This window comes from Prunus mume, linkage group LG2 (assembly GCF_029339155.1).
Source record: "Prunus mume cultivar Tortuosa linkage group LG2, ASM2933915v1, whole genome shotgun sequence".
Classification (NCBI taxonomy): Eukaryota; Viridiplantae; Streptophyta; class Magnoliopsida; order Rosales; family Rosaceae; genus Prunus; species Prunus mume.
Genome location: NC_142699.1, coordinates 39,191,089 through 39,263,177, shown reverse-complemented (window position 1 = coordinate 39,263,177; position 72,089 = coordinate 39,191,089). Strand labels below are relative to the sequence as shown.

Sequence of the window (72,089 nt, the reverse complement as noted above, 5' to 3'; positions counted from 1 at the left end):
AAAGCAAAATGAACCATCATGTCTTCATCAACTGTCATCTCCAGTTCCTGCAATTTGGTTCCTATGTCAATTATATTCTAAATATGAGCTCTCACACAGCCTTGTCCATCATACTTCATGTCTTTCAATCTGTTTAGCAAGGTACTTTTGACTGCTTTCTCTGATTCTTTAAACCTCTGTGCAATTGCCTCATAGTATTTCTTAGCAATTTCTGCCTTTGGAATACTACCTTTAACTGATAAAGCCATGGCCCTCTGCATAATTAGTATTGCCATCTTATTTGCTTGATTCCATTTAGCAAACTTGGTTTTGGTTTCTGCAGAAGCATCTGCAGTAGGCTCTTGAGGGGGATCTTCTTTTAGAACAAAATCATAATCTAGAAAACCAAGAGATATTTCTAGATCTTGCTTCCATTTCTGGTAATTTGATCTAGTAAGAGTTTCGATAGTGTTGTGGTTCACTGTAAAGATTTTTATAAAATCAGATAAGCAAAACTGTCCCCAAAAACTTTACTTAAATATGTCAGTTTATACCTATGGGTTTAAAAAGCCATATTCCAAAATCCCAACCAGCAAATTGTAAAAACTTCATGCGCAAGAAATCTCACATCTGTGGATGTAGAGAAACCTGCTAGTTTGTGCAGTCTATTGCTCAGATTGTTCCATCAAGATCGTTATCAATCTATAAAATTCCCATCGTGGATGGAGAAAAATACTGAAGGCTACTTATACTGATGCAATTTTTTTATCAAACTTTCGCTTCAAAATTTCTCATACAAATTGAGCAGCTGTGGCTTACTCAAGATGTACAAGAAATCCCAAAACTTGATTAAAAGTCTTTTGCAATATGATCGAGCAGTAACTTTTCGCCCTCGATCATATTTAAACAAATAAGATATGCCGAATAATGAAACTTCATATGACTTCGATTTCAATTAGAACAGAAAAACTTTATGCAGATTTTGTTGAAAACATGGATTAGATTAAGAAACAAAAGCCTAGAGCTCTTATACCACATGTAATTCCATACTAGGTTTTTATAACACTAACCTTGGTCTGACATCTTGGCTGTAGAAGATCTTCTTCTCTATGCAATGCTTTAGTGTTATTTCTCTAGATGGGGAGAGTGTTGAATTATAAGTGCTTAAGTTGATTTCAGGATTAGGAGTTTTGTTTTCAGCTTAGTTGTATTTCTTTATACTTAGTCCAGGTGTCATAGCTTGATTGGTTAGATAGTGAATGGCTGAGATTGCTTAGATGAATTGCATCCAGCTGGTACTGTGCTAACGATTATATTCTTCTCACACCAAGAGTGTGATATATTGTATCTGAACACCGAGTAATGAGAATGTTCTCTCTGCTACACGTATAGCAGAGCAGCCTTGGATTTCATCAGACTCTCTCTCTCTTCTCTCTTCTCTCCAAATCATATTCTAAGATCCTAAAACTCTAACATGGCCTCAGAGCCAGGTTGCATCATCCAAAAGCTGGGCGTTGTTCTGTGAAGAAAATCGATCAAGGTGTGCTCATTCTAAGCTCACGAAGCTCGACTGAGTTTGATCAAGGGTCGAATCTGAAAACATCTTGTTTTCAGGTGATTCTGAAATACGTAATGGCTGGATCTGGAAGTTCAGAGGCTAGAATCCCCATTTTCTCAGGTGAGAACTATGAATTTTGGAGGATTAAAATGGTAACCATTTTCAGATCATATGGTTTATGGGGTTTGGTAGAGAAGGGGTTCTTAATCCCAGATTCAAAGACGAAGCAGGAATCTGAGGATGGTTCAGAAGAAGAAGTTGATGAGAAAACAGCTGCGATTCTCATAAAGGATGCGAAGGCCTTGGGTATCATTCAAAATGCTGTTTCTGATCAAATTTTTCCCAGAATTGCCAATGCTGACTCTACAAAGATGGCTTGGAATCTGCTATATTCAGAATATCATGGAGGAGAGCATGTTAGATCGGTAAAGCTTCAAAATCTTATACGTGAATTTGAATACACTAGGATGCGTGATAGTGAAACCTTATCTGAATATCTTACTAGACTAACTGAATTGATTAACCAAATGAAAACATTTGGTGAAGTTCAGTCAAATGAGAGGCAGGTTCAGAAGGTGTTAATTAGTCTATGTAAGAAGTATGATCCTATATGCATTGTGATTGAAAACACAAAGACACTAGAAACTGTGGATTTGCAGGAAGTAATTGCAATTTTGAAGAGTCAGGAGCAACGGCTTGAAATGCATAGTGTTGATACAGCTGAGAAGGCATTTGCCTCATTCACTGTGAGTGCAAAGGGTCAGAACAAAATCACTTCTCACCTGGTTCATCTAAGTCACAGAAAAGCTGGAATTCTAAAGGGAAGTCATGGGAGGCAAAAGACAAGTCACAGCAGAATAATTATTCTGCACAGAACCACACTTCAACTCAGTTCTCAAATCAGGAAAACACAAAGCCTCAATGCAAGGTGTGTTCAAAGCATCACTTTGGTGAGTGCAGGTATAAGGGAAAACCAAAATGCTATAACTGTGACAGATTTGGACATCTTGCTAGGGACTGTATAAAGTGAGCAAAAATGTGCAGAAGGCTAATTGTGTAAATCAAATGGAGGTAACAGGAAATCTGTTTTATGCAAATTGCTCAACCACTGAGATCAAAGCCAATGAATGGTATATTGACAGTGGCTGCAGCAATCATATGACAGGAAATTTAGAATTACTGGCTGATGTGAGAACTAATGTAGCTGGGAAAGTACAAATGCCAACTGGTGCACTAGTGAGTGTAGCTGGTATTGGTTCACTGAGTATTGATACAGCAAAGGGCAGGAAATACATCAGAGAAGTTATGTACCTGCCAGGATTGAAAGAAAATCTGCTAAGTGTTGGGCAGATGGATGAACATGGGTATTGTCTGGTGTTTGGAGAAGGAATGTGCAGGGTATTTGATAGTCCATCCATGGATTACCTCATCACAAAGGTGGAAATGAAGAGTAACAGATGCTATCCTGTCTCTTTTCTAGCTGAAAAACAGTTACTAATGAAGACTAGTTTTCTTCAATCCCCATGGATTTGGCACAAGAGACTTGGTCATCTGAATTTTGGAGGATTGAAGCAGCTAAGGGATAAAGAAATGGTACATGGTTTACCACAATTGGAAGAACAAAGTGGTGTGTGTGAAGGGTGCCAATTTGGAAAACAGCACAGAAATGTTTTTCCAAAAGATCAAGCACAAAGAGCAAGCAAAGTACTAGAGCTAGTACATGTGGATCTCTGTGGTCCCATGAGAAATGAGTCTGTTGCAAGGAACAGATATTTCATGCTGATTATAGATGATTTCACAAGAATGACTTGGGTATATTTCTTGAGAAACAAGTCAGAAGCCTTCTATTGTTTCAAGAAGTTCAAGTCCATGACTGAATTACAAACTGGACACAAGGTGAAATGCATAAGAAGTGACAGGGGTGGAGAGTTTCTGTCTACTGATTTTTTGGAGTTCTGTGAAGCTAATGGCATTCAAAGGCAGCTTACAATGGCCTATACTCCTCAGCAGAATGGAGTAGTTGAGAGGAAGAATAGAACTGTCATTGAGATGGCAAAATCAATGTTACATGAGAAGGGAATGCCCTATTTCCTATGGACAGAAGCTGTCCATACAGCTGTCTATTTGCTGAACAGATGTCCTACCAAAGCTCTCAACAACATTACTCCATTCGAAGCATATAGTGGAAGGAAGCCTGGAATTGCACACTTGAAAGTGTTTGGTTCTCTGTGTTATGTTCATGTGCCAACTGAATTGAGACACAAGCTGGAACCTAAGAGTACAAAGGGAGTGTTTGTGGGATATGCAACTTGTGAAAAAGGATATAGAGTTTTTGATCCTATTTCTAACAAGCTTTTACTGTCAAGGGATGTGACATTTGATGAAGAAAAAGCTTGGCATTGGACAGACAAAGATGGTTCAGTTATGACATCATACTCAATTGAAGACCAAGTAGACTTGGATTTGAAAACTGACAGTTCTAATGAGAACTCTACTGGTACACCTCAAACTTTGGATATGCAAGAGAGCACTTCATCAACTCCAGGTGATATAAGCAGTGAAGAAAGGAGAACCCAAGCTTATGATCACACCCCTCTAAAATGGAGAAGGCTAGATGATGTTCTAGCTCAGTGTAACTTGTGTATCATGGAACCAGAAAAATATGCTGATGCTGCTCAGGATGAATCTTGGCTTAAGGCTATGGAAGATGAACTGCAGATGATTGAAAAAAATGAAACATGGGAATTGGTAAATAGACCAACTGAAAAACCAGTGATTGGAGTTAAGTGGGTGTACAAGACAAAGCTGAATTTGGATGGCTCTGTGCAAAAGAATAAAGCAAGATTAGTGGCTAAGGGGTATGCTCAGAAGCCCGGACTGGATTATAATGAGACTTATGCACCTGTAGCCAGATTGGACACCATTAGAACTCTTGTTGCTCTAGCTGCTCAAAAGGATTGGAAATTGTTCCAGCTTGATGTGAAGTCTGCTTTCCTTAATGGTGTGCTGCAAGAGGAAGTTTATGTCAGTCAGCCTGAAGGTTTTGTAATTAAAGGCAAAGAAGACAAGGTTTATCGTCTGCATAAAGCTCTTTATGGTCTGAAGCAAGCCCCAAGGGCTTGGTATGGAGAGATAGACAGCTACTTCACTCACTGTGGTTTTGTGAAAAGCTTAAGTGAAGCAACTTTGTATACCAAAGTGAGGGGAGATAAGGAGATTCTAATTGTGTCTATCTATGTAGATGACATAGTGTACACAGGGAGCAGTCAAGCATTGTTGGCTGAATTCAAAGAAGACATGATGGCTAAGTATGAGATGACTGATTTGGGTTTACTTCACCATTTCCTTGGCATGGGAGTTGTGCAGACTGTGTCTAGTATATTTCTACATCAAAAGAAATATGCTAGCACCTTGTTGAGCAAGTTTGGTTTGACTGAGTGCAAATCTGTGACAACACCTCTTGTTGCCACTGAGAAACTAGCTAAGGATGATGGGAGTGGAGCTGCAAATGAAGAACAATACAGAAGCATTGTTGGTAGCTTATTGTACTTAACTGCTACAAGACCAGACATTATGTATGCCTCAAGCTTGCTAGCTAGATTCATGCACTGTCCTACAAATAGACACTATGGAACAGCTAAAAGAGTTTTGAGATACATCAAAGGAACTCTGGACTATGGTCTTGAATATGTGAAAGGCAAAAGATCAATTCTAGTTGGTTACTGTGACAGTGATTGGGGAGGATCACTGGTGATTGCAAGAGCACATCGTATGCTTTTAGTTTTGGAAGTGGAGTATTTTCTTGGGCCTCAGAAACAGAATCGTGTTGCATCGTTTACCATCAAGCCGAGTATATCGTGCAGCTGAGGCTACTACTCAATCTATTTGGCTCCGTTTTGTGCTAGAAGACTTTGGAGAGCTTCAAACTGAAGCTACTCCATTGCATTGTGATAATATATCAGCAATTGCAATCACTAAAAACCCTGTATTCCACCAGAAGACAAAGCATATTGACAGGAGGTATCACTTCATCAAGGATGCATTGCAAGAAGGAGTAATCAATTTGGAATACTGTCCTACAAATGAACAATTGGCTGACATTTTTACCAAACCTCTGGCCAAAGACAGATTCAATTATCTCAGAGGCATGCTTGGAGTGAAATCACCTCAAGACTTAAAGGGGAGTGTTGAATTATAAGTGCTTAAGTTGATTTCAGGATTAGGAGTTTTGTTTTCAGCTTAGTTGTATTTCTTTATACTTAGTCCAGGTGTCATAGCTTGATTGGTTAGATAGTGAATGGCTGAGATTGCTTAGATGAATTGCATCCAGCTGGTACTGTGCTAACGATTATATTCTTCTCACACCAAGAGTGTGATATATTGTACTGAACACTGAGTAATGAGAATGTTCTCTCTGCTACACGTATAGCAGAGCAGCCTTGGATTTCATCAGACTCTCTCTCTCTTCTCTCTTCTCTCCAAATCATATTCTAAGATCCTAAAACTCTAACAGAGAGAGAGCTGTGTGTTTAGCGTATATCGTTGCTAGAGAAGGGACCTCTATATATATGCATCACTTGAAAGCCTTGCCTATCAAGGAGCTGTCAAGTGTTCTAGTTGCATTAGGATTAGGTTGTTCAATTCATATAGAATTAGGAATTCCATTATCTCTTGTACTTCAAATAGAACAGCTTCTGTACAAGAGTAATCTGATAAGTCTGAGTATATTTCTGAACATGCAAACCTCTAGAATCCTTACATGATTAGAAGACCACAATTTCGTGGTTTAAGACAATAATTTGTCTTACAGCCAAGGCCCCTGTAGAAAGGAATTCCAATAAAACTTATTTCAAATTTCTTATGTAAGCATCTGTAAAGATATCACTCTGAGACAAGGATGGTGATGTGGACTCTATAAGAAGAGAGGCCTACTTCCAAAAGCAATAATGTATAGATATAAATTATTTGACAACAGTCAATGACCACATTGTCACATCTTTAAGGCCACCGACTCCAAAATACTGCTCCATGAGAAGGAGTTGTGCACTGTAAATTAAACATTATCAGACCTACAGCAGCTGCAAGTTCACAGTTCTTAATCATAAATAATGACAAACTAAATAAGAAATACCTTCTTTATATGAGTTCATAGAGATGTGGGAGAGCAGAGATATGGTCAAATAAAAGTTTGCTAATATTGTTATTTTTTTCTGTTGACTGGAAAACTTTGTGGAACGCTAGCACAATCACAGGCGCTAAAATGGGAGGGGGACTCGTGGTTTGCCTACCACGTCATGCTCTCATTTAATAGGTTTGCCATCCAAAGCATTATTCTAGTCTTGCCTTAATTACTGTCACGGTGTTGCTCCGTAGATCGCATTGCATACAGACGATTGGCGGGTCTCCTGTCAAGTGTCGGCACACAATGACAACGGTAACTACGACTTACGACTTGTCATAAATCTTCAAACTTCAATCACTCTCCTACATTTCTCTGCACAATTTTGTTTTCCCCGTAGGAGGAGATAGAGACATACCAAAAAATACATGCCCCCTTTTGTTTTCCCCGTCTTCTGTTTGTTTTCCTTTCATTTTCAGACTCAATTAATACCTCTCTTGCACTCTCTCATATTACAAACAAGAAATATAATATCCCAGGATTAATGGACCCAAAAAAATTGAAGACTCTAAGGATTACAGCAAACAAACGACAAAAGAAGTACAAAAAGTTGTCTTTAATCAAACCAACAAAATAAGATAATTGCATTTCTCCCATTAAAAAAAATACTTGTGCACTTTGGTGGAGAAATGCAGGGAAAGGAAGAGGAGAAAAACAACTGGAAAGAGGAAAGGGGGCCAATGGGGGAGGACGTTGCAGAGAAAGGAGATAGAAAAAAAAATTGCAGGAGTTAACTTTCACTGGGATAAGTTTCCTGTTTGTTTAATTAGGGTTTTCTTTTTTGAAAAAAAAATTGTTCTCTTTTTAAAGTTCTTTTTTAACCATTTTAATTGTATAATTCTTATCGTAATTAACTTTATTCATTTTATTTTATCCGATCATTTAAAAATATATTTTTTTTAAATATATTTTTTAATTTGTAAGCTATTGAAGTCCTTCACTGCAAGTGAAACTGCAGTTCAATTCAATAGCTGCCAAAAAATTTGAATAAATTGAACTATTGAACTGAACTGTTAAGCAACCATTGCGGATATTTCTTTTTGGAGTTCAAATTAGAGTTACCATTAACACTAATTTAAAACATTTTCACCTTGAGCAAGAGGCAGTAGTGCATTTTTATCTTTGCATGCAGTGGCGGATTCAAGATTTTTACTTCATGGGGACGTGGTGTAAAAATTTCAATTTTTTTACAATGTAAAAAATAAAAAGTGAACCCAAAAAAAAAAAAAAACTGATGTGTCAAACTTTCCCACAGCCTTATTGATTTCATATTCAAAGGCACCATGTTGTATGTGAAAGTCTGGTATAAATACATTCCAGCATAAGAAAACAAAACACTTTGTTTTCATTTCCATTGTTAACATCAATAATTTAGCAATAGTTATCGCCAACGCACAAAAAACAGTGGAACTATATTATCTTTAATTTTCTTCATAACTGTTTGCCCTAAAATTCAATAAACAGTAGGACTTCATTGCCCCTGAAAAACATGCATGACGTCCTTCTATCTCCTCCCCAAAATCCTACAAAGCAATATATAATTTCTGAAGAATTAAAATCTTTATTTATATAATGAAGTTGGAGGAAGTTTTTATGGAGTTTTCCAGGATGGCGGTTGTGGGATTGATTGAATTAAGCTTTCTGATTCTGACCCTTAAAAATAAAAAATTTAAAAAAAAACAAAAACAAAAAGACATGGCTCAAAACGGCACCATTTTAGCCATGTCATAAAAGAAATTGAATGCACCTAGACCAAAATAACTTCTTTTTGGCCAGGAGCTTAGAAAGAAAAAAAGACCACAACAACGCAAGGTCCTTCAGGTCTTTCATCGAACACATGGTGTGCGGCTTGGGGTCGCGCACTAGCTAACCACAGGGTCGCCTAAGGCCTCCACCACCAACTTTTTGGGTGCCATGGGGTCGCTGACCCCTCTAGTCCCTCTGTGCGTCCGCTGCTATTTGCACTCGAGATCTATAACTTTATCATGGATCTAATTTGGATGAATACATAGTAAGTCCATAGACCTCATTTGGTATTGTGCGGTCTTCTCAGTAAATTACCCATGTTCGAATGTCCCGTTCTCTAATATCTCTTGTATAAAAATAAAAATAAAAATAAAATATTTTTACCTAGATATAATTAGATATTATTGTAGTAGTATTTTTTTTTTCTCAATATTAAAATATATTTGAAGTTCCAACCTCTACTTCTTTGTTGAAAGAGACATTTTCAATTACTATCTCTTTGTTTTTATAAATTTTTGTATGCAACAGAGTTGTGATAATAACAATTCTTGGTCTGAAAACAACATCTTCTTTCATAATAAAAGCCAAAAAAAAAAAACATTGTCAGCATTTTATACGCAGCTCACGATCTCACAAGGAGTTTATTAACTCAACCTAAGAGCATCCACAATGGGCTCCCTAAATTACCTCCTTAGACAAATTTTAGAGAGGATTTTTGAAAAATACATCTCCAACCATGCTCCCTATCCACCTCCTAAAATAGGGAGACCTCTAAGAGCTCCTAAATCTGAGGAGAGAGAAAGAACTCATAGTGGCTCCCTATAATTTAATGTTGCTTTATTTAATGAATATTTCAAACTTTTAATTAATATTTATTATTTTTATATTATTTTTTAATAGAGATTGACCAATTAAAAAAAAGTTATTGCATTTATGACTCCCTAAACTGGAGAGCATGATTGGAGTTTAAATTTTATAGAGAGCTCCTAAAATAACTTTTATATGTTTTTAACTAAAATTTAACTAAAAAATAGAGAGCATGATTGTGGATGCTCTCCTTTACCAACTTCATTAAAGAGAATGTACTTACATGCAGGAGTTTTATTTATTTATTTATTTTTTATCAAATAGAAATTTCATTAGATAAATTTCAACAGTACAATCAAATATATCAACAAGATACCAATCCCAAGAAGACAACAAACTAACATACTAAAAGTAAAACTAACGCAGATAAAAGCCGCACTAAAACTACTAGCTCATACGTCACCACAATTAATCATAAGCTCAAACAAAGCCCACAAACCCAACATAACTAAAACCCTAAAACAACCTATGAGCCTAAACAAACTCTACAACCACCACTTGAAGAAGCGCCGTTGCGGCCACACGCACCACCGTATCTGGGGAAAATATGATTTCCAGCGAGCTACTACTTGCATGAGTTTTATTTAGATCTTCTTATTTTATTTTGTGTGTATTTTTTATTTTTATTTTTATTTTTGTGTTTTGTATTATACTATTATGAACGCAACTTTATTGCCGTATGCAAGATATCTTATCCTTGTCTTCCCATTCTGACGTTTAATAAATGGTCACTGCAAATCCAAACGTTGTAATGTGTTTGCAAATCCAAAGCGTCTTAAAATATACATATACGGAGGCTGGATAGGTTATACTCAATTATTCGATCACATTATAAATAAATGGGTTTTAAAGGTATCGGGGCAATAACTTATACAACGCAAGGAATAGACCGCCTTAAAGAGCTCTGTGTATTGAAAAATACATACATCAATCACTGTAATTCCTACAATCTTATTTTCAACCAGTAAACACAAGGAAAACCCCCAAATGGTAAAAGCATTTTGACGAGAAAAGGATTACAAGTGAAAAGACTCACCTAAACTTCTTCATTAATCACCGGAAATTGAGTTTACCGACTTGTGAAACCTTCCAAAATTACAAAGACTTATCGGACCTCACAACAATGGCTTGAGATCGTCGCAACCAGCGTTTGGGTCTTGCAAGGATGAGAGGAGGCTTTTGCTTTTGCTTTTTTGCTTTTGTTTTTTTTTATGTTTTCTTTTTGCCTAACAAACGAGGCCTTCACTAATCCATTGGAACAAGTAATGAATATTTTGCAACCCATGCCGGTTTTTAAAAATGCATGATTTAGTTCAACACAAAAAAAAGATTAACATATGAAGAATTAAGTACCAAATTATCTTGAATGATATTCGGAGGATTCTTGTACCATTTAGAATTCAGATACCTAATTAGATAATAGGGTAAAAGGAACTAGTACATGAGGTACCAAATTAGCTTCTTTAAAAACAAAACAAACCGAAGCACTAGGATGTGCAACAAATTTTTTTACTAACAATTTAACTGCTTTTATAATTCAGAAATAATTTTAAAATTTTCTTCTAAACATTGCTAAAAACACTCTTCCTTGCTAAAGATACTGCCAAACATGCCCTTAACTAGTGTCGGTGTTCCCCAGTTTTACGTGTAACAGCTGTACTTTAATCGCCCGACAAACTATTGGACGTGCCTCCCCCGGTAAAAACTTTTTCAAATTGTTTTTCTTGTTGCAGATATCCAAAAGCAAAAGCAGTTCTCATTTCATTTGTCATCTACCAACAACCAACACTAGCAAGCCTATGATTTTCTCTAAAGTTAATTTCGTACTTGTGTATTTGCCACACTGGACCTATTAATTCTCCTTCACATTATTAATGCTGTGGGTTTCTCTTTTATTTTCTTTCCTTTTTTCCTTTTCCACAAACAAAGCTTTTCCCGTCTTTCTCCTTAACTTAATGTCTCAATCTTTTGCTGTGAGACTTCAGTAGCTGGAGATCTTGGTTGGCTCAGCAGAGCAAGCCCAAGAATGGAGAAACTGCTCTCTGCAAAGTGCTCTCAAGAACTCTGGTTTGGCGTTCTCATCTCCTTTGCTTTGTGCTTTATATTGCTTTCCTTTGATTATTCAACCTTTTTTAGTGTCAACAATCTTTTGGTCAACACACAACAAGTTGACCCAACTGGTATTTTGAAGAACCAAACCCTTTCAATTACAGAGAACCAAACCCTTTCAATTACAGACCAGCCCAGCACAGAATCATGCTCTGGTCGTTTTGTTTATATGCATGATGATCTTCCGGAAAAATTCAACCATGACTTGCTCAAGAACTGTAAATATCTTACTAGGGGGACTGATAAGCCCAATTTGTGTCCTTACTTTGAGAATTTTGGTTTTGGTCCTGAAATTGAGAACAATGAAGGGGTTTTGGCCAATGAGAGTTGGTTTTCCACAAACCAGTTCTTGTTGGAGTTCATATTCCACAACAAGATGAAGCATTATGAGTGTTTGACAAAGAACTCCACTCTGGCTTCAGCCGTTTATGTCCCATTCTATGCTGGGCTTGATGTCAGCCTCCATCTGTTTGATTCTAACCTCACGGTCAGAGACATTTCGGCGAAAGAGCTTGTCGATTGGCTTTCGAGAAAACCCGAATGGAAGAAAATGTGGGGGAGAGACCATTTCTTGGTTGCTGGGAGGATTTCTTGGGATTTCAGGAGGCAAACAGATGATGTTTCTGATTGGGGTAGTAAACTGAGGTGGTTGCCTGAGTCTGTGAACATGAGTATGTTATCAGTTGAAGGAAGCTCATGGAAAAATGACTATGCTATACCATACCCTACAAATTTTCATCCTTCAAAGGACATTGAATTGGTTCAATGGCAGGACAGAATGAGAAAGCTAGAAAGGCCTTACTTGTTCACTTTTGCTGGGGCACCAAGGCCTGACCAGCAGAGTTCGATTCGGGGCAAAATTATAGATCAGTGCCTAGCTTCAAGCACATGCAAGTTAATAGATTGTAGTTCTGGTGGGAACATTGATTGTGACAACCCGGCTAGTGTAATGAGGGTGTTTCAGAGCTCAGTTTATTGCTTGCAGCCTGGAGGGGATTCATACACTAGGAGATCAGCTTTTGATTCTATTTTGGCTGGTTGTATACCGGTTTTTTTCCATCCGGGTACCGCTTATTCTCAGTACTTGTGGCATTTGCCAAAGAATCATAGCAGCTACTCTGTGTTTATTCCAGTGAGAGAGGCAAAAGATATGCCAGGCAGCATTGAGGAAATCTTGCTTGGCATTTCAGAGGATAAGGAGTTTGCCATGAGAGAGGAGGTTATAAGGCTAATTCCAAACCTGGTTTATGCAGATCCCAGGTCAAGATTAGAGACCGCAGACGCATTCGATTTAGCTGTGAAGGGAATTCTTGAGAGGATAGAGGATGTTAGGGAGGTGATTAGGGAGGGGAAGGATCCTAGTATTGGTTTTGCTGATGAGGATAGTTACAAGTACACATTTCCTCAGACACAAGAACAAACTTGATTGAGTTCAATTATTTTTGTTTAGAAAACAAAAGGAGATAGAAGAAGAGGTGCAGATCTGCAATTGCTATTTGGGTGTAAAAACTACATGAGACAGAACATGTACTTATTTAGCGTAAATTATAAACCAAAGTTGTGATGTTCTTGTGTTTATAAATTTTTTTGTCAACCTCTCTCTCTTCGTCTCTCTCTCTCCCAGTCTCGAACCCGGGAAATGATGGGTTTTGGCTTGGACCACAAATCCAATAGGCTATTGGAGGCAAGCCTTGTGTTCTTAAACATTTATTTATTTATTTAACTTTGCAATTGTTAAACTTTGGTTGATTTGGATTCCACTATATGTTAGTGTGATATTGGGGGCATAAAAACTTTACAAATTTATAAATAAACCCAATCCTAGACATGTATTTATAAAAAAACCCAAGCACTATTTAAATATAGAAACACACCTCAAAATCAACCCCAAAGTCAACTTTTTGGGTGTGTTTATAAATGGGTTTTGAGTGTGTATAATGATGGGTTTTGGGTGTGTTTATAAAGTGTTTTGGGTGTTGGGTTTTTTTATAATTTCAACCTCCATTTTGGGTGTTTTAGTGAAACTCCCTAAAAACTTTCGAACCAGAAAGTCGAACCAAATCGAGTTGGAAAAAAATCGAGTTTACCAAAAAAGTCAAAATCAGGCTGAAAATCAAACTGGACAAGTTATATTAGGGGTGGTTGCGGTTCGGTAACCGCGAATTTTTACTCAAACCGCAAACCGACCGACTATTTGCGGTTTGGTGATTTTTGAAACCGCAAACCGACCGTGTTTTGCGGTTTAAAACCGCGAGTTCTCAAGCATTCACAAAAATATAAATTCACAACCTAAATAAATAAATACACAACCTCAATTTCTTAAACATATATAAATTCACAATTTCATCCACTTCTCAAGCATTCACAACCTAAGAAAATTAAAGTTACAATTCCAAGCATTCCAATTAAAGTTAAACTTCTCAAGCATTCGAATTCCAAATCCTTTAAAATTATAAACCAAAAGGAAAATGCAAAGCAAAATGAATTAAAGTTACAACAAAAAAGAAAAATTCAATTCAAAGTTAATTAAAGTTACAAACTAAAAGGAAAATGCAATGCACCAATGTTACAAACTAAAGTTACAAACTCAAGTGTTGGTGGTGAGTGGATTTGAAGAACCCCGTTGTGTTGTTTGAGTACCAATGTTATTTACAAATAAAACAACATAGTGTAGTACATTTTATTATAAGAAGAAGCATAAATAACATTAGTATAAATAAACTAATTACTTACAAGTTGTCATATGTTCCATTTCCATGTAAAATTCAACTTCATCATCCGTGTGGCTATACTTTGCGGTTTGCGGTAACCGCAAGTTTTGAAAATCAAATACCGCAACCGCAACCGCAAATGCGGTTCGGTTCTTAATACCGCAAATGCGGTTCGGTTTACAGCGATTGCGGTTTCATTGCGGTAAATTGTCGGTTGGTTTTTGCGGTTTTTCGGTTTAAAATGCCACTCCTAAGTTATATCACAAAAAATCAGATCAAACCCAACCAAGTTGACTATATTTATTCATTTTATTTTTTAAACCACAAAAAATTTGAACCAAACCAAATCAAACAGTACAGAATCGGTTATGATTCTATACCACAAGAACATACTCCCAAACCCAAATTTTAGGTGTTTTAACATTAATTTTTTTCATGTTAACTTTCTTTGAGTTAATTTATTTTAATCCATCGTAATTTACTTTTATGGACATTTTAACCAAAATAAAATAAATTCTGAAAAATAAAATTTGTTTCATAAAAACGAGTAGAACACATAAATAAAAATGGTTTTGGGGCCATCTTTGAAAGAAATAGTGATAGTGAAGAAACTTTGGCATTGAAATATGAATAAATTAATTGATAATTTAACAAAATCCCTTGCACAAGAAATTTTCTTTGGATAGTTATGTTCTATAAAAGTATGACGTATTATTTGATTTTGTTTTTAATTTTAACTTTTTAATATATAAAATGTAAATTTTACCATATTATCCTCATTTAATTAATAATTTCAATTCTTAATATTTGAATTAACAAATGACCTTTTTTGGTATTTTGAATGTTTCACCATTCTCAACCTTTTACTTTGTATATATAGATAAATGTGTATTTATAAAGTTTGAAATGAAAAATGATGTTGGATATAATTTAGAATATTTTATTTAATTATTTTGATCATTGGATTTAAATTTGAGCCTTTTGATTTTTTATTTATTTAAATCATCCAAAAATGTTGTATGCCGTTGACTCATTTAAAAAAAAAGACAAAAAAAGAAATTGGATTAGAAGCTAGCCGCTGGATCTAGCGAGTTCTCGCTGAACCCGTGAGGCGCGCTACTCACAATAAGCCATTTTAGCGCTAAAGGACAAAAAAGGGGTGGCTGTGCTTCTTGTGGGCCCAATATTTTTAGCCCGTCTGGTATTGGGTCCCAAATTCCATCTGTAGTAATTCCCAAATTTGGGCCTGTGGGGAGTCCTTTGGTTGGATTGGAGACGTGCTTTCACGCCAATTTTTGCTGAAATTTGGGTCTAAGACCCTGAATTGGAGATGGTCTTAGTTTCGTGAAGTTCAATATCCTGCATATTCTTGTACCTGGTTTTTGACAAATTTCTTCCAATAGCAGTAAATTTTACGCACCACATGATAATCCCGCTCTTGCCTCAAAATAACAGTTACAAACTCATTGACTTATTCTTTGCAACTCATATGGAAGAATTTGAAATTTATTTACATATAATGATCATAGACAATTTTTTAAAGGCGAGCTAAAGGCTTTTAGTGGCCTAATGTAGCATATTTTGAATGTTTTATCATCCTTTGCCTTTTTTTGTATGCATGTTAGTTCTTATGTATAATTATAGTTAAAGAGAATACTAAGAAATATACATACTTATTAAATAAGGGTAATATGGCAAATTTACAAAATAAAATAAAAATTTATAATAAAAAATAAAATAAAATTATGGATCCTATTTTATTGGGACACAACTACATGTAATTTGTCTTTTTTAAATTTAAATTGGTTACTAAACTTTAATAATAAAATATTTATATTAAAGAAAAGGGAGCTTTAGTTTTTCGCACACACTATAGTTTACTATTTAGGTAAATAGGAATTCAATTTCAGCTAATTAGGATAAAGCCAAAATATAGTACTTGCTTTTACCTTAATATAATTAAAGTTGGGCCAAGCTTTTTAAGAAGAATGGTAACATTGTCTTTTCAGTTATTATTTTAAGCTAGTCCAACTAATCTGAGCATCCTCTTTAGCCTAATCTAAAGTAACAATTCTTTCCTAGGTATTAAAACCCAAACAAAAATACCCAATATCTCAAATACTAATTAGTAAAGTTACTTATAAAACCCAATTGGCACATGCGTGCCAAGTGACTAGTCTAAATAGAAAGAAGAAAAAAAAAAGACAACAACAAATAAGACACGTGTTATTTTTGGTAAGAAGTAAGCCAAGTGTTGGCCTCTGAAAAATAAAATCAGCATGAGAATAATTAATAAAATAAAAATACGCACGTCTTTGAATTAGAAAGAGGCGACCACTACGTTTCCTCAAAAGCCAAAAACCGACAAAGCAAACATGCTATAACTTTCGTTGTTTGTTAAATTGTTTTGTTGTATTTTTGTTTTCCTTTTTTAAGTACAAAAGGTAATCTAAAATTACAGGAGATGAGATCTCTCACTCACATTACCAAGGCATAATGGGGTTTGAATCAGCTTGTTTACAAGTTAATGGTTTTTTTCAATATGGGCTAGACCCCGTTGGTATTTTAATTTTTGTTTTGAAATAATGAAAATAAAATAATTAAATGCAAAAAATTTAAATACAAAATAAAATGGACAAACCTTGTATGAAAGGAGGCGGCCAACCATGCTTCACTCCAAAACTTGATCCTTTAATTTCGGCATTGATTTCTCATTTTATTCGGCCACGAAGTACGGTTAAGACCGAGATGTGTTTCGAACTTTTTTTTATTTATTGGCCTTTATAAATAAAAAAAATAAAATGAGACATTAATCTAAGCCCAAGCTGTATAAAAAGCTAGAGACATTAATCTAAGCCCATCAACCAGTAAGGTTGGGAAAACAAAACCACCGAGTGGGCTGTAATGGTGACTAATGTGATGGGTTTAGTGGCAAAGATGATAACGTTTCTTGCTCAACCCAATGACTGAAATATGATTGGCAAACCGGTGTAGAGAGTAAACTATTGACTTCAATGTCCAAACGGCTAGGAAGTAGCTTGCATGATGATTCAGTGACTGTTTAGGGCAATAAGCTTGTTTAAACAATGAGGCTCGGGGGAATAAGTTCATAATCCTCCTCCATGAATATGCTTCCAATTACTTATTAAATTATTTTTTAAATTTGCAAGTGATTCGTGACATTCATCGATTAACAATCATTCACGTGTTTATGAGAATATAAAGGCCAATTTGATAACCATTTCAACTTTAGTTTTTAGCTATCATATTTTTTGCTAGAGTATTAAAATTTTAGTGAGAATGAGAGTAAAGATGAGATTAAGAGCGAAGATGAGAGGAGTTGATGGGATGAATGAGTAACAAAAGTGAACACAAAAACTAAAACCTGAAATATATTTGAAATTATTTTCACTTTTGCTACTCTTCTCTCTCAAAAACTAAAAACTAAAAAATAAAAAATAAAATCGAAATGGCTATCAGACGGCCCCAAAAATATTTCTCCTTTTCACTTTTACTTTTTCGGTTGGTGAAGGCGGGCCGAAGCGCAAAAAGCAAGAAGAAAGACTACACGGATGACCCTAGCTTTTGCCAAACTCATGGTATAGCGACCTCTACACAAAATGTATCTTCTTTTATTTATTGAAACTTACAATGTACTTTATATAATAACCTTTCTATTTTTTTTTTCTTCTCTGGTTTACTTTCTGAAAAAAAAGGACTAAATATAAATTCTTTAGTTGCTAGTGTAAGAAACAGAGGTAAAAACTGGCATTGTCTCATATAATATTTCTACAACCAAATGGAAATAATTATAGTTTGATGAATTTCAATATCCTGCAATGTTCTTCTATCTCTTTTTGTTCTCTAAACACAATCTACCAAGTTTATTCTGGTGTCTCAGGAAATGTAAACTTAAAATTATCCTCATCTGCAAAACCAATACCAAGATCCTTCCTCTCTCTAATAACCTCCCTAACATTCTCTATCCTCTCAAGAATTCCCTAAACAGCTAAATCAAATGCATCTTCGGTCTCTAATCTTGACCTGGGATCTGCATATACCAGATTTGGTATTAGCCTTATAACCTCATCCCTCATGGCCAATTCCTCATGCATTGAAATTCCAAGCAAAGTTTTCTCAATGATGCCTTCTTTCAAATCTTCAACTTCTTTCACCGGAATGAACACCGAATTCTTGGTATTATTCTCCGGTAAATGCCACACATACTGTGTATACGCAGTTGCAGGATGAAAGAAAACCGGAATGCAGCCTGCCAGAAACGAGTCGAAAGTTGATCTTCTAGTGTGTGAATCCCCTGGAGGCTGCAAGCAATAAACAGAGCTCTCAAACACCCTCATAACAGTGACAGGGTTGTTACAATTAATCCCAGAAGAACCACAATGTAAGAACTTGCAGTTGCTTGAAGCTTGGCACTGATTCATAAGCTTGCCCCCGGATTGAATCAATCAAGTTTCTAAATAGCCGCACAGCTTCTTCCCATTTTCCAGACTTGCATGCTGCAGAAATTAAGGAAGTAAAAGTGACAACATCTGGAATTATGCCTTTCTCATTCATTATTTCAAACAGAGCAAGTGCTCGCTTCCAAAGACCATATCTCAAAATAGGATCACAGCCTGGTCTACTCGTCTTTCTTTGCATAAGCTGTCAATGACTGGATTATAGCATTGAGGGTTGGGCTTAAACCTTCCATCTTGATAGATGTGCTCGAGTATCTCAAGTGCAATACATGTCTTCCCAGCTCGGCATAACAAATTAATTATACGAGCGTAAGTGACTTCACTGCATGCTAATCCTTTCTCTATATTTTCCGGAACAACTGCATGACCTCAGACATCGACCCATACTTGCAAACTCCATGAAGCAAAGCAGTCAAAGTATAAGCATTGGGCTGAAGACCATGTTTAAGGGTAGTTGCTAAAACAGAGAAACCCAAGTCCACCCGATTCATTGGGCAGAAGCAATTGATAACAATACTCAGTGTACTGACCTCGGGGTGTAAGCCAATACAACCCAGCATCTGTTTATACATAGAAACTACAGCGGAAACCTGATTCATCTTGGAGAGTGCCCCAAAACAAATGATTAATAGCCTAAATGGAGGGAATGGGTTTCATTTGAATTATGGATTTGAAGAGTGCTTCATCTAACCCAAGATTACCAGATTTACAACGCATTTCTACCAATTTCTCCAAATCAATGGTTTCCTTAGGGTTAGGATCCTATAATTGTTTGAAACCACTTCCATTCACTAATATTGCTTGGTCATACAAGTTTAGAATGCAATGACATGATTAGCAGTTAAAGATTTAACAGAAATGTAACTAGTTCCACCAGTCTCATGGGGAACTATTCTGCAGATACAACATGCCTTTTAGGACGCAAACCTCTCAAAGCTTTTAGGGTTTCCACATCAGGGATCACTCCTTGTTCGTTCATTTCCTCAACGAGACTCAAAGCTTCACCTATCCTTTTAGCTTGCATATAGCCGTTGACCAAGGCTTTATAACAAGAAGCAATATCAGGGGCATGATGTTTTATCACCATTAAATCAATGACCTTCTTTGCCTTATCCATTTTGCCACGAAAACAATAACCATCAATTAGCATACTGCAAGTTATTTTGCTCAGCTCCATACCATATTTAACTTTGGCCTCAACTACTTTATGAGCCTCTTCTGGCATCCCTCCTTGGAAGAGAGCATCCAAAAGTATTGTCAAAGTTATGATATCAGGTAAGACTCCCTGAACTACCATTTCATCAAACAACCTTGTGGCTTCAGCCCATTGATTTGTACAGCACATGCCATAAATTAGAGAGTTGTAAGTGAAATTGTTAAGCCTCATACCTCTTTGGGACATTAGCTCTAACACGGAAAGCGCTTCGTCGATCCGTCTCTCCTTGCAAAGAGCATGTATTACAGTGGTAAAGGTTACAACATTTGGTGCAATTCCTTCATCCAGCATTCTATTAAACAACCTTGTGGCTTCTTTCCATTGCGCAGAATGGCAGAGGCTATTAATTAAGGAGGTGTAGGTGACAACATTAGGCTTTACACCTCTACGGAACATTTCTTCCACAAGGTTAAGTGCCTCTGCCGTCTTCCCTTCCTTGCACAAAGCATCCAACACAGAACTGAATGTAACAATATCAGGGAAGGTGCCACAATCAATCATGTTTCTAAATAGCAGCACAGCTTCTTCCCACTTACCCGACTTGCATGAAGCACCAATTAAGGAATTGAAAGTGAAAACATTAGGCTTTATGCCTTTGTTTTTCATTATTTCAAACAGAGCATGTGCTCTTGTCCAAAGACCCATGTTGCATAATCCATAAATTAATGAAGTGTAATTGATGACATTTGGCGCAACACCTTTGTTGATCATATCTTGAAATAGGGTCAGCGCCTCATCTATTCTTCTTTCTTTGCATAAGCGGTCAATGATCGGATTATAGCATTGAGGGTCAGGCTTAAACCTTCCATCTTCATACATTTGCTCGAGTATCTCAAGCGCCACACATGTTTTCCCAGCTCTGCACAACCCATTAATTATAGTAGCGTAAATGATTTCATCGCATGCTAATCCTTTCTCTTCTATTTTCCGGAGTAACTCCATTGCCTCAGAGAGCGACCTATACTTGCAAACCCCATGAAGCAAAGCATTCAAAGTATAAGCATCGGGATGAAGACCCTGTTTAAGGATAGTTGCTAAAACGGAGAAACCCAAGTCCACCCGATTCATACGGCACAAGCAATTGATAACAACACTCAGTGTACCGACTTCCGGGTGTAAGCCAACACAAGCCAGCATCTGTTTATACATAGAAACTACAGCGGAACATTGATTCATCTTGGAGACTGCCCCAAGCAAATGATTAATAGCCCAAATCGAGGGAATGGGTTTCATTTGAATTACGGAATCGAAGTGACCCAGTGCTTCATCTAACCCAAGATTACCAGATTTACAACGCGTTTGTACCAAATCCTCCAAATCAATGGTTTCCTTAACACTAACAGTATGACAACGATTGACAGCAAAAGAGCAAAACTGGCTTCTGAAAAAGACGAGCCCAAACAGAGAATAGAGAGAAGAAGGATTACCCTTTCGGAGAAGCGTGAACCCTGGAGCTCTTTTCGCGATAATTTTCGTCATCATCGACCAGCTCCTAAGGCAGAGCAAACAATTCACGATTTTTTTGGTCGAAATGAATGAAATTTGTTTGCCAAAAAACTAACAAAAAGAAGAACAAGGGCTGAAACATAACAAAATAAAACAAAACCCAAAATACCAAAATAGGAGGCCCAAAACAACAAAAGCCCACAAAATACATAAAACCCAACACCTAACCCTAAACAAAACAAGTCGCCGTCACCACCACAAGAAAAATTGCCGCCGCCACAAGAAGAGTAAGTGAGAGGGTTTAGTTGCTTCAATTTTAGGGAAGATGGATTGTTGTCATACCATGCATTTATCTATATATATAAAACAAAAGTCAGAGAATGGTGAAACATTCAAAATACCAGAAAATGTATTTGATTAATCCAAACATTAAGAATTAAAATTATTAATTAAATGAGGATAATATAATAAATTCACACTTTTTCATATTAAAAAAAATTAAAATTAAAAGACAAATCATATAATGAATTCTATTTTTATGGAACACAACTATTTATTATCTTTTTTAATTCTAAAATAAATTTCATTTAAAAAAAAAAGTCTCTCGCAAAGAAAAAAAGAGTCGTGCTGTGCTACCACGGGAAAAGGGTGAAGAACGGTCTAACCCACGAACAACGGTTGCCTAGAAAAGAACTGAAGAACGCAGAGACAAATTAAAAAACAAATTTAAAAACCAACTCAAATCCGCTGCAGTTCATATCGCTTTAATACTCCCACACGACCCAACATCCTCATGCCATTACACAGCAGTTCCTTTCAGTTTTTTTGCTTCAATGAATCTTCTTTCTGCAGAGCATCAAGATGTCAGGGTACGAATCTCTCTCTCTCTCTCTCTCTCTCTCTCTCTCTCTCATTCTTGGTTCCTGATGGAATTTTTGCTTCAATTTCTGCTCTTTGTTTAATTTTTTTTTCATGCGAAGCATCAATGTAGAAAGCATTTAGGTTTGATATGTTTACTATCTCTAATTTTTTATTATATTTGCTCTTTCTCCAGAGCACCAATGAAGAGCATTTAGATTTGATGGGTTTGATGTGAATGGTATGAATCTCTCTCTCTCTCTATTTGATTTTGATTTTTAATTCTTTTCCCTTCTCCTCAAGTTTAACTGCATTGCATTGATGTCTCTCTTTATCTTTAAAACATGGCCTTGCGGTTTAATTTGATTATGCTAACACTAATTCATTCATCCATTCATGCCCTCCGTCTTCTTCCACACAATGAATTCCTCCACCTCTGTTGAAGTTTATCTCTTTTCTTTTGTAAGAAGAAGCAGGGGAAGACTTCCATATCTTAGAGTACCTACAAGATATTTATTATTATTATTCTTTTTCAATTTTTTGATTTAATTAGTTTAATTCCTCCTTTGTATGCATCTAAGTGTGTTTTATGGGATTTGCTGCGTACTGTGTTGTTGGCAAACAGATATCTATTGCATTTTTAGAAAGGATGAAAGCTAACTTTAGAAAAAGATATGGGGTGGGTCATTTGCTGGAGGAGAAAGCAGCGCAATAGAGACTCAAAACAGAGAGAAGGGTGGGGAAGCATCAGGAATAAGGAATAAGGAATAAGGAATAAGAAAAGAAAAGAAAAGCACACATTAGACTTGGAGTTCTATTTCCACATAACTGCTGCTATTTCCTCATAACTTTTGCAGTTCCAAATTTGAACTGCATAATCAAAACTTCTTCGCCAATCTTCACAAATGAGTTCTTCATTATATTTTTTATCTTCCATTTTTTCTGTTCTTTATAGCTGTTTCCATTTCTTCTCGTATTTTGTTCTAACTTATTGGAGTTGGGGGTCTAGAATCCCCCTTTTGGCAGAGCATCAGGTAAGAATCTTCTCTCTCGAAACTGCTCTAATTTTTGTTCCAAATACAATTCTAGAGACGTGGTAGTGGTTGCAACTGAGATGATCTATTTTGTTTGGTTCAGTTAATGCTGTAGATTATGCGCAGGTAAGACTTTGGCGTTTGAGGTATACAAGCTATTAGCTGAATGAAACACTTTGGCCTTTGGTTTCTTTCACTTTGTGGTTGTGGAGGAGCCGACTATTGGTGGATATGTTTCTCTTTCAGTCTCCTTGATGTCGAACTAGACACTTTGTGTGGGACAAATGAAGAAGGTACCCGGTTTTCCAATTCTTTTGATGTGGCAAACGAAAGCACTATGTATGGTTATGTTGATTTCTCCTAGAGGATCAGAAGGTTCTTAAACATTGAATCAGAAGCAGCATTAAGGAAGAATATGAAAATTGTAGATCAATTTGTTTATAAATTAATCAAAGACAAGATTGAAACAACTCATAATTCAGAAGATAAGCTACGAGCTGTGCGTTACCTTCTAGGTCATGTTTGTCCTGGATTGAATTAATTTCATGTTATTATTGATTAATATAATTGAATATACAGTTGAAGAAAGTAGACATTGTTTAAAGGCTTTTGGCATCGGAAGAGACTGATCCAAAGTACTTGCGAGACATGGTCCTCAGCCTCATTGCAGACGGAAAAGATACAACGGCTAGCACTTTTGTTGGCGTGACTTGTGGATATTGACTTACTTTCCTTACACACCAAGGATTCCTATTTTATTTGTAATTGATTTACTTTAATTCCTGATTTCCTACTGTAAATAGATTTAGGAATTTATTATTTACTTGCCCATTCAGGTTTTGTTGTATTATAAATATGACCTCCTACGAGGAGAAGAATACATAGAAAATTCTCACAAACAAATATTCTCTTATAGTTTTCATATTTTAGCATGGTATCAGAGGGCGATCTTGGAATTGCTGACTCTAGTTTCAAACCCCCGCCGCCGCTATGGGGGTTGATGATTTTTTCAACCCTCATGGAGGTAGCACCACCGACTCCTTCTCTCTTTCTCAACCAACCATAGCTGAGTTGCGTGCCCAAATGGCTCAGCTCCTACAGATGCAGACTTTGGCCTCGAATTTAATCCTGAATCAGGATCCTATTTTGATGACCCCGAACCCGATCTGGAATCAGGATCCTATTTTGACGACCCCAACCTCGACCTCGACTATGACGACGACGACCCCGACCCCGACTCGAAGACGACCTCGACCCTAACTCCGACGATGACCACAACCCCGAATTTGTCTATGATTCGGACCTCGATCCCGATTTCGACTCGACTCCAGCCCCAACTCGGGCTCGATCCCGATCCGAATTCCTACTCTACCTGTATCCTATGCATCTTCCGCTGCACAGATTATGACTTCTCGACTAACGACACCGACACATGGACTAGATTGCGCATATTGTGGTGATCCGAGACACACTCGTGAGACTTGTTTTAAATTGCATGGCTACCCCGATTGGTGGGCTACTCTTAAAGATTGAGGACAATGTAATACGACCAGTAATGGTACTGGTTATGGATTCCATACTTCCAATAAGATTGATTCCAGGAGTTGGATAATTGATTCCGGTGCAACTGATCATATGACGTTTGATTCTGATGATTTTCTGAATACTACACAACCTCGACGAACCTGTATTGCAAATGCCAATGGCGTTACTTATCCCTGTGGGCTGGCATGTTGCACTATCATCCTCTCTCACACTGTCTAAAACTTTACTTGTTCTATCTTTATCCACTAAATTGTTATCCGTTAGTCAGTTTAATGAACAATTGAATTGTTGTGTACTCATTTACCCGAGTTTTTGTTTGCTTCAGGATATTCACACTAAGGAGATTCTTGGTTGTGGTACTAAGAGAGGGAGGCTATATTATGTCGATGACTTCAGTCCTGGCATGGCTAACAGTGTGACGCATCCCTTTGATAGCAAACAAAAGAAAATTTGGTTGTGGCACCGTCGATTGGGACATCCGTCTTTTAGTTATATGAAACATCTTATACCAGATTTATTCTTAGGTTTCAAGGACTATGACTTCACATGTGATACTTGTATTTTGGCTAAGAGTCACCGTGTGCCCTACCCGTTGAGTACGAACAAGTGTACTACTCCATTTACGTTAATTCACTCTGATGTCTGGGGACCTTCACCTATCACTGCTCCTTCTTTGTTCGATGGTTTGTCACATTCATAGATGATTGTACACGGATGACATGACTTTATTTGCTGAAGAATAAAAACGAAGTGTTTTCCCGTTTTCAGTCATTCCACAAACAGATGAAAACTCAGTTTAATGCTCAAATCCAAATTCTTCGCTCCGACAATGGTGGAGAATTTGTCAATCATGACTTTCAGACTTACTTCCAACAACATGGAATTATCCATGAGACGACTTGTCCTCAGACACCGCAACAAAATGGTGTTGCTGAACGAAAGAATCGACATCTTCTTGAAACCGCCCGAGCACTTCTGATTGGCGCTCATGTTCTTCGCCATCACTGGGATGATGCTATTGTCACTGCAGTTCACCTAATCAACCGCATGCCTTCTGGTGTATTGACCTTTAAAACTTCCTTATAGGTGCTTGCGCAACACAGACCTCTGCCCTCTGTTTTGGTACTCACACCCCGAATCTTTGGATGTGTGGCTTTCGTTCATCTCCACAAAAATCAACGTAGCAAACTTGATCCATGTGCGCTTCGTTGTGTTTTTGTGGGTTATGCCACTCATCAGAAAGGCTACCGTTGTTATCACCCTCCTACCCGACGTACCTATGTCACTTTGGATGTGACCTTTCTGGAATCTGAGCTGTTCTTCCATGACCCATCATCCAATTCTACGCTTCAGGGGGAGATACGAAATGAAGATCAGAATTGGAGCAACTTGGAAAACGAAGAAATTCTTCTATGTACAGAAATGATTGATCATCCCGAGTCTGGAGCACAAGATTACTCTCTGCCGAAAAGTGACCCATCGCTCATTCATAGCGATCAATTACCTGACCCACCTGATCCATACGAAGATATTTCTGATCCGAGTCTCACACCTACAGACAATACATAACAACAAGATGAAGACCCCCCTCTAACTCAACAGTACCAACAGACCAATCTCCTGAGAATATCCTTGAGGTAACTACTCCTATTAGACTTGTACATTTAGAGGATAAAACTATTGGATATCAATTACCTTTCATGCAAAATCGTGGGAAGCCACCAAACCGCTATTCACCTGATATTGGCAAGACATCCAAGTATCCAATTGCAAATCATGTATCTACTGAGAAGCTGTCTGAACCACTCAAGGCTTTTGTGCATCAGTTGTCTGCTATCCATATTTCAACCAAGGTCTCTGAAGCATTGAAAGATCCTAAGTGGGTCCAAGCTATAAAAGAGGAGATGAAAGCTCTTGAGAAAAATCAGACTTGGACATTGGAGATTATACCACGAGGAAAAAAGACTATCGGATGTAGATGGGTGTTTACTATAAAACACAATGCAGATGGATCTATCGAGCGATACAAGGCAAGACTTGTGGCAAAATGGTACACACAGACCTATGGTATAGACTATGAAGAAACCTTTGCTCCAGTTGCAAAGTTAAACACCGTCAGAGTCTTATTGTCCCTTGCAGCTAATTTGGATTGGCCACTACACCAGTTTGTTGTAAAGAATGCTTTTCTACATGGCGAACTCACGGAGGAGGTGTACATGGACATTCCTCCTGGTTATAATACTACTCAGACTGGAACAGTTTGCAGGCTACGAAAAGCATTGTATGGGTTGAAACAGTCACCACGTGCATGGTTTGGACGGTTCACCATGGCAATGAAGAACAATGGTTTCAAACAGTGCAACTCAAATCATACTTTGTTCTTGAAACATCGGAAAGGGAAGGTAACAGCATTAATAATTTATGTTGATGATATGATTATTACTGGGAATGATAAACAGGAAATATCACAGCTACAAGACTATCTGGCTACAGAGTTTGAGATGAAAGATCTAGGTGGACTCAAGTATTTCTTGGGAATTGAGGCGGCTCGATCGCAGCAAGGCATATTTCTCTCTCAAAGGAAATATGTCTTGGACTTGTTGATGACACAGAATGCTAGATTGCAAACCTGCGGACACTCCTATTGTTCAGAATCATCATCTTGAAGAATATCCGAATCAAGTTCCAACTAACAAAGAAAGATACCAAAGGTTAGTGGGAAGATTGATCTATTTGTCACATACTCAACCAGACATTGCTTATGCAGTGAGCGTTGTCAGTCAATTTATGCACTCTCCAAGTGAAGACCACATGAAAGCAGTTCTTCGGATACTTAGATATGTGAAGTCTGCACCGGAAAAGGACTTATGTTCTCAAAGCATGATCATCTAAATATTGATGGTTATTCAGATGCAGATTGGGCAGGTAATGTAACAGATAGAAAATCCACATCGGGTTACTTCACATTCGTGGGAGGTAATTTGGTGACATGGAGGAGCAAGAAACAGAATGTAGTAGCTTTATCCAGTGCAGAAGTCGAGTTCAGAGGCATGACTAAAGAGATTTGTGAACTTCTTTGGTTCAGAAAGTTGCTTACTAAACTTGGGTATAAACCTACATCTACAATGAATCTCTTTTGTGACAACAAGGCTGCTATAGCCATTGCACAGAATCCAGTTCAAAGCATGATCGTACTAAACATGTTGAGATGGATCGACACTTCATCAAACAGAAGCTTGAGGCTAAAGTGTTTCAGTTTCCTTTTGTGAAATCCGAGGATCAATTGGCAGATATTTTGACAAAGGCGATTTCCAGTAAAGCATTCCACAATTCACTGGATCAGTTGGGCATTGGCGACATCTATGCACCAACGTGAGGGGGAGTGTTGGCGTGACTTGTGGATATTGACTTACTTTCCTTACATACCAAGGATTCCTATTTTATTTGTAATTGATTTACTTTAATTCCTGATTTCCTATTGTAAATAGATTTAGGAATTTATTATTTATTTGCCCATTCAGATTTTGTTGTATTATAAATATGACCTCCTACAAAGAGAAGAATACATAGAAAATTCCCACAAACAAATATTCTCTCATAGTTTTCATATTTTAGCAACTCTTACATGGTTTATTTATATGCTCTGCAAGCATCTTCATATACAAGAAAAGATTTCACAGGAAGTTAGAGAAGCAACAAATCTGAAAGATAATTCGAGCATTGACGAGCTTTCAGACAACCTTACTGAAGAGACCCTTGAGAAAATGCAATATCTCCTTGCAGTTTTGAATGAGACAACCAGGCTGTACCCTGCTCTTCCACTGGTACTTCTAATTCAAACACAATTGCAAGGCTAACCTGATATAAACAACACTGTCTGCTGACCTTTCTGAATTTGAATCTTTAGAATTACTTTTAACAAGTTTGTTTGATGCTGTCGTAGAATGGGAAGGTTTGTTTTTCTAATGATACCTGGCCAAATGGATTTAGTGTCAAAACAGGTGATGTGGTGGCATACCATGCTTACGGCATGGGCAGGCTGATATATATATATATATATATATATATAGGTGATGATGCAAAAGAATTTCAGCCAGAGAGATGGCTTGATGAAAATGGTCTTTTCCAACAGGAAAGCCCTTTCAAATTCACAGCCTTCAGTGTAAGAAATAAATTAATGTTGATATGATCAGTAACAAATGCCACATTTTATTAAAACATGCACAAAGGATGAGTAGACTTATAAATTATGGGGAATTCTAAATAAATTTGTTGATTTAAACAGGCGGGTCCAAGGATTTGTGTGGGTGAAGGACTTTGCTTATAGAGAGGCTTTGATATTTTCTGCTGTGCTTTGGGGCCGCTACATGTTCAAGCTGAGTGATGACAACAAAGTAGCCCGTTACAAGACCATGCCCACCCTCCATTTTAAAAGGGGGCTTTATGTCCAAGCCTCTCCAAGACTGGGGCATGCAAAATCTTAATTAAACTATATATTATTAGTTTTTTTTTTATATATTAACTTATTAATTAAACTTTTCTGTATAATATTAGTCTTTTTTTGTCAAACTATATATTATTAGTATTGAATCTGTTATTGTAATGTTGCTTATATCCTCTTTATGTATAATACCACTAGCCTCCCACGCGTGTGCGGGAGATCTTTTTCGATCATGCGCTACGTGCGACTTACAATTTTTCTAATTTTTCTATTTTTGTAATTGTATTTTTTTGGATGACAGTCTCAAGTATTTTCTTTTATTGACCTTATTTTTCTAGACATCCATCTTAGCAGTTTACACGCTATAGAAGAAAAGAAAAAGTATAATTAGCAAACAAAGAAAGTAATGTAAAGGTAGGTGAATGTGGGCGTATACCTGTACCTAGCAATGGATAGATCGTTGGGAGCGAATCCTGCAACATGAAATTAGGAGCAACATCAAAATGAGGGTAATTTCAATTCAGCATAAACAAATAAAAACAAACCCAAAATTGAAAACATGTAACCAATTGGACATTTTTATTTGGGTGGTGAAGACCACTGGTTAAAGTTGAGAAAATGTAGGTTTAAAATCAATCAAATTGAAACCAATTGAATGAGTTGAAAAGAGTAGGCAGAGCACTAAAGAAGCAAAGTTTGTCAGACAGTATAAATATTTACGAAACTTTGTAAGTCGCACATAGCGTTTGTGATTTAAAAGCCTCTCGCACACGCAGAAGTGTGTGTAGAGAGGTTAGTATTAAAGAAAAATCCAATTATGGAAAGAAAAAAAACAACAAATAAAACACATGTTAGTTTTGGTAAAAAGTAAGCCACGTGTTGGCCTCTGAAAAATAAAATCAGCATGAGAATAATTAATAAAATAAAAATTCGCACGTCTTTTAATTAGAAAGAGGTGACCACTACATTTCCTCAAAAGCCAAAACCGACAAAGCAAAATTAGTTAAATTGTTTTTGAGGTCATTCTCTTTGACTTAAAACAATGTCACAATATATTATACAACACTTTTGCTTTCCAAGTTTACCCTTATTAAATGTATTCAATTTATCCCATTCACAACTTTCTTACCATCTTATTAAAAAAATTAATGACAACTTTTTTATTTAAAAAATGTCTGCTTTTTAAAAAAAGAGGAAATGTCCCTTTTTTAACGTGAAGTTTAGACTTTTTTAAATTTTGACATTTCTTTTTTAAAGTATAACTTCATTTAATAAGGGTAAACGTTAGTTTGTTAAATTGTTTTGTTAAGGAGAATATGTCAAGAAAAATAGGTCCAGAGAAGGTAATCTAAAATTACAGGGAAGGAGGTTTCTCACTTACATTATGAAGGCACAATGAGGTTTGAATCTATTGGTTTACAAGTTAATGACTTTTTTTAATATGGGCTAGACTCCGTTGGTATTTTTATTTTTGTTTTGAAGTAATGAAAATAAAATAATTAAATGCAAAAAATTTAAATACAAAATAAAATTGACAAACCTTGTATGAAAGGAGGCGGCCAACCATGCTTCACTCCAAAATTTGATCCTTCAATTTCGGCATTGATTTCTCATTTGATTAGGCCACGAAGTACGGCTCAGAGCGAGATGTGTTTCGAACTTTTTTTGTTTATTGGCCTTCATAATACATGCATTGCACCAAGATGTATAAAAAGCTAGAGACATTAATCTAAGCCCATCAACCAGTAAGGTTGGGACAACAAAACGACCGAGCAGTGGGCTGTAATGGTGACTATTGTGATGGGTTTAGTGGCAAGGATGATAATGTTTCTTGCTCAACCCAACGACTGAAATATGATTGGCAAACCGGTGTACAGAGTAAACTATTGACTTCAATGTCCAAACAGCTAGGAAGTAGCGTACATGATGATCAGTAATTAGGGCAGTTTTAACTGTTTAGGGCAATAAGCTTGTTTAAACAATGAGGCTCGGGGGAATAAGTTCATAATCCTCCTCCATGAATATGCTTCCAAGCACTTATTAAATTATTTTTAAAATTTTCAAGTGATTCGTGGCATTCTTCAACTAACAATCACTCACGTGTTTATGAGAATATAAAGGCCCGTTTGATAACTATTTCAACTTTAGTTTTTAGCTTTCATATATTTTGCTAGAGTATTAAAATTTTAGTGAGAATGACAATGAAGATGAGATTGAGAGAGAAGATGAGAGGGGAGGATGGGATGAATGAGTAACAAAAGTGAACACAAAATCTAAAAACAAATATATTTGAAATTGTTTTCACTTTTGTTACTCCTCCCTCTCATCATTCTCTCTCTCTCTCTCTCTCTCTCTCTATATCATGTTCCTCCCTACTCTAACATAAAAAAAAAAAACTAAAATCGAACCCTCTCATCATCTCTCTCTCTCTCTCTCTCTCTCTCTCTCTCTCTCTCTCTCTATATATATATATCATGTTCCTCCATACTCTAACATAAAAAATAAAAACTAAAATCGAAATGACTATTAGACGGGCCCCAAAAATATTTCTCCTTTTTACTTTTACTTTTTTGGTTGCTGAGAGAGCGGATGACCCTAGCTTTTGCCAAACTCATAGTATAGCGACCTCTACACAAAATGTATCTCCTTTTATTTATTGAAACTTACCATGTACTTTATATAATAACCTTTCTATTTTTTTTTTTCTTCTCTGGTTTACTTTCTGAAAAAAAAGGACTAAATATAAATTCTTTAGTTGCTAGTGTAAGAAACAGAGGTAAAAACTGGCATTGTCTCATATAATATTTCCACAACTAAATGGAAATAATTATAGTTTGATGAATTTCAATATCCTGCAATGTTCTTCTATCTCTTTTTGTTCTCTAAACACAATCTACCAAGTTTATTCTGGTGTCTCAGGAAATGTAAACTTAAAATTATCCTCATCTGCAAAACCAATACCAAGATCCTTCCTCTCTCTAATAACCTCCCTAACATTCTCTATCCTCTCAAGAATTCCCTAAACAGCTAAATCAAATGCATCTTCGGTCTCTAATCTTGACCTGGGATCTGCATATACCAGATTTGGTATTAGCCTTATAACCTCATCCCTCATGGCCAATTCCTCATGCATTGAAATTCCAAGCAAAGTGTTCTCAATGATGCCTTCTTTCAAATCTTCAACTTCTTTCACCGGAATGAACACCGAATACTTGGTATGATTCTCCGGTAAATGCCACAAATACTGTGTATACGCAGTTGCAGGATGAAAGAAAACCGGAATGCAGCCTGCCAGAAACGAGTCGAAAGTTGATCTTCTAGTGTGTGAATCCCCTGGAGGCTGCAAGCAATAAACAGAGCTCTCAAACACCCTCATAACAGTGACCAGGGTTGTTACAATTAATCCCAGAAGAACCACAATGTAAGAACTTGCAGTTGCTTGAAGCTTGGCACTGATTCATAAGCTTGCCCCCGGATTGAATCAATCAAGTTTCTAAATAGCCGCACAGCTTCTTCCCATTTTCCAGACTTGCATGCTGCAGAAATTAAGGAAGTAAAAGTGACAACATCTGGAATTATGCCTTTCTCATTCATTATTTCAAACAGAGCAAGTGCTCGCTTCCAAAGACCATATCTCAAAATAGGATCACAGCCTGGTCTACTCGTCTTTCTTTCCAAGTCCACCCGATTCATAGGGCAGAAGCAATTGTTAACAATACTCAGTGTACTGACCTCGGGGTGTAAGCCAATACAACCCAGCATCTGTTTATACATAGAAACTACAGCGGAAACCTGATTCATCTTGGAGAGTGCCCCAAAACAAATGATTACTAGCTTAAATAGAGGGAATGGGTTTCATTTGAATTATGGATTTGAAGAGTGCTTCATCTAACCCAAGATTACCAGATTTACAACGCATTTCTACCAATTTCTCCAAATCAATGGTTTCCTTAGGGTTAGGATCCTATAATTGTTTGAAACCACTTCCATTCACTAATATTGCTTGGTCATACAAGTTTAGAATGCAATGACATGATTAGCAGTTAAAGATTTAACAGAAATGTAACTAGTTCCACCAGTCTCATGGGGAACTATTCTGCAGATACAACATGCCTTTTAGGACGCAAACCTCTCAAAGCTTTTAGGGTTTCCACATCGGGATCACTCCTTGTTCGTTCATTTCCTCAACGAGACTCAAAGCTTCACCTATCCTTTTAGCTTGCATATAGCCGTTGACCAAGGCTTTATAACAAGAAGCAATATCAGGGGCATGATGTTTTATCACCATTAAATCAATGACCTTCTTTGCCTTATCCATTTTGCCACGAAAACAATAATCATCAATTAGCATACTGCAAGTTATTTTGCTCAGCTCCATACCATATTTAACTTTGGCCTCAACTACTTTATGAGCCTCTTCTGGCATCCCTCCTTGGAAGAGAGCATCCAAAAGTATTGTCAAAGTTATGATATCAGGTAAGACTCCCTGAACTACCATTTCATCAAACAACCTTGTGGCTTCAGCCCATTGATTTGTACAGCACATGCCATAAATTAGAGAGTTGTAAGTGAAAATGTTAAGCCTCATACCTCTTTGGGACATTAGCTCTAACACGGAGAGCGCTTCGTCGATCCGTCTCTCCTTGCAAAGAGCATGTATTACAGTGGTAAAGGTTACAACATTTGGTGCAATTCCTTCATCCAGCATTCTATTAAACAACCTTGTGGCTTCTTTCCATTGCGCAGAATGGCAGAGGCTATTAATTAAGGAGGTGTAGGTGACAACATTAGGCTTTACACCTCTACGGAACATTTCTTCCACAAGGTTAAGTGCCTCTGCCGTCTTCCCTTCCTTGCACAAAGCATCCAACACAGAACTGAATGTAACAATATCAGGGAAGGTGCCACAATCAATCATGTTTCTAAATAGCAGCACAGCTTCTTCCCACTTACCCGACTTGCATGAAGCACCAATTAAGGAATTGAAAGTGAAAACATTAGGCTTTATGCCTTTGTTTTTCATTATTTCAAACAGAGCAAGTGCTCTTGTCCAAAGACCCATGTTGCATAATCCATAAATTAATGAAGTGTAAGTGATGACATTTGGCGCAACACCTTTGTTGATCATATCTTGAAATAGGGTCAGCGCCTCATCTATTCTTCTTTCTTTGCATAAGCGGTCAATGATCGGATTATAGCATTGAGGGTCAGGCTTAAACCTTCCATCTTCATACATTTGCTCGAGTATCTCAAGCGCCACACATGTTTTCCCAGCTCTGCACAACCCATTAATTATAGTAGCGTAAGTGATTTCACTGCATGCTAATCCTTTCTCTTCTATTTTCTGGAACAAATCCATTGCCTCAGAAAGCGACCTGTACTTGCAAATCGCATGAAGCAAAGCATTCAAAGTATAAGCATTGGGCTGAAAACCATGTTTAAGGATAGTTGCTAAAACAGAGAAACCCAAGTCCACCCGATTCATACGGCACAAGCAATTGATAACAACACTCAGTGTACCGACTTCCGGGTGTAAGCCAACACAAGCCAGCATCTGTTTATACATAGAAACTACAGCGGAACATTGATTCATCTTGGAGACTGCCCCAAGCAAATGATTAATAGCCCAAATCGAGGGAATGGGTTTCATTTGAATTACGGAATCGAAGTGACCCAGTGCTTCATCTAACCCAAGATTACCAGATTTACAACGCGTTTGTACCAAATCCTCCAAATCAATGGTTTCCTTAACACTAACAGTATGACAACGATTGACAGCAAAAGAGCAAAACTGGCTTCTGAAAAAGACGAGCCCAAACAGAGAATAGAGAGAAGAAGGATTACCCTTTCGGAGAAGCGTGAACCCTGGAGCTCTTTTCGCGATAATTTTCGTCATCATCGACCAGCTCCTAAGGCAGAGCAAACAATTCACGATGTTTTTGGTCGAAATGAATGAAATTTGTTTGCCAAAAAACTAACAAAAAGAAGAACAAGGCTCAAACGTAACAAAATAAAACAAAACCCAAAATACCAAAATAGGAGGCCCAAAACAACAAAAGCCCACAAAATACATAAAACCCAACACCTAACCCCAAACAAAACAAGTCGCCGTCACCACCACAAGAAAAATTGCCGCCGCCACAAGAAGAGTAAGTGAGAGGGTTTAGTTGCTTCAATTTTAGGGAAGATGGATTGTTGTCATACCATGCATTTATCTATATATATAAAGCAAAAGGCATAGAATGGTGAAACATTCAAAATATCAGAAATTGTATTTGATTAATCCAAACATTAAGAATTAAAATTATTAATTAAATGAGGATAATATAATAAATTCACACTTTTTCATATTAAAAAAATTAAAATTAAAAGATAAATCATATAATGAATTCTATTTTTATAGAATACAACTATTTATTATCTTTTTTAATTCTAAAATAAATTTCATTAAAAAAAAAAAAAAGTCTCTCGCAAAGAAAAAAAGAGTCATGCTGTGCTACCACAGGGAAAGGGTGAAGAACGGTCTAACCCACGAACAACGGTTGCCTAGAAAAGAACTGAAGAACGCAGAGACAAATTAAAAAACAAATTTAAAAACCAACTCAAATCCGCTGTAGTTCATGTCAGTTTTAACACTCTCCACACGACCCAACATCCTCATGCCATTACACAATAGTTCCTTTCAGTTTTTTTTGCTTCAATGAATCTTCTTTATGCAGAGCATCAAGATGTCAGGGGTACGAATCTCTCTCTCTCTCTCTCTCTCATTCTTGGTTCCTGATGGAATTTTTGCTTCAATTTCTGCTCTTTGTTTAATTTTTTTTTCATGCAAAGCATCAATGTAGAAAGCATTTAGGTTTGATATGTTTACTGTGGGAACCGAATTAAATCATACCCTAGGTCAAATAATTCCTTCCATTTGGGGATTATTTGATCTAATTGGGAATTACTCAACCTAATTGAGAGTTACTCAATTTAATTGGGAGTTACCCAATTAAATTGAGAATTACCTAATTAAGTTGGGAATTGATTTGATTCCTACCCCAATTCCCAATTAAATGAGGAGTTACCTAATTAAATTAGGATTTGATCTGATACCTACCACGATTAGGGATTTGATTTACCCTAATAAATCAAATCCCTAATTAATCAAATCAATTCCAAATAGGGGAGGAATAATTTCCTTCAATCTATGGAATTATTCCTCTGAAACCCTAATCTTCGAGACCATTATAAATACTTAGCTATGCACAAAGGTCAAGGTACGTCTAAATTCCTACTGAAACTCTGCATAAATTATTTCTCACAAACCCTAGCCACCACTTTCTTTCTCTCTCTGACACAAGGCTCCAGCCACCACACACGGCTCCGGCCACTCGGTTTTCCTTAAAATACCGTACCTAACTTAGGCATCGGAGGGCCTTTGGCCAACACCCCCTAGGTGTGGTCCTTTTACCCCGATCTATTTTGCAGGGAGAAAGAGAAGTGGAGAAGACGAATGAATCTTTGGCGAATATTCTAGTGGGACGAAATTTGCTCCCACAAATTGGTGCTTTCATTGAGAGCACAAGATATATTCAAAGCGTGCTCCAAATTCATCTTTCACACATTTTTTCAAACAACCATGGTTGATACAAGACGTACAAAGAGTAATGCCATCACGACGGGCCCATCTCATGGTTTCATGGTGGAAACCTCAATGCAACCGCATGGAATCATGACTGCCAAAGCCTTGCAGCCGTCTTCTAGTGCTTTGCAGCCGCCTTGCTGGAATTGCGAACAACCGCCACATGACCACAGGACCTCCACACCTTGCGATCGCGACACCGGCCGCTCTGCCTCATCTGCCGTCGAGCACGAAGAGCCACACCACTTAACTACGGACTTGCCGCACCCCACGGCTTGTCCGACGTCGTCCCTAGTCTTGGAGCAGATCCATTCTCTCCTCCTCTGCGATCACACTTGACATATGCACTGTATGCTGCGTCTAATGGAGCCCGATGCACACCACTCTACTTGACCCGCGCGATCAGGTGGATCTTAACTCACGGGTTGATCAACTCACACGAAGGTCGATGATCAAAACAACGATTAGCCGGCTACTCAGGCGGATCAACTTGAATCAAGGCCCCAACCTTGGACCTCGTGGACGAGGAGAGGAGGGCACACGAGCATGCTTACGAGCAGTTCGGGAGGTCCCAAGCTGGTCGACAGGGCAAACCGGCGGGAGAGAGCGAGATCGTGCAGACGAGAGGCGCATACCGCGAGCCGTACTCTGAGCCTTTCGAGGTTAGGTCATAGGACCAATGTGCTCAAGAGGCTAGGCCCACAATCCAATGTTCGTGCTTACTTAGGTCCACAAGGAGCTTGAATTCGTGAGCGGTCGAGGCGATAAGCGTGGAGGGATCTTCCCAAACTTAACCTTCTCTCCGCCTCACGGGCAGGGCAACCAAGGGGATCGATCCTTGGGAGCTAGAGAAGAGGTTAGCCAATCACGCTCGAGGCACTGAAGACATCGACCTGAACGACCTTCCTTGCAAGCAGAGGATGACGATCAACGCTCACCAGCCCGCTCGAGGTCCGGCATGCGGCGACAAGGCGTGGAGGATCTTCCCAAACTCAACCTTCTCTCCCCACCGGCAGGGCAACCAAGGGATCGACCCTTGAGAGCTGGAGAAGAAGTTAGCCAATCACGCTCGAGGCACCAAAGACGTCGACCTGAACGACCTTCCTTGCGGCAGAGGATGACGATCGACACCCACCAGCCCGCTCGAGGACCAACACGCGGTGACAAGCTGCAGAGGAATCCTCACAAGCTCAATCTCCTAATCGCCTCACGGGCAGGCACCCAAGGATCGACCCGTGGGAATCGAGGAAGAAGTTAGTCGGTCTCGCCGAGGCACCAAGACGTCGGCCCTAAACTCCAACCTGCGAGCAGAGGATGTCGAGAAGCTAGTAAATGACTAACTCCGAGGTCTCCGACTCAAAGGAAGCACGGAGGAGGCCCTGTGTAAGGAAATTGATCGAGTTGATTGCTCGCCCTTTAGCGACGAGGTGGAAAGAGCTCCGCCCGCGCAGTTTACAACGCCATCCATCACTCCATTCAAGGGTACTGACCCGAGAGCCATTTGAGGCACTTCAAGAGCACCATGATCCTGTACAAGGCAGATGATGCCCTGATGTGTAAAGTGTTCGCGATGACTCTGTGAGGAGCAGCTCAGATTGGTTCCACACTCTACCGTCTGCGTCAATAGGCAACTTCAAGGAGTTCGCCATCATTTTCACAAAGGAGTACACCTCCTACAAGATGGTTAGAAAGCATGCGGACCACCTGTTTCAACTGCGCAAGAAGTCAGACAAGTTTCTCTGAGACTACCGAGACGGTTTAAGGTGAGAAGGCTAACATCATAGGATGCAATGACCAAGTTGCATCCTCAGCATTCAAGAAGGGCTTGCCAACCGAGCACGAGCTATATCGGGAGCTGGCCATAACTCCAAGTCAAACCTTGGCGAAGTGTTCGCGACGGCAGAGCGCTACTCACTTTGGGATGATGATCGTATCACTGCAAATAAAGCTAGCAAGCAAGTTGACCACCCGACGAAGCAGGTAAACCAAAAGAGCAATAAGTTCGAGCAAAAAGCCCGAGATAAGTGTAGATCGCGGCCCCAAAAAGGAAGCTCGAAACAGGACCTTCACCGAAGTTCGCTATCCCAATCCACCGGATCCTAGCTCGGTGAAGGACAAGCCGTGGGTGAGGAGACCACCACCCATGAAGGGAGACCCTTTAAAAGAGACACCAGTTAATACTGCGCATTTCACGGGAGCACGGTCATTACACCAACAACTGCAACGCTTAGAAAATGCACATTGAGGAGCTGGTCAGAGAGGGCCATTGCACAGAGTTCGTTGCAAAGAAGGCTATCTAGCAGATCGAGGATCGTGATGCAGCTGTCAAGGAACCTCCCCAAAAGGTCATTCGAATCAACACCATTCTAGCCGACTCCCAAGAGTCCGGGCTAACCACCAAGGAGCGCAAGAGAAAGATCGCTCAGCCAACTTATGTCTCCCAAGTCACAACGGGAGTACCAGCTATTATGGATACACCCATCATCAGCTTCCAGAAGAAGGACTTGATCGAGCTTGACCTGCCACATAATGATGCCCTAGTCATCTGCATCCAAATTGAACAAGCTATGATTGAGCGAGTTCATGTAGATGAGGGCACCGCAGCCAACATCCTGCAACTATCTGTTATCCAACAGATGAGGTTCGAGCCCAAGATTAGCAAACTTGCCGGATCGCTCACTGGCTTCAATGGGGCCACATCAATCACTGTTGGAACGATCGACCTGGATGTTTACTCACCCCCGAGTCCGCTCGCAAACCTTCATGGTCATCGACGGGTTTCCCCTACAATGGGATCTTGGGCCGACCTTGGATCAGCAAAATCGAGGCCATCACATCGCTCTACATCGAAGATCCGCTATCCCATCCTCGGGGCAGGATCAGGCAGATCAACAATGACCAAGCCATGGCAAGGAGATGCACAGCCCAAGGGCTCAAGAAGAGCAAGCAGCTGCATTCACACCGAATGCAAGCCGCCAACGACAGAAGCGCTCTTAGCGGACAAGCAAACCCGAAAGGAAGGAAGTTGTGCCTCACAATAGCGATTAAGGAAGAAGGATCGAGACAAGGAATCCGCAAGGCTCCCTTGAAGAAGGTTGAAGCCAGGGAAGCGTTGAGTTAGTACTCCCGATCCCGATCACCGGATAAGGAGGCGCAGACACTCGCGCGTAATTCAAAGAAGAAGGATCGAGATGAAGGAATCCGCCGAAGGCTCCTTGAAGAAGGTTGAAGCGATGAAGACGCGAGTTAGTACCCTTGATCCTCACCACCGGACAAGAAAGCGCGGATCGGCTCGCGCTTAAGCCTGACGAGAAGATGGAGCCGACCATCTTCCTCCGAACAACAAAGACATGTTTGCGTGGTCACCATCGACATGCCCGCATCGACCCAAACATCATCGCCACGGCTCCATGTCAACCCGCTAGCAAGCCCGTGGTGCGAAAAGACGCAACTTTGCTCCTGAGCGGGTCGCGATCATTGAAGCCGAAATCGACAAGCTCCTAGCTGCCGGTTTCATTAAAGAGGTCTCCTACTCGGAATGGCTGGCCAACGTTGTTCTGGTGGCGAAACAAGAAAAGGGAAAATAGAAAGTATGCATCGATTACACCGACCTTAACAAGGCATGCCCTAAAGATAACTTCCCATTGTCGAGAATCGACCAGCTCGTGGGTTCAACTTTCGGCAACTAGCTGCTTAGCTTCATGGATGCTTACTCTGGCTATAATCAAATTATGATGTACGATGATGATAAGGCGAAGACCTCTTTCATCATCGAAAGGCTTGTGAATACCAAAGGCTCGTGAATAAAATTTTCAAGGAGCAGATTGGCAGAACCATGGAGGTATACGTGGGACGATATCTTTGGTTAAAGCCCCAAGCGGGTAGACTACCTCAAAACCTCACCGAGGCGTTCACCTACTCGCCAATATCGCATGAAGTGAATCCAAGTAAATGCACGTTCGGTGTATCGTCTGGCCGGTTCCTGGGGTACTTAGTGACGCAACGAGGTATCGAGGCACACCCGCGCCAAATCAAAGCCATTCTCGAGATGAAGTCGCCTTCCACAGTGAAGAACATACAAAGCCCGACGGCAGAGCGGCGACCTTTAATGATTCCTCTCAAAATCTACCAACAAGTGCATACCATTCTTCAAAGCTTTGAAGAAAGGATAAAAAGACAAATGGGACGAAGAGTGCGAAGTAGCTTTCCAGAATCTAAAGACCTACCTTACTTCAGCTTCCCTGTTCTCAAAGCCAGTTCCTAGTGAAGACTTGTTCGTGTACTGTAGTGTCCAACTCCCTCGGCTCTCATATGAGAAAAACTTGGGGCCCAACATCCTATATTCTACACACAAAAGCTCTCCTCGATGCAGAGACTCGCTACTCGAAATTGGAGAAGCTCATTTTGTCCCTTGTGGTTTCTGCGAGAAAGCTGCGACTATATTACTAAGCTCACCGAGTCATCGTCATGACCGACTTTCTTTTGAGATCAATCCTCCATAGCCCTGATGCTTCTCAGCGACACATGAAGTGGGCTATAGAGCTAAGCCAATACGACCTCCTCTACCGGCCGAAGACTGCAATAAAAGTTCAAAATTCACACCATCTGCCGAAGAAGAGAAGTCGGTCAAAAAGAAGGAAAGTTCGAGAGCAGACAAGACCTCCACCGACGACCAACCCAAAGATATGTGGCGATTGCAAGTAGACGGACCGTCGAACCAAAAGGAGTTGGAGCAGGCATCGTCATCATCACCCCATATGGAACCCTGCTAGAGCAAGCTATCATGCTTGGCTTCCCGGCTTCAAACAACGAGGCAGAGTACGAGGCATTGCTCGCTGACTTGCGCTTAGCAAAGGAGCTATCAATCAAAAAGTTGGTCATTTACTCAAATTCCTAGCTGATTACAAGTCAAGCCTCAGGAGAATACATGGCGAAGCACCCGAGGATGATCTTGTACCTTGACAAAGTCCAAGAGTTGTTGAAGGCGTTTCCCACCTTCACCATCCAGCAAGTGCCCCGAGCAGAGAACGCGCACGCAGATGCACTAGCAAGCTTAGGATTGGCGCTGGATACCCGAGACGCTCCATCCCGGTTGAGCACCTCGACCGACCTAGCATAGAAGAGGCAGAGCAGCCGGACTGATGCAGATCGATGAGGACCCTAGCTGGCAAGACCCCATCATTGACTATCTAGTGAATGAAAACCTACCAGAGGACAAGTCTGAGGCCAAAAAATCAAAGAAGGCTGCAAGATACTACATGAAAAGCGACATGCTTATCCGCGGATTATACTCTAGGCCTCATCTCACTTGCATCAAGTACCCGCAAACGCTCGAGGTTCTCTGCAAGATACACGACGGCGAATGTGGAAATCACGTTGAGGCGGATCGCTTGCTCGAAGGCTCTCGGCATCGGCTATTTCGGCCTACCATACGCCAAGACTCCACAGAGTATGCTCGAAGATGTGATCGATGCCAACGCTACAAGCTGGTCCTCGGCCCGCCCACCGAAATACCATTCGCAGAGCGGTTCATGGCCATTCATGCAGTGGGCCATTGACTTGGTGGGACCTATGTCGACGACACCGCCAATAAAGAGATGATGATCGTTGCCACGACTTCACCAAATGGATCGAGGCCGAGGCTTTATCTTCTACCAAGGAGGCTGATGTTGAACGGTTCATCTGGAAGAACATGATTTGCAAATTTGGTTGCCTGCAATCGATAGTCACCGACAATGGTACACAATTCGTGGGGGCAGATCACAAGATTCTTTGCAAAGTATAGCAACAAACAAAGACTGTCAACTCCCGATACCCGCAAGGCAATGGCCAGCGAGGCATCCAACAAGATCGTGCTGCCTAAAGAAAAGATTGGAAGGCCATGAAGGAAAATGGGTCGACGAGCTGCCAGGAGTCCTATGGGCTTATCACACAACCAAAAGGAGATCAACAGGAGAGACACCATTTTCCCTAGCCTATGGGACAGAAGCAATCATTCCCCCACATATCACAGTCCTTTCCATAAGCATCGAGGTGGGCAGTCTTGACCAAAACTGCAAGCAGATGAAAGTCAACCTTGATCTGCTCGAAGAGGAACGAGAAAAGGTCATTGTTTGAGTTGTAGCTTACCAGCAATAGCTCATATCTTGCTACAATAAGACGGTCATTGTTCGAGTTGCAGCTTATTAGCAGTAGCTCACATCTTGCTACAATAAGAAGGCCATTGTTCGAGTTGCAACTTACCAACAGCAGCTCACGTCTTACAATAACAAGAAGACCATTGTTCGAGCAACAGCATACCATCAGCAGTTTACAACAACAAGACCATTGTTCGAGTTGCAGCTTACCAGCTCGACTCCAAGTAGGCGACGAGCCTCCCTTACCTCTATTGAAGGCAAGATGCTCCTCGAAGCACAAACTCAATGGAGTCTTTTTCAAGCGTTATGTCCCCGACATACGCTCGTAGGCGACAAGCCTCATCTCCATTGCAGACAAGCTGCTCCACGAAGCACTAACTCAATGGAGTCTTTTATGAGCATTGTGTCCCTCGACATACGCTCGCAGGCGACAAACCTCATCTCCATTGCAGACAAGCTGCTCCACAAAGCACAAACTAAATGGAGTCTTTTTCGAGCATTGTGTCCTCGACATACGCTCACAGGCAACAAGCCTCATCTCCATTGTAGACAAGCTGCTCCACGAAGCACGAACTCAATGGAGTCTTTTTCGAGCATTGTGTCCCTGACATATGCTCGCAGGCGACAAGCCTCATCTCCATTATAGACAAGCTACTCCACGAAGCACAAACTCAATGGAGTCTTTTTCGAGTATTGTGTCCCTGACATACGCTTGCATGCGACAAGCCTCATCTCCATTGCAGACAAGCTGCTCCACAAAGCACGAACTCAATGGAGTCTTTTTCGAGCATTGTGTCCCTGACATACGCTCGCAGGCGACAAGCCTCATCTCTATTGCAGACAAGCTGCTCCATGAAGCACGAACTCAATGGAGTCTTTTTCGAGTATTATGTCCCAAACATATGCTCGCAGGCGACAAGCCTCACCTCCACTGAAGACAAGCTACTCCTCGAGTACAAACTTCGTGGAGTCTTTTCAAGCGTCATGTCCTCGACATACGCACACAAGCGACGAGCCTTACCTCCATTGTAGGCAAGCTACTTCACGAGTACAAACTTAATGGAGTTTCTTTCAAGTGCTGTATCTCCGAATATACACTTACAAGATACAATGAGAATTGAGGTTTGAAAGACAACTGAAAATTCCATAACAAAGTGGCCGAAAAGCACCATCTACTCAACGGCCTCACCTGCCTGCTCCTTTGCATCGCCTAGCCTTATCAGCTACGCCACCTTGGGAGTTGTCTTCCTCCATTGCAGCTTCATCCGCTAATGCTCTTCAACCGCTTCGCACCCATAACATTGCTCTGCTCACTTTGAGCAAAGGGAAGGTCGGGATAGAGCTGCTTACCGTCTTCATGTTCAAGAGGGCAACAAGGAAAATCACTATTCCTACAATCCAAGTATCCCAGCTTGTACACATTAGCAACAATCTCATGCTTGGATGCCTCCATGGCTTCAACATGAGTGTCGAACTTGACCAGCGGAGCTATCACCAACTTCTAGATCGGCAGTTCGTGCAACTTAAGGACTCTTTGCTCGAGCAGACGACTCTTTAGCTCTCTTGGTCGTAACTTCCAACATTGAGTCAGCTCTGCGCTTGACTGCTCAGGGCTTTGCAGCGAGTCGTGATTGCTAGACAGATGTACAGTTCTCTCGGTTTGATCCCGGGATCGGCACAAGCAACTCAAACCACGCTTCTCAACAGCCTCCTCACGGGGTAGATCATGGGTTTTAGGTAGTTCGGCGGACACCGAGCAGTATATCCCGGATCTCCTGCATGCCATTGATCTTCTTCTGGCGGACGAGGCGCTTGATCCTAGCAAATGAAGAAGCAACTCCCATAGGGACATTCTCAGCAGACGAGACCCCCTTACGGAAGACTTGCTCGTGGAAGAATGAGGAAGCTTGGTCGAGGACTTCTCCCGCTCAACTAGCAGATCATCTAGGTCCGAGCCATACAGCTCCCATCTTTCAACATCTTCGGTTGGGGGCAGGCCACCAGCCTCCTTCCGATGTACACTCAGCAACCAGCGCAATCCACAGAACCGCAAGGATGTTCAAAGCTTGATGAACATTGGTCGTGTCCGGGCCGAGATCGAGCTTTTGTGGATGTCATTATCTACAAGCATGAGACAAGTCAGTCAAACACACAAAGCAAAGAATTCCATGGCAATAGCGGATCAAAGGGATGCAACTTACCATCACAAGAGGTGAGAGGAATGAGCGGACCGTCGCCAACCTCCCCTACCATCGCCACGACTTCCAACATGTCCGTGCTCCACACATGATCGCCTTGACTCATACTATTCCTAGTTCGTGACACAAAAAGAAGAAGGAATTGAAGCAGTTTGGATCAACCACAAATAAGCCGACCCAAGCGCCACCTGCTCCAAAGAAGAGCCGGCTTGCCTCCATCCTAATTACAGCTGGACAGCCCAAGTCAAAAACTAGTTGGCAAGTCAAAAGCCTCCTCCATTCAGAGCCCAAATCGAAGGAGGAAGCCCATTACAGCTGGACAGCCCAACAAACAATTCGCATCTCCTATATGCCACCACGTGCAATGCAGAAGCTAGAGGGCATTTGTGGGAACCGAATTAAATCATACCCTAGGTCAAATAATTCCTTCCATTTGGGGATTATTTGACCTAATTGGGAATTACTCAACCTAATTGGAAGTTACTCAATTTAATTGGGAGTTACCCAATTAAATTGAGAATTACCTAATTAAGTTGGGAATTGATTTGATTCCTACCCCAATTCCCAATTAAATGAGGAGTTACCTAATTAAATTAAGATTTGATCTGATACCTACCACGATTAGGGATTTGATTTACCCTAATAAATCAAATCCCTAATTAATCAAATCAATTCCAAATAGGGGAGGAATAATTCCATAGATGAGAATTATTCCTCTGAAACCCTAATCTTCGAGACCATTATAAATACTTAGCTACGCACAAAGGTCAAGGTATGTCTAAATTCCTACTGAAACTCTGCAGAAATTATTTCTCACAAACCCTAGCCACCACTTTCTTTCTCTCTCTGACACAAGGCTCCGGCCACCACACACGGCTCTGGCCACCCGGTTTTCCTTGAAATACCCTACCTAACTTAGGCATCGGAGGGCCTTTGGCCAACACCCCCCGGGTGTGGTCCTTTTACCTAATCTATTTTGCAGGGAGGACGAGAAGTGGAGAAGACGAAGGAATCTTTGGCCAATATTCTAGTGGGACGAAATTTGCTCCCACATTTACTATCTCTAATTTTTTATTATATTTGCTCTTTCTCCAGAGCACCAATGAAGAGCATTTAGATTTGATGGGTTTGATGTGAATGGTATGAATCTCTCTCTCTCTCTATTTGATTTTGATTTTTAATTCTTTTCCCTTCTCCTCAAGTTTAACTGCATTGCATTGATGTCTCTCTTTATCTTTAAAACATGGCCTTGCGGTTTAATTTGATTATGCTAACACTAATTCATTCATCCATTCATGCCCTCCGTCTTCTTCCACACAATGAATTCCTCCACCTTTGTTGAAGTTTATCTCTTTTCTTTTGTAAGAAGAAGCAGGGGAAGACTTCCATATCTTAGAGTATCTACAAGATATTTATTATTATTATTCTTTTTCAATTTTTTGATTTAATTAGTTTAATTCCTCCTTTGTATGCATCTAAGTGTGTTTTATGGGATTTTGCTGCGTACTGTGTTGTTGGCAAATATCTATTGCATTTGTATTTTTAGATTTCCTAAGGAATCCAATACATTTGTATGTCTTTGATTTGAAAGTTGAGTGGTTTTTTTTGTCTTTTTTGAAAAAGCTTTGGCTTTTTCCAAAAGTGAAATTTTTTTTATGTCTAAAACCTAAAAAACCTCTAAAATTATAGGAGAGGAGGTTTCTCATTCACATTACAAAGGCACAATGGGGTTTGACTTTGCTTGTTTACAAGTTAATGGCTTTTTCCAATATGGGCTCGACTCGTTGGTATTTTTGTTTTTTTTTGAAATAATGAAAATAAAATAATTAAATGCAAAAAATTTAAATACAATATAAAATTGACAAACCTTGTAAGTGAGAGGGTTTAGTTGCTTCAATTTTAGGGAAGATGGATTGTTGTCATGCCATACATCTGTATATATAAAGGAAGAGAGGTGAAACATTCGAAAATCTCTAAAATGCCCTTTGTCAAAGTAAAAATTAAAAACATACTATTTTAATTAAGAGAAGGTGAAATAGTAAAACACCACTGACTTAATAAAAAGAAAGAAAAAGAAAAAAAGAGTCATGTTGTGCTACCACAGAGGAAGGGTGAAGAACGGTTTAACCCACGAACAACGGATGCCATTACAAAATTAAAAAACAACACGACCCAAACGACCCAAAATTAAAAAACAAATTGAAAAACCAACTCAAATCCGTTGCAGTTCATCTCAGTTTTAAGACTTCCCACACGACCCAACATCCTCATGCCATTACAAAAGATATGGGGTGGGTCATTTGCTGGAGGAGAAAGCAGCGCAGTAGAGACTCAAAACAGAGAGAAGGGTGGGGAAGCTTCAGGAATAAAGAATAAGAAAAGAAAAGAAAAGAAAAGCACACGTTAGACTTGGAGTTCTATTTCCACATAACTGCTGCTATTTCCTCATAACTGTTGCAGTTCCAAATTTCAACTACATAATCAAAACTTCTTTGCCAATCTTCACAAATGAGTTCTTCGTTATATTTTTTATCTTCCATTTTTTTTATGTTCTTTATAGCTGTTCCGTTTCTTCTCTATTTTGTTCTAACTTATTGGAGTTGGGGTCTAGAATCCCCTTTTGACAGAGCATCGGTAAGAATCTTCTCTCTCGAAACTTCTCTAATTTTTATTCCAAATACAATTCTAGAGACGTGGTAGTGGTTGCAACTGAGGTGATCTATTTTGTTTGGTTCAGTTAATGCTGTAGAGTATGTGCAAGTAAGACTTTGGCGTTTGAGGTATACAAGCTATTAGCTGAATGAAACACTTTGGCCTTTGGTTTCTTTCACTTTGTGGTTGTGGAGGAGCCGACTATTAGTGGATATGTTTCTCTTTCAGTCTCCTTGATGTCGAACTAGACACTTTGTGTGGGACAAATGAAGAAGGTACCCGGTTTTCCAATTCTTTTGATGTGGCAAACGAAAGCATTATGTATGGTTATGTTGATTTCTCCTAGAGGATCATAAGGTTCTTAAACATTGAATCAGAAGCAGCATTAAGGAAGAATATGAAAATTGTAGATCAATTTGTTTATAAATTAATCAAAGACAAGATTGAAACAACTCATAATTCAGAAGATAAGCTACGAGCTGTGCGTTACCTTCTAGGTCATGTTTGTCCTGGATTGAATTAATTTCATGTTATTATTGATTAATATAATTGAATATATAGTTGAAGAAAAGTAGACATTGTTTAAAGGCTTTTGGCATCGGAAGAGACTGATCCAAAGTACTTGCGAGACATGGTCCTCAGCCTCATTGCAGACGGAAAAGATACAACGGCTAGCACTCTTACATGGTTTATTTATATGCTCTACAAGCATCTTCATATACAAGAAAAGATTTCACAGGAAGTTAGAGAAGCAACAAATCTGAAAGATAGTTCAAGCATTGATGAGCTTTCGGACAACCTTACTGAAGAGACCCTTGAGAAAATGCAATATCTCCTTGCAGTATTGAATGAGACAACCAGGCTGTACCCTGCTCTTCCACTGGTACTTCTAATTCAAACATAATTGCAAGGCTAAGCTGATATAAACAACACTATCTGCTGACCTTTCTGAATTTGAATCTTTAGAATTACTTTTAACAAGTTTGTTTGATGCTGTCGTAGAATGGGAAGGTTTGTTTTTCTAATGATACCTGGCCAAATGGATTTAGTGTCAAAACAGGTGATGTGGTGGCATACCATGCTTACGGCATGGGCAGGCTGAAATATATATATATATATATATATATATGGGTGATGATGCAGAAGAATTTCAGCCAGAGAGATGGATTGATGAAAATGGTCTTTTCCAACAGGAAAGCCCTTTCAAATTCACAGCCTTCAGTGTAAGAAATAAATTAATGTTTATATGATCAGTAACAAATGCCACATTTTATTAAAACATGCACAAAGGGTGAGTGGACTTATAAATTATGGGGAATTCTAAATAAATTTGTTGATTTAAACAGGCGGGTCCAAGGATTTGTGTGGGGGAAGGACTTTGCTTATAAGAAGAAGGGTAACATTGTCTTTTCAGTTATTATTTTAAGCTGACTCAACGAATCTGTGCCTCCTTTTTGGCCTAATTCAAAGTAACAATTCTTTTCTAAGTATTAAAAATCCAAACAAAAATACATAATGTCTCAAATACTAATTAGTAAAGTTACTTATAAGACTCAATTGGCACAGGAATCAGGCGTACCAAGTGACTAGTCTAAATGGAAAAAAGGAAAAAAAAACAACATTTATTACAAACATCTTAAAACACTTATTACAGAAAATGACAGAGAATTCCAACCAAAGAGAGATGAAGTGAAAACAGAATTCCACGATTCATATGAAAGGCCGCTACAAGACAGGCAGCCCTTCTATCTGATAGAAAAGGATCCCATGATCCTGAACCGATTTTTCGTAATAGGACATGTGTTATTTTTGGTAAGAAGTAAGCCACGTGTTGGCCTTTGAAAAATAAAATTAGCATGAGAATAATTAATAAAATAAAAATACGCTCGTCTTTTAATTAGAAAGAGGCGACCACTACCTTTCCTCAAAAGCCAAAAAACGACAAAGCAAACATGCAATCACTTTCGTTTGTTTGTTAAATTGTTTTGTTGTATTTTTCTTTCCTTTTTTTTTTAAGTACAAAAGGTAATCTTAAATTATAGGAAATGAGGTTTCTCACTCACATTACCAAGGCACAATGGGGTTTGACTTTGCTTGTTTACAAGTTAATGGCTTTTTTCAATATGGGCTAGACTCGGTTGGTATTTTTATTTTTGTTTTGAAATAATGAAAATAAAATAATTAAATGCAAAAAATTTAAATACAATATAAAATTGACAAACCTTGTATGAAAGGAGGCGGCCAACCATGCTTCACTCCAAAACTTGATCCTTTAATTTCGGCATTGATTTCTCATTTTATTCGGCAACGAAGTACTGTTGAGAGCGACATGTGTTTCGAACCTTTTTTAGTTTATTGGCCTTAATAATACATGCATTGCACCAAGATGTATAGAAAGCTTAGAGACATTAATCTAAGCCCATCAACCAGTAAGGTTGGGACAACAAAACCACCGAGGAGTGGACTGTAATGGTGACTAATGTGATGGGTTTAGTGGCAAAGATGATAATGTTTCTTGCTCAACCCAATGACTGAAATATGTTTGGCAAACCGGTGTACAGAGTAAACTATTGACTTCAATGTCCATACAGCTAGGAAGTAGCTTACATGATGATTCAGTGACTGTTTAGGGCAATAAGCTTGTTTAAACAATGAGGCTTGGGGGAATAAGTTCATAATCCTCCTCCATGAATATGCTTCCAAGTACTTATTAAATTATTTTTAAAATTTTCAAGTGATTCGTGACATTCTTCGACTAACAATCACTCACGTGTTTGTGAGTATATAAAGTCCCGTTTGATAACCATTTCAACTTTAGTTTTTAGCTTTCATATATTTTGCTAGAGTATTAAAATTTCAATGAGAATGACAGTGAAGATGAGATTGAGAGAGAAGATGAGAGGGATGATGAGATGAATGAGTAACAAAAGTTAACACAAAAACTAAAAACTGAAATATATTTTAAATTGTTTTCACTTTTGTTACTCCTCCCTCTCATCATCTCTCTCTTCTCTCTCTCTCTCTCTTACTATCATGTTCCTTTATACTCTAATAAATAAATAAATAATAAAAAAAACTAAAAACTAAAATCGAAATGACTATTAGACGGGCCCCAAAAATATTTCTCCTTTTTACTTTTACTTTTTTGGTTGCTGAGAGAGAGGGGGCGCTGAAGCCCGGAAAGCAAGAAGAAAGATTACACGGATGACCCTAGCTTTTGCCAAACTCATAGTATAGCGACCTCTACACAAAATGTATCTTCTATTTATTCAAACTTACAATGTACTTTATATAATAACCTTTCTATTTTTTTTTTTCTTCTCTTGTTTACTTTCTGAAAAAAATGACTAAATATAAATTCTTTAGTTGCTAGTGTAAGAAGCACAGAGGTAAGAACTGGCATTGTCTCATATAATATTTCTACAACCAAATGGAAATAATTATAGTTCGATGAATTTCAATATCCTGCAATGTTCTTCTATCTCTTTTTGTTCTCTAAACACAATCTACCAAGTTTATTCTGGTGTCTCAGGAAATGTAAACTTAAAATTATCCTCATCTGCAAAACCAATACTAGGATCCTTCCTCTCTCTAATAACCTCCCTAACATTCTCTATCCTCTCAAGAATTCCCTGTACAGCTATATCGAATGCGTCTTCAGTCTCTAATCTTGACCTGGGATCTGCATATACCAAATTTGGTATTAGCCTTATAACCTCCTCTCTCATGGCCAGTGCCTCATGCTTTGAAATTCCAAGCAAAGTTTTCTCAATGATGCCTTCTTTCAAATCTTCAACTTCTTTCACCGGAATAAACACCGAATACTTGGTATGATTCTCCGGTAAATGCCACAAATACTGTGTATACGCAGTTGCAGGATGGAAGAAAACCGGAATGCAGCCTGCCAGAAACGAGTCGAAAGTTGATCTTCTAGTGTGTGAATCCCCTGGAGGCTGCAAGCAATAAACAGAGCTCTCAAACACCCTCATAACAGTAACCGGGTTGTTACAATTAATCCCAGAAGAACCACAATGTAAGAACTTGCAGTTGCTTGAAGTTTGGCACTGATCAATAAGCTTGCCCCGGATTGAATCTTTCATGTCAGGCCTTGGCGCACCAACAAAAGTGAACAAGAAAGGCCTCTTTTGGCTTCTGACTCTGTTCTGCCATTGAACCACATCACTGTCATTTTTAGGATGGAAATTTGTGGGATATGGTATGGCAAAGTCATTTTTCCAAAGGCTTCCTTCAACAGATAACATGCTCATGTTCATGGACTCTGGCAAAAACCTGAGATTAGTACCCCAATCAGAACTATTCTCCTTTTGCCTCCTGAAGTCCCAAGAAGTCCTCCCAGCAACCATGAAATGATCTCTCCCCCACATTTTCTTCCATTCGGGCTTGCCCGAAAGCCATCCCACTAGATCTTTCGCTGAATAGTCTCTGACCGTGAGGTTAAAATCCCACAGATGGAGGCTGGCATCAAGGCCAGCATAGGATGGTACATAAATGGCTGAAGCCTGATTGGAGTTGTTTGTCAAACACTTGTACTGCTTCATCTTGTTGTGGAATATGACTTCTAACAAGTAAGGATTTGTGATGAACCAACTCTCGTTGGCTAAAACCCCTTCTGGTTCCTCAATCTCAGGACCAAGCCCCAAATTCACGATGTAACGACACATATTTTGTGTGTCACTATTCTTAGGCTTGCTCCCTGTAGTAAGATTCTGGCAGTTTTTGAGGAGATCATCGTTGAATTTGGCAGGAAGATCATCATGAACATAAATGTAACGTCCGTAACACGAATCTCTGGTGATGTATGGATGAACACGTCTGACTAAGAGATTGACCCCATTGTAGACGCCCAACATTGACGTTGAATAATCAAAGCAAAGAATGGTAAAGCACAAAACAAAGGAGACTAGTATGCCAAACCAGACTTCTTTGTGGCACTTTCCGGCAAGTGGTTTCTCCATTTGATCTTCAATCAATCATGAGCAGGCTCTCTCAGCCGGAATAGAATGTCTCCGATCACCGGTTCACCGAATTAGTAACAAGGCAGAAGAGAGAGGCATGGAAAATATATATATATATATATATATATGGTAAACCACTGTTTGAATTCGAATTATGTCTCTAGTATGATCAGTGGAATATATAGGGGAAGTTGAAAGAAATGGGAAATGTAATTAAGATTGATATGGGATTTGGAATGGGGAAAGAAAGGGAGATGGGATATGCATGGTAAGTGGTCAAAAAGAGGAAAAGCCAATCAATCCAATAAGATCAGGAAGATGGAGGAGAAAGGGGAAAAGGGATATGAAGAGGACAAATGAGGCAAACTATCAAAATAGATAAAGAAAACCAATCAAAAGGGACTCACCTCAAAACTATGAATCACTAAAAGAATCTGATTTTTTTTTTTTTGACAGAGGGACTTACCTCAAAACTATAAATTTGTTAATAACAAGTCCCTGTTGGCCACCCAACAGGAACAAGACAATAAACAACCTTTCAACTCCAGGTATATACAAGTCTGCCACTAATAATAAACAGCCTTCCACGTGAATCACAGTTCTCTCTCTAAAACCAGCACAACCTTAATCTTCTAGACAGAAAATACCTGGTATGGTATCTGAGGAGGCATGTTGGGGGTGTTGGTGTTTTTAAGGACGATGATGTTGGTGTCACGGCCGCGGCGGTGCCCGCTTCATGAAAGCGGTAGGAGGAGAAGAAGGACTCATACAGAAAGGAGATGAAGAAAAGGAAGAAGAATGACATTATCCTCTGTTCTTTCGTTTCTTTTGTTTCTCTTTTTCTCTTTTTTCTTTTTTTAAAATAATTTAATTTAATTTTCAGAATGAAAATTTTGCATTAAGAAAACTACATTGTCACATTGGGAAGGAGTCTATGGGGGTGGTTTTCTCCTTTTCCTGCAAATCAGCGTAGACCGTATCCATCGGGTGCTTCTAGTAGCCTTAATGATCTGGTCCTTCTGGGCTTGTGGACACGTGCAAGGAAAAAAATGTTCATATTCTTAAAGGTTTACAAAAGTTTTTTATTTTTTAGTTTCTGTTTAATTCTACCCTTTTAAGTAATTTTTATTATAAACAGAATATTTTTCCAATTAATTTGCTGACCAAGTAAAGTGGATTCTTTCTATGGCTGATCAAAGCAACGATACAAAACCATGACTTTGAATATCTCGATCGAGTTATGGTGACAGACTGTATGCAATCAACTCATTATTTGTAGCAAACAAGAAAACTTATTACTTTCAGCCGTTTTACTCCTCAACTATGACCTTTATTGAACCTAACTCCATAAATTAAAAAATCAGTCAATTTAGTCCCTGAATTAATAAATATCACTAATTTCACCCTTACCGTTAGTTTTCATTGGATTTCATCCATAATTCCGTCCAAAATGTCACATGAGGCACACATGGAACAAACCTAGAGGGCAATTTCGACCTTACCATAAACCCAAAAACCTTTAGTAAAAAATCAGGTCAATTTAGGGCAATTTTACATTCGATTCGATTGTCTGGGTTGGGATCGAGACTACGAAGAAGCTGCTCGAGTCCACGCCTCACGATCAACTCTTGATTTAGATTTCCGACTCCTTCTCTAGGTTACTCATGTTCACGATCGGGTTCTTGCTGCTCATGGTGTCGTTCGTGAAGGTCCACTTCTGATGGACTTATGGATGAAATGTGATCAAATCTAATGGCAAGTGTTAAATTGGTTATTTTAATTAATTCGGGTGTTAAATTGGCTGAATTTTTAATTCAGGGGGTTAAGTTCGATTGGGGTCCTAGTTCGGGGGTGTATAACATATATATATATATAATTTTATTTGAGAGACGCCTTTTAGGGTACCTTACGAATTTTTTTTCAATGATCCAAACCATCTATTTTTTAGGTCTTCATTCATAGATCATCATTGCAAAAAATTAAACAAATCCGAAACCGTTTCGATATCCAATTGTGTCCTACAAAATCAATGAATACGGTGCTTCAAGAACAAGAAAGTAATAAAATTTCAATAATTCAATTGAGTAGTCAAATGATATCAGATTCAAGTGATTTTTTTTGTATAGATGATCTTTGAATGAGTATCTACAAAATAGACGGTTTGGATTAGTGAAATACGATATGGAGTGGGCCCTACAAGAGTGTCCCTGAAATAAGCTTATTTGAAAGATCCCTCAACTGAAGCTCCCTGTACCCATATATATATCCTAAATTTGAATGTTGAAGGTTCACATATATGCCTCTAACTTAGTTAATTCTGAATTCAATATGAATTTATTGAGAATAATTGAGAGTATGAGCTACTCTAGGTATAGTTTAGGCAAATCCTTTGGAATTTGAAATTGGTATAAACGCAAACCACCATATCAGCTTTCATTGAGCTAAGCAAGGTATACATGATATTCAACTAAGCAAGCTACCATATTCAGCTTTCATTTCATATATGATCTGTTAATGTACTATCTCTTTTAATAGCTAAAGCAATTTCATTCGCCTAAGCAACGAATACATCATCTCGGAAATGAGGCCTCAGTCAGTAAGTTAATCACAGTTCCAAGAAACTTTTGCAAATGAGTGAGCAACAATGGTGCAAACTCTCAAACCATACTCAGAGGACAGAGTTATATCTGTAACTTTCTGGAAAGCTTCTGCAATCGACATCAAACAACGGAGAATAATAGCATAGTGGAATACAAATTTATGGTCTATAAATTTAAAGTTTAAAAACAATAGAACATCAGATCTTTTCTGTATCCTCTTCCCCCGCCCCCCCCCCCAATTTCTGTATCTTCACTCAGAAAGTATATACTGCATTCAACCAAGTCTATAGTTAGTCTACTGTATCAGGAAATGTGAACTTAGTAATATCAACCTCTGCAAAACCAATACTAGGATCCCTCCCCTCTCTAATCACCTTTCTAACATTCTCTGTTCTCTCAAGAATTCCCTGCACAGCTATATCAAAGGCATCTGGAGTGTCTAATCTTGACCTGGGATCTGCATATACCAGCTTTGGTATTATCTTTATAACCTCCTCTCTCATGGCCAATTCCCTGTCCTTTGAAATTCCCTGCAAGACTTTCTCAATGATGCCTTCTTCTTTCAAATCTTTTACATCCCTCACCGGAATAAACACTGAATACTTGGTATGATTCTTTGGTAAATACCACAAATATTGAGAAAACGCGGTGGCAGGATGAAAAAAGACTGGAATACAACCAGCCAGAATAGCGTCGAAAGCTGACCTCCTAGTGTCTGAATCCCCTCGAGGCTGCAGGCAATAGACTGAGCTCTGAAACACCCTCATAATATTAACCGGGTTGTGACAATTGTTTTCACCGCAATGGAAAAACTTGCAAGTAGTTGATGCTTGGCAATGATCAATAATTTTGCCCCGGATAGAACCTTGCAGGTGAGGCCTTGGTGCACCAACAAAAGCAAACAAGTAAGGCCTTTCTTGTTGTCTCACTCTGTTCTGCCATTGAACCACCTCACTGTCCTTTGCAGGATGAAAGCTTGTAGGGTATGGTATAGCAATGTCATTTTTCCAAAGGCTTCCTTCCATTGATAACATAGTCATGTTCATGGACTCTGGCAAGAACCTGAGTTTACTACCCCACTCAGAACTATTGTCTCTTACCCTCCTAAAATCCCAAGAAGTCCTCCCAGAAACAAAGAAATGGTCTCTGCCCCACATTTTCTTCCATTCGGGTTGCCCCGAAAGCCACTTGACCAAATTCTTAGCTGAAGAGTCTCTGATAGTGAGGTTAGAATCCCACAAATGAACACTGGCATCCATGCCAGTATAGAATGGCACATAAATGGCAGAAGCCAGAGTGGAGTTGCTTGTCAAACACTCGTACTTCTTCATCTTGTTGTGGAATATGACTTCTAACAAGTAAGGATTTGTGATAAACCAACTCTCGTTGGCTAAAACCCCATCAGAGTTTTCAATTTTAGGACCAAGACCCAAATTCACAAGGTCAGGACACATACTTGGTGTGCTACTACTACTAATCCCTGCAGAAATAGACTTGCAGTTGATGAGGAAGTCACTGTTGAATTTGGAAGGAAGATCCTCATGGATATAAATGTAGCGATCGGAGCATGAATCTTCGGTGTCGTTAATCTTCGTAACACCAATTGGACGAACTTGTTTACTCATCGAAAGATCGATCCCATTGTTGGCACCCAATGAAGTTGAATAGTTCAAGCAAAGCAATACAAGGCACAAAAGAAAAGAAACTAGTAGGCCAAACCAGACTTCTTGAGAGCACTTTCCGGGCGGTGGTTTCCCCATTCGTGTATGGACAGAGACTCCGTGAGGAGGAAAATGAGAGAACTTGGTTTGTAAATGAAGCCTAAAAAACTAAACTGAATTGAACACGCAAGAGGCTATGATAAGTTATAGCTTTGAAATATTATTTGTGTTAATTTTACTGATACATCACAAATCAATCATGATGCATCAGTTTGGAGCCACAACTATTCTCTGCAAATAAAGTCCCGGCAATTTTGATTGAGATTATACCACCGACAAACATGTCAACTTCAGCCGATTGCTCCTTCTGTTCTCTAGTCCATTCAACGTTTCTACTCATTTTTGTTTTTGTCTCAATCTTTCTTCTTCAGCCGAACTCACCGCTTGTTATGTCCAAAGTGCATAGAACACGTGGCTTCAACCTTCTTTGTCAATTATAATGTAAATTCTCTACGAAACTGTAAGCAGATATTTTATCATTCCCAAAAAGCTGTAAGCTGATATTTCATCCAATGGTCAAAATCAGTTGCAAAAGAAAACCACCTGTACTAGTGCACCAAATTGTGTTCGTGTATATGCAATATGCACCATAGCATTTTCTTGTAAGGAACTTCCTTTCATTAATTTGTTTAAGACTAATTTTTGGTGTAGTTTGTTATCTTTCCACTTTTGAAAGCCGAGTGTTTGTGATCTGCATAAGAAGATAAAACTACCCAAAACAAATCTACCTTTCATAAAATCAATAACCTATATATATATATATATATATATATATATATATATCACCCATTGTATTGACTTCTTAAGTACGGGCATATATGTGAACTGATTAATAGTTGAATTGTATCAGTAGTTCCTATCTCATGTTTCATGCTGGTTGAGGATGTTTTAGAATGGCATTTATGTGAATTGTGGAAGATAAAAGAATTGTGCAAGATCTAGCTAGTGGAAAATGATTCTGACTTGTAGACAAGTGGTCTTAGGTTCGAACCCCCATAGCATCATGGTAGTGTGTGTGTTTGAGTGAGAAACCCCCTTCCCCTTCCCCTTGTAACAAGTTTATTAATAGAAAGCCGAAGCTAGTTATATCATAGTGAACTCATAGAGTTCAAACAAATGCAACACAAAATGACTGAAAATGGTGGTGGGCAAGCCACCAACGCAATAAGTGCCAAATGCACTTTAAAAGCAACCTCATACCATAGAGTGCCATCGAGGATAAACGACGAAAGAGCTACCCGTGGTACCAAGGAGCAGAGGATGGTGGTGGTGGAGATCCAACATTGAGACACAATCGCCTATTATGAGTGGATGGTGGTGGTGGAGATCCAACATTGAGACACAATCGCCTATTATGAGTGGAAGAAAAGCATAACAAAACTAAAACAAAAGGGAAAACCTCATGCCACTCCACCCCTTCCTCAACCGGGCGCATTTCCCAAAAAACACTCCACAACCGCTTTCGTGAAGAGAGAGAGAGAGAGAAGACAAAGAGGGTGAAAATTAAAAGGACACTACTTGGGACATCACTCACGAGTAAGGATCTTCTCATCCTTACATCTTCGTGCGGCCCAATAACATTGATGTATATGTGCAATTTATTTTGACAACATTTATTGAACATACAACCAAACACACAGCCTTCTTGCATTTATTAACCCAACAATCAAATATGCATTTAAATGTTTGAAACAATGGCATGACATGTCGATGATTGAGTCATGAACCAGCATGAGAATTCATTACGCAAAATAACACTTGAGGATCGGTTGATTTACCACCTAGCAATAAACAAATTGGATATAAATGATTTATTTATTTATTACTTTCTTCTCGAGAATCCCGTAATTTGTGTCACATTCGTGCACATGACACAGAGAAAAACAAAAACTGAAAGAGTACCAAACAACTTTTAAATAGGTTTTTTTTTTAAAAAAAATTTGGAAACTGAAAACAGTTATATTTCAGTTTTTTAGAATGAAAACTGAAAACTAAAAATTCGAAAGTGAAAAGTGAGAACAAAATTGAAAAACTAAAATAGTTATCAAACGTTTCAAGCAATGTGAGAGGGAGTTGTTGGGACTGGGTCTCTATTGAGAAGGGTTGAAAGAAGTCAAATTACTTGCCAGTATGTGAGAGAATAAGCTATGTCCTCTTTGTTGTAACTTTGCTAGTCGTCATTGTCATCATTGGCTGGGGACAGCCTAATTTGTGATGAACCTCGTTAATCTTGTGTATTGTTTGATTGATTGTTTTCTTCGTTTTATTCTTTTCGTTGTTTGTGCGATTTTTGAGCTAGGGATATCACATCATATAAGCGTTAGCCAATATCAAATTTATATCTACAGCTTGCAGTGTATATAATCTTGAATCGTGTATTAATCATAATCTGTAAATTGCACATAAGCTTCTTCAGTGAACATCAATCTCCCGTTTTAAAATCATAATTAAAAACACAACAACACAATTTCTTTATTTTTGTTTTACATAACTACACACCATCCAGTTCTTCCATCTTGGGTTGCTCTCAGAACGAAGTATCTATTTGCATTCAATAAAGTCTATTGGTATTAGTCTTGGGAAATGCGAACTTACCATTATCAGACTCTGCAAAACCAATACTAGGATCCTTCCCCTTCCTAATCACCTTCCTAACATTTCCTATTCTCTCAAGAATTCCCTGCACAGCTAAATCAAATGCATCTTGAGTCTTCAATCTTGACCTGGGATCTGCATACACCAGCTTTGGTATTAGCCTTATAACCTCCTCTCTCATGGCCAATTCCCTGTCCTTTGAAATTCTAAGCAAGACTTTCTCAATGTCGCCTTCTTTCAAATCTTCTGCAAGCCTCACCGGAATAAACACTGAATACTTGGTATGATTTTTTGGTAAATGCCATAAGTATTGAGTGTAAGCCGATGCCGGATGAAAGAATACTGGAATGCAACCAGCTACGAAAGAGTCAAAAGTGGATCTCCTGGTGCTCGTATCGCCGGGAGGCTGCAAGCAATAAACTGAGCTCTGAAACACCCTCATAATAGTAACCGGGTTGTCACAATTGTTTTTACGGCAATGTAGAAACTTGCAATTAGTTGAAGCTTGGCACTGATCAATAAGTTTGCCCCGGATAGAATTCTTCTGGCGAGCCCTCGGTGCACCAACAAAAGCAAACAAGTGAGGCCTTTCTTGTTTTCTAACTCTCTTCTGCCACTGAACCACCTCACTGTCCTCTGTAGGATGAAAGCTTGTAGGGTATGGTATAGCAAGGTCATTTTTCCATGCGCTTCCTTCAATTGATAACATGCTCATGTTCATAGACTCAGGCAAGGACCTGAGTTTACTACCCCAATTAGAACTATTGTCTCTTTGCCTCCTGAAGTCCCAGGAAACCCTCCCGGCAACAAAGAAATGGTCTCTTCCCCACATTTTCTTCCATTCTGGTTTGCTCGAAAGCCATCGAACAAGATCTTTCCCCGAAGAGTCTCTGGCTGTGAGGTTAGGATCAAGCAGATGGACACTGGCATCTATGCCAGCATAGAATGGGACATAAATGGCTGAAGCCAGAGTGGAGTTTTCTATCAAACACTCATACTGCTTCATCCTGTTGTGGAATATGACTTCTAACAAGAACTGGTTTGTGGAAAACCAACTCTCATTGGCTAAAACCCCTTCGGAGCTTTCAATTACTGGACCAAGACCCAAATTAACAAAGTAAGGACACATATTTGAAATGTTGCTGACAGTCATAGCCCCTGCAGTAAGAGACTCACAGTTGTTGAGGAAGTCATAGTTGAATCTGCTAGGAAGACCTTCATGGATGTAAATGTATCGATCAGAGCATGGATGTTCGGTGCGGTTAATCTTCACAATACTAATCGGGTGAACTTCTTTGTTTACCAGAAGATTTACCCCATTGTTAACACCCAGTAAACTTGAATAAATTAAGCTATACAATACAAGGCACAAAATAAAAGAGACCAGTAAGCCAAACCCGACTTCTTGAGAGCACTTTCTGGCCAGTGGTTTTCCCATTTGGTCTTTAATTATGAACAGCTCTCTGCAGTAGAACATCTCCAGGTACTGATTCTCCCAAGTCTTAAAGTAGAAGAGAAGGGCATTGAGTTTGTATGTGTGAGAAGAAAGATTGGAAAGCCTTTTCTGTAAAAGAAACTCTCAGGTGCTTGGAGTGCTTGGAGAGGGACCTTATTTATCAAATTAGTTTTGAAACCTTAAAACGTGTATATTCATTAGGATGAAGATATTTGAAAAAAAAATAAAAAGATTTGGATTTGAAAACAATACTACATTTGTTTTTAAAGAAATTAAAAAACATTAAATTGAATGTATTTGAAATAACTAGCTGTAGTACATTTAGAATGAAATTGAAATGACTATATGCAACGAGTCATTTAGAATCTAAATATTTTCTTCGTTTCCTTATTGTTCACATCTTAACATAAATATATTGTAATAGTCTCCACAAATAATTTAATCTTATATTGTCATCTAAATCTCTGGATTTGGATTATCAGAAAAGTCTAGATTTGGAGTGTAGGGGTATTTAGTCAAAAATTTTAAATGGGTATTTAATAGTTTGTGGAGAAATTATAGAACAGCTCCATTTGTTCCATCCTAATTTCAACTTTGGCTTTGATGATTTGATGCCGACAACTAATATTCTTATATTTTATTATGTGTTCTAGAAGCCATTAATTAGCACGATTTCTTTTCGTGTCTCTCTCTCTCTCTCTCTCTCTTATTCCTTGTTTAACACATAGAAGTTACAGACCCACACGATGCTGAAGCAGCTCTTTCAAAGTCGTACCGAAATTCTAGAGGTTATCAAAACCCTGATTGTTTTTCCAAGGATGATGTGGAGAGACTACCATATTTGATGGTTCTACTGAGAAACTGGTTTGCTCTCTCTCGTGTATGTTTAAACAATAGGTTAGTCTGTAATTTGATTTTTGGCATGAACCTTAATTATTGGGTTCCTAATTATTTAAAGAGGTTGAAGTTGACATCCTAACGAAGATTGAATGTGTTATTGCTCCTTTCGGACCTAGACATCCTAACGACTATAAGATGATTATTGTGGAGGAGTGAACTTTGGAGCTGCAAGATAAGTTTGAGATCCTGAGGGCTAAGATGTCGTGGTAGACGGTATCCAAGATTGGGGCACATAAAATTTTTATCACAAAAAGCCCCAATGATACTAGTAGTGGAACCATTCATTATATATTTTATTTTATTTAGTAAAGTTTTCGATGTGGGACTTATATTTTTAAACACACCCCTTCACGTAGAACCACTACATAGTCAGCCACACGTAGAGCTAAGTCCACATCGGAGTCAATCATTCAAGCTCAAGCGTGAACATCACGTATTGGGTAAAGGGTATGGGTAAACATTCAAGCCCAGCATGTGAACACCACATATTGGGTAAAGGGTATGGGTAAACATTCAAGCCTAGCATGTGAACACCACATATTGAGTAAGGGTAAAGGCCCAATTCAGGCCCAGTCAATCAACTCGCTTTGATACCATGTCAAACAATATAGGTAGAATATTTTCAGATATATTTCATTCTCTAAAATGAGGTATTTATAATACAAGGTTGTAACCCTAATAGAGTTATACAAGGGAATAAGATAAAATCCTAATTACACAATATCTGTACAAAAGGGAAAGAAATAGACTCCTAATAGACTAGGAAGTAAATCTCCTAATTAAGCTTGGATCTTGCTAACACTCCCCCTCAAGTTGAAGCAAAGATGTCACGCATGCCAAACTTGTCAAGTGAGTTGAGAAAGACAGTTGTAGACACAGTTTTCGTAAGTACATCTGCCAGTTGATACTCGGATGATATAAATGGAAAAGAAACAATCTTAGCATCCACTTTCTCTTTAATAAAATATCAATCAACCTCCACGTACTTTGTACGATCATGTTGCACAGGGTTATGAGCAATCGTAATTGTAGCTTTGTTATCACAATACAAATCCATGGGTTTTTGGGGCGCAAACCCAAGATCTCTCAACAGTGTCCTCAACCATAGTAACTCACACACACATTGAGTCATCCCATGATACTCGGCTTCGGCACTAGACCAAGACACCAGTTTTTGCTTTTTACTCCTCCAAATAACAAGATTACCACAAACAAATGTGAAATACCCAGACATATAACGTCTATCAGTGATTGAACCAGCCCAATCAGCATTCGTATACCCTTCTACATCTGTATGACCATACTTGGAAAACATTAACCCCTTGCCAGGAGTTACTTTTAGATACCTCAAAATACACATCACATCACCCATATGATCTTCACTAGGAGAATGCATAAATTGACTCGCTACACTCACTGTATATGCAATATCAAGATGTGTATTAGCTAAATAAATCAATTTCCCCATAGGTCGTTGATAACGTTCTTTATCAGTAAGGACTTGATCATGATACAACCCCAACTTATGATTCTGTTCACTATGGGTATCAATTGGTTTACAATCCAACATTCCAGTTTCTGCAAGTAAATCCAAAATATACTTTCTTTGGGATAGAAAGATATCATGTTTAGATCTGGCAACTTCAATTCCTAGAAAGGACTTCAAATCACCAATGATTTCATCTCAAACTCGGAAGTCAGATACTTCTGAACATTTTGCATTTTTGCCTGATCATCTCCAGTTACAATCATATCATCAACATAAATATTTAAAGCTGTCATTTATCTTTATGACTCTTTAGAAACAAAGTATGATCTGAGTTACTCTGCACATACCCAAATTTCTTCATAAATGCTGAAAATTTTCCAAACCACACTCTTGAAAACTGCTTCAATCTATACAAGGACTTTCGTAGCTTACACACAACACCCTACTTAGAAGTCACATGAATACCAGGAGGGAGATCCATGTATATTTCTTCATTGAGGTCACCATGTAGGAACGCATTCTTTACATCAAACTGTAACAAGGACTAGTCACGATTAGCAGCAAAGGATAGGAGCATATGCACAGTATTGAGCTTTGCTTATGGAGCAAATGTCTCCAAATAATCCACTCCATAGGTCTGAGTATAACTCTTTGCTACCAATCTAGCCTTGTAAAGGTCAATGGAACCGTCAACTTTATGCTTCAAAGTAAACACCCATCTGCACCCAATAGCTTTCTTCCCTCTTGATAAAGGGACTAAATCCCAAGTTTCACTCTTGTTCAAAGCTTCTTTTTCAACATTCATAGCATCCACCCATTTGGGATAAGAAAGAGCATCCTGCAGCTTAGTTGGCACACATACACTAGATAATTGACATAAATATGATACATATAACTTACGATGAGTTGACACATAATGGCTAATGGGATATTTAGATTTCGCAAGTATGTCAGGAGAATATTGAACTTAGGTTTCCCACGAGTATTTCGTGGGGGTAACTAATAAGTTGACACAGATATATCATCAGAAATTACCTTACTTGATTCACTATCATGAGTAGATTGGAGCATTGGCAGGGCAGAGAGGGGTATTGCATCGAGCTCATCTATACAAGAATCAATGTCACTATTTTCATATACAGGTGACCGGCCCCTGCCACCGGTCATTTTGGCATCAAGAGCACCTGCTTCATCTCTAGATATGGGCGACTAGTTGAGTTCCTAAGGGCGACCGGTCGAGTTCCAAAGGGCGACATGTCATTTCTTCATAGAGGCCACATGTTTCATCTTCAGATATGGGCGACCGATCGCTTGCTTCAGTGCGATTGGTCATTTCCTTCCGGAGAGCAGTATCTTCAAACACATCATTCTCTAATTCAAGTTTGAAATTCTCCAATTCACTCCCCTTTTCCCCTGAATTGGAGAGGGGGGAGAAACATAATAAGACATTTTTTTCATCAAAAGTCACGTCCAAAGTAACATCCACCTTCTAGGTAGGTGGATTATAGCACTTATAACCCTTATGAGTAAAAGAGTAGCCAATATATACACAACGCAACGCAAAAGGATCAAGTTTACTCCGTTAATGAAAGTAGACATGAACATAGGCAATACACCCAAAAACCGTAGGGAGCAACTTGGAGAAGAAGACAAGGGAAACATGTTCATCAAACACATCAAGCGGAGTCTTGAAATTAACAACCCAACTAGGAGTACGATTAATCCAATTGGTAGCAGACAGAATAGCATGGGCCCAACGATGATTGGGGAACAGACATATCCAATATGAGTAAGCGGATAACTTCAAACAATTGTCAGCTCTTTCTTTCAGACACACCATTTTTTTGAGGGATAAATGAGGTTGCCGTTTGGTGAATATTACCTCGAGCATGGAATAAATAAGACAAAATATTATTCACATATTCTATTCCATTATTAGTCCATAATACTTTAACCTGAGCCTGAAACTGAGTAGACATCATAGTACAAAACTCTGGAAGGATGAAAGTAACGTCATATTTATTTTTTCGCAAGAAAACCCAAGTGAGTCAGGTACAATCATCAATAAATGTGATGAACCAACGAAATCCGTTCGAAGTAACTCGAGCAGACCCCACACATCAGAATGCACTAAATCAAAAGGTTTTGCAGCTTTACTATCACTCAAAGGAAACACAGTGCGATGGCTCTTGGCCAAAATATATGTCTCACACTTAAAACTGAACTCATCACAAGAGTGGAGTAAAGATGGAAACAAACGCTTAAAGTAGCCTAACAATGGGTGTCCCAAGCGATGATGCCATAACCAAATTTGTTGTTTGTCTTTGACATCGCAACTTTGAACAATATAAACGATACGATCATGAACTGGTGCAGAAGGCAATGTCAAATAATATAACCCTCCTATCCATTTACCATGCCCAATCGTCTAGTGTATCTTGAGATCCTAAAAAGAGTAACGTGTAGGATAGAAAGTAGTAGAAACATTAAGTGTGTATCAAGTAATCGGCCAACAGATAACAAGTTACAATGAATATTGGGAACTAGTAAAGCACGAGACAAGGACAGAGTAGGAGTGAGAGATATTGTGCCCTCGCTAGTAATTGGAGAGGGCAAGCCATTAGCACTAGTTACGTATGGGTCACGGTTGTTACTAGACAACTCATCAAAAAATTTATCATAATAAGTCATATGATCAAAAGCACCAGTGTCAATTTGCAAAACTAGTAGCAACAACATAACAATGGAGTTATCACCCATGATTGCATCAAAAACTCAACATATCACAACAGACTACACAGCGGAACACAGCAGAGGCACAAATACGACAGATGCACAAAGATAGGCATGAACACGGCAAAGTACACAGCGGAACACAGCATCGGCACAAATATGGCAGATGCACGAATACAGTAGAGACACGAACACTACAACACAACACACAAACCCAGGAGGACACAAATGGCATAGGTAGAAAAAAAAAATATATGGGGCTAGAACACGGGTGGGTACAACACACAGGTCACCAGAAAGTTGGCTATGATGCCAAGTCAAATTTAGATAGATGGGCCAGCGGTCCACCACTAACAATACTAATATTTTCCCCAACTTAACCACCTACAAGGCCTAGTAGATGTGGGGTTTTTATCATAAAAGGCCTCAGTGATATTAGTAGTGGAACCATTCATTATATATTGTATTTTATTCAGTCAAGTTTCCAATGTGGGACTTATATTCTTCAACATAGCCGGCATCAATTACATCAAGGATGATTGGAAATTCAATGGGAAACCTATGCTAGTGGTGTTGAACTCACAAAGCTAGCTCCAACATTCCAACATTCTCTGCATAGCTTCGACGTGGAAACATGAAGCTTCACACTCAAAATTTGACACGTGTACAATTTTCTAAAGAAGAATAAAAATTTTATACAGTCGGATTTAAAATTCCTTTTTACAATTTAAATCTAATTTAATAAAAATAGAAATCTCTAAAATAAATAAATAAAATTTCTCAGCAACCCCTTCTATGAACTTGCGACAAAGCCCTCACCCCCACCTTTTTGCCATGGTTGCCGCTGCTCTTTCTTTTTTCATGTGTCTTTGTGTCTTTCTCTTTCCCCTCCCTCTTCCCCCCTCCTCTCTATTACGGGTAGGGTTCAAGGAATTTTGATTGAAACTTTCTTGGGAGTGAGTCTATGGTCTTTGAGGAATCCAAGCTTTCAACATATATCAAGAGAAAAATCAAATTTTCTCTCTCGATTGTGAAACTAGAAGGATTCATTTGCCATGGGTTGTCATCATATTCATAAATAGAGAGATAGATAGTCATGGCAGGTGGCTTAGCAGATGGCTTTTGGGTTTTTATTTTTCTTTCTTTTTAATTTCTAAGTTTTTAAATTTATTTTTAAGGGTAAGAATGAATACTAAATTCAGTTGAAGGGTAAAAATTTATTTATTTTTAAGCAGATGCTTTTTCTTTCTTTTTAATTTTTAAGTTTGAATGGGAATATCACCAGCTGAAGTTGTGGTATACAGTATAATTGTATAATTTCTCTAATTTACGTGGTATCAGACCTTACTATAACGTCTATAAAAATTGGGGAGTATTCAAAAAGTCATTGGCGTTAAGGAAATAAAAAAGTTATGAATTTTAATGAAGTCTAGAATAGATTTGTACAAATCCATGCTTCCCCCGTAATTTTTGTAAGACGGTTTTTTCTTCTTCTCATAATATGAACAAATCCAGCATGGCCTTTGCCTTACGACCACCACCCTCACTACCGGAAATGACCACCACCACCAATCTTTACCCCAAAAAAGCATTTCTGAACAATTCAGATAAAAGAAGAGAAATAGAAGTGCGTGGTATTAATATTTACGGCCTTGAATCAAAACATAACGATTGGGGTGAAATGATTTTATGTAGGGGTGGTTGCGGTTCGGTAATCGCGAATTTTTGCCCAAACCACAAACTGACCAACTATTTGCGGTTTGGTGATTTTTTAAACATGAACCGACCGCTTTTTGCGGTAAAAGCGGTCGGTTACCGCGAATTAGCGGTTTAAAACCGCAAGTTCTCAAGCATTCACAAAAATATAAATTCACAACCTCAACTTCTCAACCATATTATAAATTCACAATCTCCTTCAAGCATATTATAAATTCACAACCTAAATAAATAAATACACAACCTCAACTTCTCAATCATATTATAAATTCACAACCTAAAGAAAATTAAAGTTACAATTCCAAACATTCCAATTAAAGTTAAACTTCTCAAGCATTCCAATTTCAAATCCTTTAAAGTTACAAACCAAAAGCAAAATGCAAAGTAAAATGAATTAAAGTTACAACCAAAAAGAAAAATCCTATTCAAAGTTAATTAAAGTTACAAACTAAAAGGAAAATGCAATGCACCAATGTTACAAACTCAAGTTACAAACTCAAGTGTTGGTGGTGAGTGGATTTGAAGAACCCCGTTGTGTCATTTGAGCACCAATGCTATCTACAAATAAAACAACATAGTTTAGTACATTTTATTATAAGAAGCATAAATAACATTAGCATAAATAAACTAATTACTTACAAGTTGTCATATGTTCCATTTCCTTGTAGAATTCAACCACATCATCCGTTGGTTCCTTGTAAAAGGAAGATTCGTCCGCTCTAAGCCAATCACTAGTACACACTAATGCTTCTACCATTTTAGGATGCAAAGAGCTTCTAAAATGATCCACAATCCTCTTGCCTAGACTAAAAGCATTTTCACTAGCAATCATAGAACTTGGAATTGCAAAGACTTAATTATAGAGTATAGCCGTGTGGCCATACTTTGCAGTTTGCGATAACCGCAATTTTTGAAAATCAAATACCGCAACCGCAACCGCAAATGCAGTTCGGTTCTTCATACCACAAATACGGTTCAGTTTACTGCGATCGCGATTTCATTGCGGTAAATTATCGGTTGGTTTTTGGGGTTTTTAGGTCTAAAATGCCACCCCTAATTTTATGTGTCGATCTCTGTGCAAGAAGTATACAATTACATAGAAGTGAGTAAAAGACAAGATCTTATGTCTAAGGAAATTATTTTAAGGAAAGAATCTCGAAAAAAATCAACATAAAGTAAATTACAAATAGAACATGAAAGAAAAGATAGCAATGCAAATCAAACATTTTTCGACGGCTAGTTGGGAAAAGACATATTTCGATGATTACTTTTCTGACAAGCTCCGACAACAATTTGCCCTCGGAAAAAGACTTTTCCAACGAAAAATGAGTTTTTGTGACAACAATTAGCCTTTGGTGAAGAACTTTTTTTTTTTTTTGGTAGTGTAGGCTTTGATAGCAAAGAGAATGATCCTTACCAACTTAACCAACCTTTGTTGGCGTCTTCAATAAATCTTCACAAAAGTTTCCATGTAAGTTGTATCATGGCTACGATTCTTTCTTGACTTTCTAAAACAAACTAATTAGGGTCAGTTTGGGATTGATGCCACTTTTTTAAAAAAGCTACTTATGCTGTGCTTTGAAAATAAAGAGTTGTAAAGTAAAGCAGTTTCATGTTTGGTAAACAGTATTTTTAAAGTGATGTTAGTATAAAATGAAGTTTCAAAACAGTGCGGTAAATTTTAATATAAATTGTTGTAATATTGTGGATAATGACTAAATAATAGACATGATCTTGTTGGTAAATTTTAATATAAAACTATTGTAATTGTTGATAATGACTAAAATACATATTATCCTGAAAGTGTTATGTGCTAATTATGTGGTGGTGGTGATGGTAGTGATGGTAGGTGAGGTAGTCGTGGTGGTGAAGGTTGTAGTGGTGGAGGTGGTGATAGTGATGGTAGTGGAGGTGGAGTTGGTGGTTGTGAAGGTGGTGGGTGGTGGTGGTGATGGTGGGTGGTAGAGGTAGTGGTGGTGGTGATGGTGGGTGGTAGAGGTAGTGGTGGTTATGGTAGTGATGGTAGTGGAGGTAGTGGTATCGGTTGGAGTTGGTGGTTGTGGAAGTGGTATAGGTGGAGGTGGAGGTGGAGGTGGAGGTGGTGGTGGTGGTGGTGGTGGTGGTGGTGGTGGTGGTGGTGGAAGTGGTGATGGAGGTGGAAGTGGTGGGGTGGTGGTGGTGGTGGAGTAGCAAGTGAGGTGGTGGTGGATGAGGTGGTGGGGGTGATGGAGGTGGAGGTGCGGTGGTGGTGACAGATGATGTAATTTAAAAAAAATTAATGATGGTGTTTTTTAAATAAATAAAAAATCAGAAAAATACTTCATTGATTAAAACCAACACATAGTACAAGCCAAAAACCGGAAAACAAAAACTGGAGGAGCAAAATAGTGGTCTCATTAAAATTGTTGATGCTCAAATTGGTTAGGCCAAGAATGAGTCCAACTTAGTGATGATGTGTGATGGATGATGGATGAAGGTGAGGACCTTAAGCATGTATGTAAAGCCTTGGGCAAGCGATAAATGTAAAGAAGACAAGATATACGTGGTTCACCCTTAATGAATGGGCTACGTCCACGGAGAAATGTGTTCTCATTATAATAGTGTATGATTACATTTGTACATTGGGTTGGACCCGAATATAAAGATGACAAGTGAGATGCCTAGGTCAGGGATCTAGAAGAGAGTCCCCGGCCCTAGGGTCTAGCTTTGAGACCCGGATCCTCTTCTAAGTGGAGAGAAGAAGTCCCCTTTTCACATGATACTACTCCCTATTTATAAGGAGGAGAAAGTGGGAGGTTTGCATAGAATTTCGATGTGGGACTTTTGCAAGTCACTGTGGTGGTGACACATGTCACGGTGTTGATGCTCTTAGCTGTTGCTTTGATCTGGATATGCTCGGTTGATTATGGTGTAAACAAAAATCTTGCCTTAAAAAACCTCAAGGGAGGAAAATCCGGTCAAGAAAAAAGAGTACCACAGCTCCCCCTACCTTCAAAAACTAATAACTCATTCACAAACCAAATTGAGCCAATTCATGAGCAACAACATTGCCCTGTCATGGTTGATAGATGACATTCACAACACCTACTTGCTCCATTAACCGACAGAGGTTGGCGACAACATTCCCCACATTACTCTACCAGTCACCTTGACTCGATAGCATAGACACCAATTCCATGTTGTCAAAAGCAAGGATGAGTTGGTGATAGCCCCGTGAGAGCAACTCCAACAGACCCACTTTGGCAACCACTAGCTCAGTCCCCAAGACATCCAGTCTCAGCAACCCTTCTCCCACAAATCTAAAAAGAAAGTCGCCATTATAATTTCATAGGCATCCTCCCACTCCTCTTTGGCTTCCCTCCTTGTTCACCGCCCCATCAACATTAAGGACTAACAAGTAATGGGGTTTAAATAATTTAATATGTCGGGGTTCCTTGAGTGGTTTCACCCAGGCATTACACTCCTTATATCTCCCTAGCATTTCAAAGGTCCCCTACACCGCGTCTTCCCATGTACACACATATTTTCAATTCCCTTAATGATAGTGTTAAGGGAATTGAAAATATTCATTAAAGGCTATTATTTGCTTCTTGTGAAAGCAACTTAGAGGTTGCTTTTAAAATTTGCTGTCAGGAGGCCATTACTTTTAAAATAATCAGCATATTTAATTTGTATTAAACACCTTAAACTGCTTAACTTTAAAGTGAAGCTGATTTTTGGCCCTCAAAAAAAAAAATCCCAAACGGGGCCTTAATCTATTATTAAAAAATAAATATTATATCTAAATAAGTAAAAACTAAATACTAATTACTAATTAAGATATATATATATATATATGTATGCAAAAATCCTTAAAAGTGAAATTTTCAGTAACCCAGAATATCCTTGGTAAACTAAAATATTAAAACTCACATATTTCATTAAAAGGAGGGCAAATGAGTAAAACACAATTGCAATGCCACTTAATAACTTATCTCATACTAACATAGGTATACTTAGGGGTGGCATTTTAGACCGAAAAATTGAAAAACCGCAAAAACCAACCGATAATTTACCGCAATGAAACCGCGATCGCGGTAAACCGAACTGTATTTGTGATATGAAGAACCGCACCACATTTGC

The 72,089-nt window shown here is 38.7% G+C and overlaps 4 protein-coding genes, 1 long non-coding RNA gene and 4 pseudogenes across 8 annotated transcripts; 4 read left to right on the top strand and 5 right to left on the bottom strand.

Moving 5' to 3' along the window:
* Positions 1-11,085: 11,085 nt before the first annotated feature.
* On the top strand, positions 11,086-13,032 carry LOC103322652 (putative xyloglucan galactosyltransferase GT14). Its single transcript, XM_008224578.3, has one exon. The coding sequence runs from the start codon at positions 11,356-11,358 to the stop codon at positions 12,862-12,864; it is 1,509 nt and encodes a 502-aa protein (XP_008222800.2). The 5' UTR covers positions 11,086-11,355; the 3' UTR covers positions 12,865-13,032.
* Positions 13,033-17,890: 4,858 nt separating this feature from the next.
* On the bottom strand, positions 17,891-21,458 carry LOC103322703 (uncharacterized). The gene has a single exon (XM_016791417.2). The coding sequence runs from the start codon at positions 21,323-21,325 to the stop codon at positions 19,517-19,519; it is 1,809 nt and encodes a 602-aa protein (XP_016646903.2). The 5' UTR covers positions 21,326-21,458; the 3' UTR covers positions 17,891-19,516.
* Positions 21,459-22,059: 601 nt separating this feature from the next.
* Positions 22,060-24,084, top strand: LOC107880430 (uncharacterized). Of its 3 annotated transcripts, XR_016124546.1 has the most exons (4): positions 22,060-22,158; positions 22,344-22,388; positions 23,308-23,474; positions 23,761-24,084. It is a non-coding gene; the product is annotated as an uncharacterized LOC107880430 (long non-coding RNA). The 3 variants fall into 3 exon arrangements; XR_016124545.1 differs by having other exon boundaries at positions 22,344-23,474; XR_016124544.1 differs by lacking the exon at positions 22,060-22,158 and having other exon boundaries at positions 22,208-23,474.
* A 4,280-nt stretch (positions 24,085-28,364) lies between these two features.
* On the top strand, positions 28,365-29,210 carry LOC103335019 (cytochrome P450 704C1-like). Its single transcript, XM_089044590.1, has 3 exons — positions 28,365-28,550; positions 28,670-28,764; positions 29,012-29,210. Exons 1-3 carry the CDS (start codon positions 28,365-28,367, stop codon positions 29,208-29,210), a joined length of 480 nt encoding a protein of 159 aa, XP_088900716.1.
* A 2,734-nt stretch (positions 29,211-31,944) lies between these two features.
* On the bottom strand, positions 31,945-35,129 carry LOC148920303 (uncharacterized). The gene is given in 2 exon segments (XM_089047089.1): positions 31,945-33,329; positions 33,332-35,129. Coding segments are annotated over 2 exon segments (1,806 nt in total). The 5' UTR covers positions 35,067-35,129; the 3' UTR covers positions 31,945-33,258.
* A 12,752-nt stretch (positions 35,130-47,881) lies between these two features.
* LOC148920302 (cytochrome P450 704C1-like) lies at positions 47,882-51,235 on the top strand (annotated as a pseudogene).
* Positions 51,170-53,708, bottom strand: LOC103322704 (putative xyloglucan galactosyltransferase GT14 pseudogene; annotated as a pseudogene). The gene has a single exon (XR_016124656.1). The product of XR_016124656.1 is annotated as a putative xyloglucan galactosyltransferase GT14 pseudogene (transcript).
* Positions 53,709-55,354: 1,646 nt separating this feature from the next.
* Positions 55,355-57,216, bottom strand: LOC103322654 (putative xyloglucan galactosyltransferase GT14 pseudogene; annotated as a pseudogene).
* Positions 57,217-59,486: 2,270 nt separating this feature from the next.
* Positions 59,487-61,306, bottom strand: LOC103322655 (putative xyloglucan galactosyltransferase GT14 pseudogene; annotated as a pseudogene).
* Positions 61,307-72,089: the final 10,783 nt, after the last annotated feature.

Coding starts and splice junctions, on each gene's coding strand:
- LOC103322652 (XM_008224578.3), top strand. CDS start 11,356: ATGGAGAAACTGCTCTCTGCAAAGTGCTCTCAAGAACTCTGGTTTGGC.
- LOC103322703 (XM_016791417.2), bottom strand. CDS start 21,325: ATGATGACGAAAATTATCGCGAAAAGAGCTCCAGGGTTCACGCTTCTC.
- LOC103335019 (XM_089044590.1), top strand. CDS start 28,365: ATGCTCTGCAAGCATCTTCATATACAAGAAAAGATTTCACAGGAAGTT. Junction 28,551..28,669: donor TGTACCCTGCTCTTCCACTG/GTACTTCTAATT, acceptor ATGCTGTCGTAG/AATGGGAAGGTTTGTTTTTC. Junction 28,765..29,011: donor CATGCTTACGGCATGGGCAG/GCTGATATATAT, acceptor TGATTTAAACAG/GCGGGTCCAAGGATTTGTGT.